At 36.3% G+C, this 72,089-nt stretch overlaps 2 protein-coding genes, 1 long non-coding RNA gene and 1 other non-coding gene across 9 annotated transcripts; 2 read left to right on the top strand and 2 right to left on the bottom strand.

Annotated features, from left to right (window-relative positions):
- The first annotated feature begins 17,194 nt into the window (after nt 1-17,194).
- Nucleotides 17,195-22,810, top strand: LOC130980232 (inositol-tetrakisphosphate 1-kinase 4-like). Of its 5 annotated transcripts, XM_057903895.1 has the most exons (11): nt 17,551-17,665; nt 18,798-18,879; nt 19,047-19,079; nt 19,286-19,353; nt 19,920-20,040; nt 20,617-20,709; nt 20,997-21,116; nt 21,244-21,420; nt 21,820-21,875; nt 21,963-22,047; nt 22,146-22,808. In XM_057903895.1, the coding sequence occupies exons 4-11, from the start codon at nt 19,312-19,314 to the stop codon at nt 22,235-22,237; spliced, it is 786 nt and encodes a 261-aa protein (XP_057759878.1). In that variant the 5' UTR covers nt 17,551-17,665; nt 18,798-18,879; nt 19,047-19,079; nt 19,286-19,311; the 3' UTR covers nt 22,238-22,808. The 5 variants fall into 5 exon arrangements, with proteins under 5 accessions (XP_057759876.1, XP_057759877.1, XP_057759878.1 ...); XM_057903893.1 differs by lacking the exon at nt 19,286-19,353 and having other exon boundaries at nt 17,195-17,665; nt 22,146-22,809; XM_057903897.1 differs by lacking the exon at nt 17,551-17,665 and having other exon boundaries at nt 18,805-18,879; nt 19,186-19,353.
- Nucleotides 22,811-23,049: 239 nt separating this feature from the next.
- Nucleotides 23,050-50,137, bottom strand: LOC130980231 (serine/threonine-protein kinase TOR). Of its 2 annotated transcripts, none has more exons than XM_057903890.1 (57): nt 49,698-50,137; nt 49,250-49,588; nt 49,080-49,154; nt 48,724-48,896; nt 47,934-48,032; nt 47,205-47,364; nt 46,931-47,074; nt 46,609-46,778; nt 46,316-46,520; nt 45,983-46,177; nt 44,658-44,810; nt 44,093-44,214; nt 43,858-43,960; nt 43,691-43,777; nt 43,475-43,605; nt 42,342-42,444; nt 42,080-42,262; nt 41,917-42,009; nt 40,780-40,815; nt 40,513-40,611; nt 40,330-40,428; nt 40,068-40,230; nt 39,525-39,649; nt 39,353-39,405; nt 38,450-38,573; nt 38,179-38,361; nt 37,180-37,332; nt 36,952-37,104; nt 36,123-36,194; nt 35,832-35,966; nt 35,669-35,730; nt 35,469-35,566; nt 34,700-34,809; nt 34,454-34,627; nt 34,308-34,373; nt 32,541-32,609; nt 32,335-32,445; nt 31,690-31,830; nt 31,462-31,590; nt 31,195-31,360; nt 30,880-31,094; nt 30,109-30,315; nt 29,594-29,707; nt 28,258-28,461; nt 28,029-28,109; nt 26,741-26,815; nt 26,578-26,644; nt 26,332-26,492; nt 26,046-26,219; nt 25,745-25,873; nt 25,581-25,664; nt 24,922-24,983; nt 24,766-24,838; nt 24,548-24,682; nt 24,038-24,211; nt 23,695-23,960; nt 23,050-23,299 (listed from the first exon to the last, which is right to left on the bottom strand). In XM_057903890.1, the coding sequence occupies exons 1-57, from the start codon at nt 49,815-49,817 to the stop codon at nt 23,281-23,283; spliced, it is 7,416 nt and encodes a 2,471-aa protein (XP_057759873.1). In that variant the 5' UTR covers nt 49,818-50,137; the 3' UTR covers nt 23,050-23,280. The 2 variants fall into 2 exon arrangements, with proteins under 2 accessions (XP_057759873.1, XP_057759875.1); XM_057903892.1 differs by having other exon boundaries at nt 43,858-43,957.
- A 2,221-nt stretch (nt 50,138-52,358) lies between these two features.
- LOC130979205 (uncharacterized) lies at nt 52,359-52,813 on the top strand. The gene is made up of 3 exons (XR_009086558.1): nt 52,359-52,535; nt 52,621-52,677; nt 52,762-52,813. It is a non-coding gene; the product is annotated as an uncharacterized LOC130979205 (long non-coding RNA).
- Nucleotides 52,814-67,175: 14,362 nt separating this feature from the next.
- Nucleotides 67,176-67,283, bottom strand: LOC130984046 (small nucleolar RNA R71). Its single transcript, XR_009088006.1, has one exon. It is a non-coding gene; the product is annotated as a small nucleolar RNA R71 (small nucleolar RNA).
- Nucleotides 67,284-72,089: the final 4,806 nt, after the last annotated feature.

Below are 72,089 nucleotides of genomic sequence, written 5' to 3'. Positions count from 1 at the left end.
TAGAATAAGAGAATCTAAAATTAACAGTCCTCTAAGTTTATCTCATTTAAAAGCAGAAGAAAAAGACTCTGAAATAAAGGAGTTAACGAAAAGAATTGAAAAGTTGAATGAAACTCTGAATAATAAATTATGACGATAAATAAAGAAGAAATATACGTATCTTATCAAAATAAGAAACAAGAACTCTTTGAAAGAGAAAATCGTTTGAAATACCTAAGGTTTTCTACAATAAATCAAAGGGCTTTTGAGACATTACTAATGATCTGTAATAATTTAAAAAAGGAAGTTGAAGAACTAGAAAAAATAATAGAAGCTTTAGAAAATAATCATGAATCTATGGCAGAAGATGCTGAAATTTCAATATGAAAGATTTCCAAAAAAGACTTATTTCCTTAAAAACTACTAAAAGAAATATGAAAACAAGGTTTTTGGCTATAGCCATGAAAATGAAAAGACTAGCAATTGAATCTTCAGAATTGGAAGTAGAAATTAAAAAGACAACTAAGAAAATAATTAAAACAAGAAAACTTTTACAACATGTAAAGATCAAGAAAACAGTGAAAAATCTAAAAGAAAGTATTAAGAATAAACGTATTTTTCGAAGTCGAAGACTACATTATCTTCATATTCAAAGCATGATTGCATTACAAGCTTTAGAATCAAGAATACATGTTCAAAATATTCAAGTAATGCAACCTCTACAGGTTGAACCCCTAGAACAAGTACAAATTGAATCTGAACAAGAATTACAAGTACCTTTATCACCTTTACAAAATCCTATAATCTAAGGAGCATATAAAATGCCTGGTTTAGCAAATCAAACGCTACAAGAATTAAAAAATGATCTAGATTTTCAGAAAAGTCAAAAAAGATATTATGAAGTAAGATTACAGAATAGTAACATGTACACCAGAAATAGAGAAGAAGTAGAACAATTTTGTAAAAATTGTATAGAAAGTATAACAAGAGAAATAGAAAATTTATTAAAAGAAATAAAAGATTTTAATAGTACAAACCCAACCCAAGAAAAATATTTTAAAAATTTGCAATAATAAAAATGGTATCAGAGCCAAGTTAACGATTAAGGGTAACACTTTCTCTTTAAGCAACACTTTTAGTGACACGCTTTTAAATCAATAACAACCACAAAATGAAAACGTCTTTACGAAAAGATGAAAAAGGCATCTTTACCGTAGCATCCCCCTTTTTTTATTCAAGTTTTATCTAACTAAATTAAATACCAACAAAAATTACCCTCTTTAAAAAAACGTTATTATACGCTTTTTTTTCTCCTTTTTCGCATACTTTTTCTTTTTCTTTTAAATACAAGTATATCTCATTTTTTCTTCTTTTTTAAATTCAGTATACCTCCTTTTAGGGGTGGCAACGGGGTAGGTAGGGGCAGATTTTTGCTCTACCTGACCTCGCCTTGCCATACAACAACTCGCATAGAACCATCTCGCTTCTATTAAAACGTTGAACCCTAACCCGTCCCGCTCCTACTCGCCCCTATAATTATTAAAATTCAATAAATAAAATTAAATTTTAAAATTTATATAACTATCATCACATATATAACATAAATTAAAGTAAAAATTTAAATATGATACAATATTATTAATCATTTACTAATTATTTTACATATATTATATATATATATTATATATTAAAATTATATATTATATATATGCCGGGCAGGTAAGGGCGGGTATTTGCCATCCCTACCTCTTCCTCCTCCTCCTTCATGCACGCAAATTCTTCTTCTGTTTCTCCCCATCCTCCTTCTCTTTCGTTATCATCATCACAAATAACACCAACATTTTGCTAATGGATTATTTTTTCAATCGAATTGAATGGAATGCAATTTCTAAATTGAATTGAATTGAATTGATAATCTCTAAATTATAGACAGATGTGTTTCGAATTTGATTTTATATAATAGATTATGTTTCGTTCAGTTAGTACTATACAATTGTTTCACCATGAGTACGTGTTCAGTTCATTATGCAAAAAGCTGTTCGAATTTGATTTTATATAATGGATTATGTTTTGTTCACTCAGTACTATACAATTATTTTACCATGAGTACGTGTTTCGGTTCATTATGCAGAAAGTTATTCGAATTTGATTTTATATAATGGATTATATTTCATTCACTCAGTACTATAAAATTGTTTCACTATGAGTATGTATTCAGTTCATTATACAGAAAGCTGTTCGAATTTGAATTTATATAATGGATAATATTCCATTCATTTAGTACTATACAATTGTTTTACCATAATAACATGTTCGGTTCATTTCTGTTCTGCACAATTCAAAACTCTTCCTCCTCACTTTCTATTGCTTCTTCACCAAGGAGAGAATGAGAGAAAGACAGAAAAATACAGTAGCAATAACAATAAAAGAATGACGATAAGGAGAAAACGCGTGAAGAAGAAGGAATGAGAAAAAGAAGGAGGAGAATGAGGAGAAGGAGGAACGCGAAGAAGAAGGCGATGAAGAAGAAGACGCTTCGTGCGTAAATGAGCGTGAGAAGCACGGGAAAAAGAGAAGAAGCACTAGGAAAGAAGAAAAACAGAAAAAGCGTGTACCTAAAATTTCTTGGATGAGCTTGGATGTCAAAATTGCTTGGATGTGGAGAATATCTCTAAAAGAAATAAATTTCAGTTATTGATTATGGCTAATATTATTTAGAGTGATTATTCAAATCAGTCTTTGAAAATTTTAAAAACAACATTTTAGTCCTTCAAAAAGATTAACACTAGAACAATTTCTAATATTTTTTTTTACGTCAAACTGTGTTTGGTTGGTATTCTTTAGATACAGAGACACAAACATAAATACACAAGTAGATATAAACACAGATGTACACAAATTTTTTTATTATATTTGGTGATGTTATACAAGACACAAATTCTGTAATTTAAATGTCTATTTTATCTTAAACATGACCATTACTGCCACTATTGTTATTTCCACCATTAATGTTAATTTTTCAACTTTAGTCCAAATTAATATCATCAACAAAATTTAATCATTATTTCAATAATTTAAATTAAAAAATGAAATAGAGTAAAAAAAATTTAGTAATTATCTTTTAAAAATCAAACACTAATCCACAATAAAAAAAATAAACAAAAATGAAGATGAAAAGGATGTAATGAGAGTTGAAGAAAATGCAGATCTAACAAAAATAAAAGAAAACAGAGAGAGGTAGAATAGATTTGAAAATTTATGGTGGAAAAATCGTGAGACCGTGGCTATGAAGCAATGAGACCCATCACCACCATGAGACCCGTGACAGCGATGGTAGGGCGACGCGATCTGCAATGCTGGGTTGCAAGAGGTGGATGATGATGGCTCTGCAACGGCACGACGATGCGATGACAGTTTTAATGGTGGGCGATAGATCTTGAGGAGTGGCAACAGCGGCGGTGGTAGAGGGAGGAGTGATTGAGGGAAGAGGATATAGTTAGAGGCAGAAGAAGATGGAGAAAGGAAGAGGGGATGAAGGAATGAAAAAGAGGAAGAAACGTTATTAAGGTCCAGATGAACAAATTGGTCCTTATCCTTACCACTAACATGACGCCGTTTAAGGGTACAGCGCACAAAACGCATCGTTGAGGTGGCAGAGTGAAAGTCACCGTTTCTCCCTCTCCCTCCTTTTTCGATAGCAAGCAAGAAAACAAACACATCTGCTCTCTGTTTTCTCTCTGTTTATCTATGCTAGAGACACCTAAACTCAGAGGAAAGAAAAACCCTCTTTCACCTCAATTCGAGGTTGTGTTCAAATAAATTGGACATGGGGTAATGGCAATGGAGGAAACTGGAAGCAGTAGCATCGATGATGGCAACGGCACCACCATGACCATGATCGATGAGACCTACGAGTCCTCGACGCCGAGGTTCTTCAATTTCATCAATGGGGAAACCAAAGAGAACGAGCGCAAGAGCTCAGCTATGGTTCGATATTGCCATAGAACTGACCGACCACAATCAAAACCCGTATGAAACCCAACCCATCCTGAGACCCACCAACCTCTTCTTCCCCATCAAATTTGCAGACCAAGACACCATTGTCACCAAAGATGACCTTTAGTCACTCGCTACAAGGAGTCAAGACCAAGCCTCATGCTCCGCGCCCATGACCATCATCAGATGCCATGGTTGCTATCACATGGATGTTGACGCGTATGGACGTTGCCGCGCCTCCGCCGGTAACTTTCATCACCACTGCCAAGCGTGTCACCACTGTTGCCACTGCCACTGCCAGACCTTGAACCATCGTCGCCACTGCCTCCTGCCATAAACGTGTTTGCAAGGCATTTGCCTCACCTGCGACCCCTTATCGGCAAACCGCGCACTGGTTATGCTCTAATGGTGACATCGGACCGAGTGGCGCTACAAGAAAAATACTGAATAATGTCAGATTTAGCAGCGGATTTACCTTTAGATTTGGCAATAAATTCGTCGAATGGTAAATTCGTTGATATTTGGAGAGAAAAAATCGGCACAATCATTATCATTGAAATTATCAGTGGATTTATCCGCCAGTAAAACTCAACTAATGGAATACTACGTTTTGGTCACGCGCAATGCATTACGGTCGGATTTATCTATATATCTCAACCCCAAACCACCTCGACAGCCCCCTCTGGCAGCACCGATGCTATCAACAGTCTCCGAAGACTGCATGGACTCCTTATATCATGTTGGTCGCTCTGTAGCTGCTATTTTCGTTGTTCCTGCCATTGCTCCCTGTGTCGCGGAACCTCCCTCCTTCCTCCCTCCAGGTAGGTTGTCATCCTCTCTTTTCCTATTATTTTTATGCAATTGTTTAAAAAATTCCTAATGCAACTTGTCAGTTGGTCACTGCGGTCGTTACTGTGCTGTACGTGCTGTCATTACACCAGAAAATTTCTCTGTGACACTACTATCTTTGGGTAACTCACTCATCACTAGTTAGTTTAGAGTAGTTAAATTCTACACCTTAATTTATGGTGTATGTCTCTGTTCCTGTTTTATTTTAATTTTGTTCTATTTTTATTAGATTTTAGAATTTGTTCTGATTTTTTTTATTCTTATTTGAATTTTAGGATTTAATTTGAGTTTATTGTTTTATTTTAATTTTAAAATTTCTGATTTTTGAATTCATTATTTTCTGTTACGATTTCAATTCTAGTTTGTTCTTAATTTGTTATGTTCCTCATTTTTGTTATATTTTTAATTTGTTCTTGATTTTTGGTTGAGATTTTTTTTGCAATTTTTCATTGTTCTCCAATTATTGTTTGCTGTTCTTGGTTCTTAATTTTAGTTATGTTTTGTTATTGTTAGAATTCTCTGTTGTAATTTTATTTTTTTTTTATATTTCTATTGTTTAAGTGTGAGAATGTTAGTGGAAAGATTTGTATTTTGATAAAATGTTGACGAGACATATATAATTATTTATTTAGTTTTAATATGCCTTTATACAATTACCGACAAGGTTTATATCGTTAAATTTATTTCGACAGTAAATTATATTATCAACGAATTTTTTTGGTAAATTCACTGGTAAATCAGACGATATTCAACAAATTTTTTGTAGTGTGACCTGAAATATATCCTGAATCTAATATGAAAATAACACTGAATGAAAATAATAAATTTAAACCTGCTAAAATATATCTTAATTCTAGGTCAAATTTTAAATCGAATCGAATTTTGTGTACCCCTAGCTATTATACAAAATACTAGTTAACAAAAGCATCATTGAAAATTAGAACACGATATTTATTATGAAATGAAAAAGAATATTTAAAGATCTGAAATATTTTTAGATTTTCAATAAGATAATATGCCTTTAATAACTATTTTTTTTACTAGAAAATAAAAAACAACCAAACAAAAAAGAAAAATAAAGTTGTAAGGGATTAAGAAGGTGTAGAACAGTTTGGTTGGATACTATTTTTAAACTCCTTTTATACCAATGGAAGCTCTACATGTTAAAAATAAGATTTCATTTTCATTTTTGTCATGGTATCTGTCACTATATTTATATTTCTCAAAATCAAATGAATATCAACGCACCACTTTTAAGTCATGATATTTTATAATAAAATTAAAAGTCTTCAAACAATCCATTTCACAAATTACATCTTATTATCCCAAATCTCGAACTAAAAAAAATATCTTTAAATAATAAACAATTTTTTTAAAAAAATATTATTATTCTCAATTACTTTCAAACCGTTTTATTATTAATTTCTATTCCAATCTCGGTTAACATAGATAAAACTAATATCCCCATAACCAAAAACAATTTCTTATTTGTAAGTCGGGTTATTCCTTAAACATCGAAAGTCAGATTTGATATTTGGATTCTATACAAATGATTTCTTTCTTTTTACAAAATTACTGAAACCTATTATTTTATATAAAAGTAGGATGTGAATAAAAAAATTTATTATTAAATTAGTTATTATATCTTCGTATAAATACATATAATAGTAACTTATTTTAATATGTATTTTATATATTATTTTAAATTGATTATATTATTTATATATAAAAAATTAATAATCAAATTAATCATTCTTAAAAATATATATATTAAAATAAAAAATAAATTAAAAAATATGTGTATTTTTATAAAATATAAAATAATTTATTTTTAATATGTATATAATATTTTTTATTTTATAAATTTAATAACTAATATTTTATTTTCACTTAATATAATTATAGAGTAAAGTATCGTTTTTGTCTCCAACGTTTGGTATAAATCCTATTTGTGTCCCTAACGTTTAAATCGTCCTATTTGTATCCCTAACGTTTGTAAAAGTGATTCAATGTTATCCTGCCGTTAATTACACATCATAAACGCTTTAGTTTGAGTTTTAAAAATCTCTTCTTGAAGTTAGAATACAAATGTCTATGATAGAATCGATGATCCACTGCGAAAAATAGCTCATCAAAAGTTGAAACTAATTCCTACAATATTTACATAATTCACTTTTCTAGGGACATAATTGAATCTAAACACAAATAGTGAGTATAATATTAAAATCAAACACATTCAAGTGAGACCTAATTGAGAATGAATAGATACAAGTGAGAATAATTGAAAAATATAATCTGATTTGTTAGTATAATTGATAGTAGGATAACATTGAATCACTTTTATAAACATTAGGGATACAAATATGACGATTTAAACATTAGAAACACAAATAAAACTTATCTCAAACGTTGGGGATAAAAATGATACTTTACTCTTTTTGGCTCAAACTAATCAAACATCCAATTTAACAAAGGACATAAAAAGACAAGAAAAACGGTGCATATATTATTTACTTTTATATATATAAAGAATTTATTATTTCTATTTTTGATTCTATCCATAATTTTTTTCCATCATATATTTGAATGAAAGTAAAACAATTATGTTTAATCAATATCAGTATTTATACATATCAAAATATAAAATATATATTAAAATAAATTTAATTATACATATATTTATATATAAATATATAATAATTAATTTGATAATTAATTTTTAAGATACATATATCATTCTTAATTATACATATTGTTATGTAGGTAACTTGAGATAGGTGGATTGGACTTGTAAAATTGGCCCAAATGTTGCTGGAGGGGGGTCTCCGACATGGTTCGCGTCCGAGAGCTGCCATTCGAGTTGTGTGTATGAAAGAATGAGGGGATGGTACCTGCAAAGACACTCTGATGCCTAAGTCAGCAAGGGGTTAAGCAGGTTTAGAATATATTGGAATTTAGAGATACCTGGGAGGTGTCAGTGTATTTATAGTGGTGATCCAATAACCACCATTGGAGTAGTTCCACCTTTCAAGGTGGATAACCGTCCCTTTATCTTAGGGTAGTTGTGATATGGCTCCTAGAAGTGGGTTGAGAGATTTTAGGGGCAGTTACTTATTTGAATAAGTGTTATCTGCCAGCTATCCTTTGAGCACGACTTTTTTGAGGTGGAGTATGTGTTGAATCCGACCTCTTCTAATAAGATCGGTGGGCGGCAAAGGTTAATCTTTGGATTGGGATTTTTAGTGTATTTGGACTTGGGCCATAGTGTTGGGACAGGGTATGAACAGTGCCCCTACTCGAATCCGATATCTTTTACTTATGAGTTGGATTCGAGTATTTGAACTCGGATTTGTAGCCGACGTGATTTAAATTTCTCAACCGTCGTGTCTAATCAAACGTCGCGTCCGTTAGGGTTTTCGTATTTACACGTGGGAGCAGTTACATTGGTAATGATGCGTTTCCTTAATGATTGCGTCAATTTACCCTTATTCCCCCTGGCATGTTATAAATACTTTTCCCTCTCTTTTCTCTGTTTTCTTTCATCTTCTGAAATTTTCCTGCCTACAATCCTTGTTCTTTCCAAAGAGAAACTCTTTAACCTTCCTTCTTGGAGTACTTTATCGCTGTTGTACCTGCTACTCTTGGCTTTTGCGAACAAAGGTTAGTCCTTTTCTTCTTCTCTTCCGTCATTTATGTTGGTGCTTGCTTTGTATATTTAGAGGACGTTTGCGTGTTCTTGGTGATGTTTAGTCCCTTAGCGAGTCTGTTCGTTGGTCTAGTGATTCGGTTCTTCATTTTGTTTTGAAGTGAGGCTGCTTTGGTCTTTTAGAAGTCCTATTTTTTATGTTTTTTCATTTTTCTTTGTAGGTCTTATCGCTTTTTTACCTACTTCTTTTTACCGGAAAGATGTCTTCTCATATCCCTAAGTCTCTGTCGAAGTGGGTAGATGATACCGTTCTTGAGGAGGAGCCTTTAGTGGATACCGACTACCTTTCTGAACTTCGTGTTCATCATAGGATTCGTAGCTTACAAGCTGATGAGCCTAAGTATGAGCTGTTGGCCCCGGATCCTGGAGACCGGGTTTGCTGTGGGAGGGTCGCTGATTCTGACCCTCACTTTTTCTTCATGTATGACTACTTTTTCTATCTTTTTCACCTGACCAAGCCGTTTAACGGATAAAGTAATAAGAAGCAATGGATCTCTTTCTGGGCTATTCAAGGTTGAAATTTTTTTCTATTTTTGATGATTCTTTCCATGACTTTAAAAATTTCTACTTCAAAGTTCAAGCTGTAGAGGGTCACAATTCCTTTTTTCTTGATGAAAACTCCAACTCCCGATTTTCTCTCTATTGGTTAGAGGCCTCTCCTGTAGAGAAATATGACCTGGATGATTTGGATGAGGTAGAGGAGGCTGTGGTGGGATTTTTTCGAGATGCTTGGGGGGCCCCCAATTTGGACACCAAAGAAATTTCTCTTGGGCTCTTCGAGTTTTGTGCAGACCCAACTAGGTAGCTTTTTCTTTTTGTAGAATTTCTCCCGATTTATGATACTTTTTCGACTTGTAGATTAATTGCTTGTTTTCTCTTTTTAGAGATGGTGAAGAGTGGATCCAGCACTTCCTACCAGAAAGTTCAGGATGCCAAGAGAAGGGCCCGGGCCTAGGCTGATGCTGCGAGAGCTGCTGGTGTTCTTCCTCCTCCTTCTCCTCGTCCTCGTGATCTGGGGACCTCTTCTCATCCCATTATGGTAACCTCTGCCTCTATTTCTTCTCTTCCTCCTCATATCCCTCCAGTCTGACCTCCCTCCGAGCCCGAGAAGAAGAAGCGCAAGACCTTGAAGTCTGGCTCTTCTCCTTTTGGGGAGGCCAATTTTGATGGTCCTAAATTCGTTCGGAATCACATCTTCCTCCATACTCAAATTAGTATGGATGATGCTTCCCTTCGAAACCATCTTCAGATTATGGTTCGGGGGAGTGTTCGGACTGTTGGAGTCTATATTGCTCTTCTTGATATTTTAGACAAAACCCCTCTTAGTTCTTTGGGTTCTTCCCAAAGTGTTGTGGAGGAGCTGGAGGGAAGAATTGTCCTTTATCAAGAGAAAGAAAAGAGGCTTCAGAAGGAGGTTGCCGGGTTAAGGAAGGAGCGGGCTTGACTTCAGGAGAGGAAGAAGAAGCTGATGGCTCTTTGTGCTCTGGCGGAGGGCCTCAAGGAGAAAGCAGAGCAAAACTATGTTAAGCTTTTTTCTGAAAATATTGACCATCAGAAGCAATTAGAGTTGAATCGGGAGGCCTATCAGGACTTGGAGGATTCTGTAGCGGAGAGCTCGGAGGAGGCGTGGAGGATATTCGAGGAACAGGTCGGAGTGATTACCCCCGACTTGGACCTTTCTCCCCTTCATCCTGATAAGATTGTAATTGATGGAGCTATTGTCTCCCCTCCTCGTCCCAAGACGGATTCCGAGCTGAAGACTCGAGGGCAAAGGCTTATTGATTCTCCTCCCCGTGAGGAGCAACCGAAAGGACCCCTGCCGAGTTCTTCAGAGGTTCCGACTTCTATTGCTGAAGAGACCGCTCCGACCACTCCTGATGCAGATCTGAGCTCCCTTCCTATTGGTGATTCCCCTCTACCTTTTCAGTGATTTAGCTATGTTAGGGCACGGCTTGTGGGCCCTTCTTTGAACAATTTTTACTTCTTGTGTCTGCGATGGTTGCTCCTACTGGCCTTCTGGCCATTAAAAAAATTGTTTTATTTTAATTTGCCCTTTTTTGGATAAGGATTTTTTGGGTATACTTTACGTCTGCATGCTTTGTTGCGATTCTTTTGCTAGGTTCTTATAAAAATCCTTTTGATTCTGTGACAATCAGGTTGTTTTTGTCTGAGTTATTTGTATGATTTTTTCGACAACAGCCTTTTAGAACGATTTTTCTTATCTCTTTTGTACTCCCTCATATTCAATTTTTTCTTATTGAATTGTTCTCACGACTTAGGTTATTTTTGCTATGCATTTCAATTCTTCTCGGGTTTCCCGACTAATAGGTCGTTTTATTACCGAGCTGTCATGATCGTCTTTATAATCTCTTTACGTTGACTTGTACCTCGTCGTTTTATCCTGCCGACCACTTAGGTCGGCCATGGGATTTTAACGTTTTTTCGAGCTTAAGTCGGTGCGTTTTGTAGAACGATGATAACAATAATGGAATTTATAAAGAGATGAAATGAAAAGATCTTTATTTATTGATGAAGGTACCTTTTGTTACTAGGAGAATTTTAAAGACTTATTTTCCCCTAGTCTCTACTTTGATGCCTCGTTAAAACTCCCTTCAGGAAAACCCTTTTTGGAAAAAAACCGTGAAGTCGGGAAAAAGAGTACATCAGGGAATGGAGTTCGCTTTTAACTGTAGTACCTTTTCATGTTACAAGCATGCCACGACCTAGGTAGCTCGGTACCGCTCAAGTCGGTTACCCTGTAGTATTCCTTTCTTAAGACTTCGCTTATATTGTATGGCCATTTCCAATTAGCAGCGAGCTTTCCTTCCCCTGACTTGTTGATGCCGATGTCATTTCTGATCAAAACCAAGTCGTCGGGGATGAAGCTTCTTTGAATGACTTTTTTATTGTATCTGTTTGTCATCCTTTGCTTCAACACTGCTTCCCTTATCTGGGCTTGTTCTCGGACTTCAGGGAGTAGCTCGAGTTCCTCTTTCTGTGGCTGAATGTTGCTAACCTCGTCGTAGAATCTCACCCTTGGACTTTGCTCACTGATTTTGACTGGTATCATGGCTTCTATGCCATAAGCAAGTTGGAAGGGTGTTTCTCTTGTGGCAGACTGAGGTGTGGTCCGATATGCCCATAGTACTTGAGGGAGTTCTTCAGCCCAGACTCCATTTGCATCTTGCAACCTTTTCTTCAACCCAACAAGTATAAACTTGTTAGCTGCCTCAGTTTGCCCATTTGCTTGTGGGTGCTCTACCGAGGTGAACTGATGCTTGATCTTCATACTGGCTACCAGGTTTCTGAAGGTAGAGTCAGTGAACTGAGTTTCATTATCAATAGTGATGGAGTGGGGGAGTCCATACCTTGTGATAATATTTTTGTATAGGCACTTCCGACTTCTCTGGGCTGTGATGGTGGCTAATGGTTCTGCTTTGATCCACTTCATGAAGTAGTCTACTCCCGCTATTAGATATTTCACTTGTCCAAGCGGCTGGCGGAAGGGTCCTAATATGTTTAATCCCTATTTTGCAAAATACCATGGAGAAGTTATGCTAATAAGCTCCTCGGGGGGAGCGACGTGGAAGTTTGCATGCCTTTGGCATGACTGACACTTCTTTACGAACTCGGTGGCATCTTTCTGCATGGTCGACCAGTAGAACCCGGCTCGTATGACTTTCCTAGCCAAAGACCTTGCTCCAAGATGATTCCTGCAGATTCCATTGTGCACTTCTTCTAAGATCTCCATCGTCCTTGAGGTCAGGACGCACTTCAATAATAGTGTGGATATTCCTCTTTTGTAGAGGATATTTTACACCAAGGTGTAGCTCTGTGCTTTCCTCCAGATTTTCTTGGCCTCTTTTTCCTCTTCGGGTAGGATGTTGAATTTCATGTATTCGATTAGTGGGTTCATCCATCTGAGGTCCAATCCGGATACCTTAAGGACATCTATTCTTGGAGAGTTTCTTGGATCAGGCTTCTATTATTCCCTCCTGGCTTGGTACTTGCTAGCTTGGAGAGGGCATCTGCTCTGCTATTGAGATCCTGAGTTATGTGTTTGGCCTCGGTCTCCGCAAACCACCTAAGATACTCCAAGATTTTGTCTAAGTACCTCTTCATGTTAGGATCTTTAGCCTGGTACTCTCCATTGATTTGGGAGGTCACCACCTGAGAGTCGCTGAAGACGACTACTTTGGTTGTGCCGACTTCCTCTACCAGCTTTAGCCTGGCAATCAAGGCTTCATATTCTACCTGATTGTTAGAAGCTGGGAATTCAAATTTGAGGAAAACTTCTATTTGAGTTCCCTCTTGGTTGACCAATATTATGTCTACACCGCTTCCAACTTTGTTGGAAGATCCGTCCACGTATATCTCCCATGTCGTGGCGGCTTCCTCTTGATCTCCTGCATATTCTGCTATGAAGTCGGTGAGGCCTTGAGCTTTAATTGCCGTCCGAGTTTCATACCTGAGGTCGAACTCAGACAGCTCTCTGGCCCATTGAACCATTCTGCCCGCAATGTCTATTTTTTGAAGTATTTGCTTCATGGGCTGGTTCGTTCGGACTTTTATCGTATAGGCTTGAAAATAAGGTTGTAGCCTTCGAGAGGCCATTATTAAGGCATACGCAATCTTCTGGAGTTTTTGATACCTTAATTCGGGGCTCTGTAAGACTTTACTGGTGAAGTACACAAGATGCTGCCCAACCTCATCTTCCTGTATTAAAGCTGATGCTACAGCTTTGTTAGCTACGGACAAATACAGGACGAGTTCTTCTCCAACTTTAGGTCGGGTCAGAATCGGAGATTGGCTTAAAAACCTTTTGAAATTCTGGAATGCTTCTTCGCATTCTGGAGTCCATTTGAACTAGCATCCTTTTCTTAGTAAGGAGAAAAGTGGCAAGGATCTTAATGCTGATCCCGCCAAGAACCTATAGAGAGCTGTAAGTCGGCCATTTAGCTGTTGGACCTCCCTTAAGCAAGTTGGGCTTTTCTTTTCTAGGACTGCTTTACACTTGTCAGGGTTGGCTTCAATCCCCCTTTGTGTTAGAATAAATCCCAAAAATTTTCCAGCTTCCACCGCGAAGGTGCACTTTGCGGGATTCAACCTCATCTCGTGCATCCTAATGGTGTTGAAGACTTGCGAAAGGTTAGTCAGTAGGTCGGCCTCATCCTTGGTTTTTACTTACATGTTGTCTATGTATACTTCCATTAGATTCCCAAGGTGAGGTGCAAACACCTTATTCATCAGCCTTTGATATGTGGCTCCTGTATTTTTTAGTCCAAAAAGCATAACCACATAGCAATAATTTGCTCTAGGCGTATTGAAGGATGTTTTTCTTGATCCAGCTTGTACATCAGGATTTGGTTATATCCCGAGTATGCGTCCATGAACGACAAGTATTGATACCCCGAGTTGGAGTCTACTAAGGTATCAATATTTGGAAGTGGATATGGGTCCTTTGGACACGCTTTGTTCAGGTCGGTGTAGTCGATGCACATCCTCCACTTGGCATTCTATTTCTTAACTAGCACCATATTTGCCAACCAATCCAGATATTTAACCTCTCTGACAAAGTCGGCCTCTAGGAGGACTTGCACTTGTTCTTCCACCACTTGAGCTTATTCAGGTCCGAGCTTCCGTCTTCTTTGCTGAATAGGTCGTGATCCGGGGTACACTGACAGCTTATTTGACATGAGCTTGGAATTTATCCCTGGCATATCGAATGCCTTCCAGGCGAAGAGGTCAGAATTCTCTTGTAGGAACCTTATAAGATTCTGCTTCAAATCTTCTTTCAGGTTGACTCCTATGTTAGTCCTTTCCTTCCTACTTCCCGATCTGTACCTCTTCAGTTTTTCTCTCGGGCTGTGGTCATAACTCTTCTTTAGCTCGAACTCCTCTGAGCTCAATGGTGTGAACCTTCTTGCCTTTTTCTCTCAGGTTTAGGCTCTCATTGTAGCACTTTCTTGCCAGTTTCTGGTCTCCCCTGATGGTTGCGATTCCCTCTGGTGTTGGGAATTTCATGCAAAGGTGGGGGGTGGACACCACTGCTCCAAGCCGATTTAGGGTTGTTCTGCCTATTAGAGCATTATAGGCCGAACTCACATTGACGACTATGAAGTCAATACTCAGAGTTTTGGATTTCATCCCCTTTCCAAAAGTTGTGTGTAGGGGTATAAATCCTAATGGTTTTATTGGTGTATTCCCCAGCGCATATAGGGTATCTGGGTAAGCTCTTAATTCTTTTTCATCCAATCCCAGCTTATCAAATGCTGGTTTGAACAGGATGTCGGCCGAGCTCCATTGATCCACTAGGGTTCTGTGTAGATGGGCGTTGGCAAGGATCATAGTAATCACTACCGGATCATCGTGTCCGGGAACAATGCCTTGCCCATCTTCTTTAGTGAAAGAGATGGTTGCTAGGTCGGGAACTTCGCCCTTGACCTAGTAGACTTCTTTCAGGTGCCTCTTGTGAGATGACTTTGTGAGACCACCTCCGGTAAACCCCCCTGAGATCATGTGTATGTGTCTTTCCGGGATCTGTGGTGGTGGGTCTCTTCGATCTTCCTCATCTCGCTTCCTCTTGCCATGATGGTCCGACCCTTCCATGAGATATCTGTCAAGCCGACCTTCCCTTGTCAGCTTTTCTATCACATTTTTCAAGTCGTAACAATCATTTGTTGAGTGCCCATATAGTTTATGGTACTCGCAGTACTCGCTATGACTCCCCCATTTCTTGTTCTTGATGGGTCTAGGGGGTGGTAGCCTCTCGGTGTGGCAAATTTTCCTGTAAACGTCCACTAGAAAAACTCGTAGAGGAGTATAGGAGTGATATCTCCTGGGCCTTTCAGGCCCGACTTCTTCTTTCTTCTTGGGCTTTCTCTCCTTCTCCTTTGATGAGTGGGAGTGCCCAGGTCGCCAGCTTGGCTCTCGTAGCCTGGCATTTTCTTCCATATTGATATACTTTTCAACTCTTTCTTGTACATCACTCAAAGAAGTCGGATGTCCTTTCGGGATGGACTGGGAGAATGGGCCCTCTCGCAGTCCATTTACTAGGCCCATGATCACTGCCTCTGTAGGCAGATCTTGAATTTCTAGGCACACTTTGTTGAATCTTTCCATGTAGTCCCTCAAAGGTTCTCCGACCTCCTGTTTTACTCCCAGGAGACTCGGCGCGTGCTTCACTTTGTCTTTTTGGATTGAAAATCGCATAAGGAACTTACGCGATAGATCGTCGAAACTGGTGACCGACCTTGGGGGGAGGCTATTGAACCACTTTATCGCTGCTTTTGTAAAAGTTGTTGGAAAGGCTTTGCAGCGAGTAGCATCAGAGGTGTTGGCTAGGTACATCCGACTTTTAAAATTGCTCAAGTAATGCTTTGGATCGGTAGTCCCATCGTAGAGGTCCATATCGAGGCTTTTAAAGTTTCTGGAGACTTTTTCCTTCATTATGTCCTCGTTGAACGGATCTTCCCCTCCCAAGGAAGAGTCTTCTCGGTCACTGCGAGAGTTTCGACCTCAGAGAGTGGATTCTAGCCTCAAGAGCTTTTCTTCAAGCTCTTTTCGTCGCTCGACCTCCCTTTTCAAGTTTCTCTCCGTTTCTCGCTGTCGCTCCAGTTCTTGTTCTAGCTGTTCCAACCGTCCCTGATGGCTGCGGAACAATCCCATTAGTTCAACTGCATGGGGTTGTCCCTCTTTTTCGGGTTCATGCACTTCGGAGGAGTTTCCATTTGGATCCTTTACCCCTGAGGTGCCTTCTCTGTGCTGATTAGTCGCTCCTTGGTGAGTGACCACTCAGTCATTGTTGCTAGTGTCTTGGTTCTCTTGCTTAGAATCAGACGCTGTATCTCCATCCTCGTTCAGATCGTTTGCCATCATGGGTTGATCTCTCAGGTCCCTGGCAACGGCGCCAATGTTATGTAGGTAACCTGAGATAGGTGGATTGGGCTTGTAAAATTGGCCCAAGTGTTGCTGGAGGGTGGTCTCCGACTTGGTTCGCGTCCGGGAGCCGCCGTCCGAGTTGTGTGTATGAAAGAATGAGGGGGTGGTACTTGCAAAGACACTCCGATACCTTAGTCAGCAAGGGGTTAAGCAGGTTTAGAATGTATTGAAACTTAGAGATACTTGAGGGTTATCAATGTATTTATAGTGGTGATTCAATAACCACCGTTGGAGTAGTTCTACCTTTCAAGGTGGATAACTGTCTCTTTATCTTAGGGTAGTTGTGATATAACTCCTAGAAGTGGGTTGAAAGATTTTAGAGGCAGTTACTTATTTGAATAAATGTTATCTGTCAGCTATCCTTCGAACCCGACTTCTTTAGGTAGAGTCTGTGTTGAATCCGACCTCTTCTAACAAGGTCGGTGGGCCACGAAGGCCAATCTTTAGATTGGACTTTTTGGTGTATTTGAACTTGGGTCATTGTGTTGGGTAAGGGTATGAACATATATTTTAATGTGATAAATATATACTATAATTAATTATTATAAATATATGTTATTTAATTTATTTTTAATATATATTTTTATTTTAATATATATATTTTATAGTAATCAATTGATTTTGATTATTAATTTTAATATATATATATATATATATATATATATATATATATATATATATATATGCATGTCACTCACTGACTCACTGTCTTGGCCATACACAAAATCGCATCTCTCGCACTCGCGCACGGAGACACTCTGCAACCTGAATATTCCTCCCACAAAATCTGCACACAACTCTCTTTCTCTCTCTCTCTGACACTTGATTCACTCTCGGCTCAAGAATATTACATCGAAACAAGATAAAAGCATTTTTTTAGAGACCAAAACACAAGAATCTCTCTGCTCTTATGATGTTGCAAATTTCATTTCCGCGTGGATCGGGGATTCATTCCGAAGGCAAATAGAAGCGAGATCATAACGAGGACAAAAAGAACCGATTTTTAATTAGGGTTTTGTTGGGGATTGCAGACATGAGGTTGAACGGAGAAATCTCTCACCGAGACGGAGAAGGAGAAGGGGAGGAGGAAGCAGAGAACGAAGTAGGTTCGTCGCAGAAAGTTGTGGTCGGGTACGCCTTGACGTCCAAGAAGAAGAAGAGTTTTCTGCAGCCAAAGTTTCTTAGCTTTGCAAGGTACCCACTTTTCCTCAACATTGTTGCGTTGCCATCTGCTGCAACAGTTCCACGTTCATCTTCACGTGCCTCTTATGCATTGTTTAATTTCATCATTTCCAGAGAAATGGGGTTTCGTCGTTAGTTTTCTTTTTTTTTTTTGTTCTGCTATTTTTGAAACACCCTGGCTGTCACTTTCGTGTATCAGTCAACATTTGTTACATTGATTGATTGGTTGGTTTTGCTCCTTCTTCTTCTTCTCTTCTTAATGTTAGAGGTCTACGGTCTTGCTCATGAGAATATTCCACCATGTATGCTCCGTCATCTCTTCCTTTCGATTTGTCAACGATGAGAATTCAAGGTCAAATAGTTATTAGTAGAACCTTGTTCTTTCGTCTGTATTTAAATATTTAACCAACTTGGTCCCTGGTTAGTTTACTCAGCTGCTTAAGCATCCGATCAAATTCGGTCTTGTAGATGCATGCAATAACTCATTAGTCAGCATCTTCAAATGGATTCTATGACGAATTAGTCTTTAACTTGCGATCAACCAAAAAAAATATTTACCTTTGTTCCTAGTGCGTCGTATCTTTAATGATAATGTAATCTACATAACAGCGAATATATTTTTATTTTTTGCCAATATTTTATTGGTAACAATTTGTATCTATATTTACAAGAATTTTGCACATAAAAAACATATAATTTATATTTATATTTACCAGAATTTACATACATGAATCAATATAGTTTGCACTCATATTTTTTAGAGTTTCTACACATAAATTCATAAAATTTATTTGTTAAAAATAATTTAGTATTTATACTAGTTAAATAATAAAAAATACTAAAAAATTACTGACTTCAGTTTCTCTTTACATAATTGTCCATTATTTTTTATTCTGACTCCAATTCTCACAGGATTGCTGCCAACTGCAGTGATAATTACTGTAGCAAACAGTGCAGCTGTTTCTTTTTTGTGTGTTTTTAATTTGTTTTATTATTATTTAAAATTTAATATATCGTGAATTATAATTTTTCTATAAATCGCTACTCAAGAAATTTATATTGAATATATGCTATCTGAGAAGAATGTATTGCTAATTTTGTCACCCTCAATACTAATCCTTGAATGCTGCTATATTTAATGAAGGAATAAGGGGATATTCTTTGTTGCCATTGATCTAAACAAGCCACTGTTAGAACAAGGTCCTTTTGATGTTGTCTTGCATAAGGTTTGTGAAAGTTTTCATATTCTCTTTCATTTTTTTTTTCAAGCCTGGATTTATAGTTTTTGCTTTTGCCACATCTTTGCCTGTCAAACATCATTTTCACTATGTTAATAATTGTTATTGTTTTGTTTTCTGTGTATCATAATCTGACCACTATTCATGCTTTACAGTTGTCAGGAAAAGAGTGGCGTGAGGTTATTGAGGTTTGTGAACTCCACATACTTCTACCCAGTTTCACATTGTACTAGCAATCTTGTGTTGTTATGGTCGTTGAATATATCCATTTGTGGCATTGCATGAAATCATTAGCATCTGATAATGCTGTTAAAGTGTGAAATGGTGATGATTGGCCGGACAACCTAATCTTCGACATTCCTAAAAACTCCTTATTGTCTGACATAACTTGCAGAGTTCTTGCTCTCCTCATAATGAATCATGATCAGAGAGTTGAAATCAGTCCCTCAAGTATTGGAACAAGTGAGGATTTACTCTTATGATTAATCTAAATAACTTGATTAGGCATTGATGGATTTGTTCCCAACATAAAGAATTCTTATTTCCCTAGACGAGTATTATGTGTTCCATAGATTGAATACATTCCTAATCTCACTATGAAAGAAATAAATTTTTTCTGATAAAACTTTATATGCTTCCTCTATTCAACAATCAGAAGGCTGGGCGTTTATTAATTGTCAATTCTGTGCTTGTATATTAATTGTATTGACTAGCTGTATTAAAATGAGAATACTATTTCCTTTAAAGGGACGAAATGTGAATTTGGCTGTTTGATTAGGTTTTTCATTTTGGCCATCCTTTTCTCGCATGTCCTACATTGATCATAACTTGGTTCCCTGGAATCTTTGCCAGTTCTTTCATTATTGAGAGTTGAGACCATAGAATGTCTTTGTCTTAGTGTGTTAAACCTTTGGTTATGTTCATGGCTGAGTGGAAGTATAGATTGGTGATTATGTCATACTTTCTGATTATTGTGTGAAATTTGCATTATGATGAGACTTACCTTTCTTCTTGTTTTATTTTTAAAGGAATACAGTGAAAAACATCCTGAAGTAACCATCCTTGATCCTCCTGATGCAATTCAACATTTACACAACCGGCAATCCATGCTACAAGATGTGGCAGATCTAAACTTATCTGATTGCTATGGTAACTTGTTTACAAAAATTTACCTTGCCGTTACTGTGATACATGATTACACAAGCACTTGGTGCTTGCTTGTTTGGCTGTCATTATTTCAATCAATTTTCTTCTAATAAAAAAGAAGATATTTTTTATTTATTTATTTTTTTTACTATGATTTGGATATAGTCTTAGTAAAACTAGACTCATTAGTAAAATAAAACAATGTCTTATTTGATTAGCTATTGTTTCCATCTTCTAAAAAAATGATCTTTTGTAATATAAAAAATATATTCAAGGATAAAAGATCTTAATATTTTACATCCAAATATAAATTAATTTAGGTTTTTTAAAAGATCCAAATGTAAAATAGGTTTAATTTTTCAAAAGATATTTTAAACAAGATCAATTGAACCCTTGATCTTATAGTTTCGGGATTGTTATTGTCTATTCATACCTCCATGCTAATAATTAGTATTAACTATTAAGTCATTTTAGCTAATATAACAAGAAGTTATTTTCTTGCAATGTTTTAGAGTGAAACTGTTTCTATTATGGTAAATTGGATTAGTGGTTGAACTACTCCTTAACTTTTGACTTTAGGCAAGGTTGGAGTTCCCCGGCAATTGTTTGTAACAAAAAATCCATCTACTATCCCTTATGAAATCACTAAGGCTGGGATGAAGTTACCATTAGGTACTTATCTTTATTTTCTCATTGAGGTCTGTACTTTCTTTTGATTAGGGTGTATATCGATTGGATGATTATTTAGAACGTGATGTTTTATTAACTGAGATATATGTAGCATTTCAGAAACAAGCCAATCAACCAGGGTAAACAGAATCTATACATAGACATTTTTTTATTGCTGTTATGCTCCCATATAATTCTCATATAGTATAATATCTCTTGTAGTACAGAATTTACTGTGGTGTATCTTAAATATTTACTGTATTATTCATGTAATATTGTCTTCATTTCAGTTGCTAAACCACTAGTTGTGGATGGGACTGCAAAGTCACATGAACTGTTTCTTGCATATGATGAATTCTCTCTTTCAGAGCTTGAACCTCCACTTGTTCTGCAAGAGTTTGTCAATCATGGTTTGTGAATTGATCTGAACACCATAACCTTTTCTGCTTGATCTTCAGTTCTCTAATTTCCATCCCCCCCCCCCCCCCCCCCCTTTTTTCTTTGTTTGGGGTTGGGTTGTAACTTGTAACATCGCAGGTGGACTTCTCTTCAAGATTTATATTGTTGGGGAAACCATTAAGGTTGTGAGGCGTTTTTCTCTGCCTAATATCAGTGAACATGAGCTATCTAAAGTGGATGGTTTATTCCGATTTCCAAGAGTTTCATGTGCAGCCGCGTCTGCTGATGAAGCTGATCTTGATCCTACTATTGCTGGTGAGACTTGTAAAGTAGTCTTTAAAACATTTATATACACTCTCACACAAAAGCCTCTTTTATACTTGAATGCTATCATTATTTATTTATTTTGAATTTGCATTTTCATAAAATGGGGAAAACGGATCAAACACTAAACCTATTTGTGATTGATAGAATCAATTCTTCTAATAGCTTAAGTTGTTGGGTAGGAGGGAAATGAATGGTGTTATATCCATCCATGTATGCTAAAGTCAAAAATTTATTTCATTATGAACTCGTGTTTTATGAGTCTATTGATATGAACGGCCATTCTTTTAAAGCCTTATAAATGAGTACTGTATGATTGAGAAGTATCTGCTTCCAACTGTGTTGTTGAAACTAAAGCGTCTCTGAACTTACTGTTACAACTTCTTGCAGAGCATCCACCAAGATCTTTATTAGAGAGGCTTGCAGGGGAGCTTCGACGACGTTTGGTATTATCTGTAACTATCTATTTTGTTATGTTCATACTTTTCATTCGGTGACAATGTACTAAAACAGAACTGCATTTTCGGTTCTAGGGACTCCACTTGTTCAACATAGATATGATACGGGAATATGGGACGAAGAATGTGTTTTATGTCATTGATATCAATTACTTTCCTGGCAAGTATCAAAAGCACATGATGATGATGATGATGATGATGATGATGAACATGTATTTATCGTACCTCTGACCATGGTTGCATATGCTGTGTGTGCAGGTTATGGAAAAATGCCAGACTATGAGCACGTATTTACAGACTTCCTACTAAGCTTAGTCCAGAACAAGTTTAAGAAGAAACCTGACACCTGAGGAATGACTGTTCTATCCTTGCCAATTGCGTTCTGCTTTTAACGTGTTTATTTACGAACAATCAATCCTATATACATACATTAACACTTAATCCTCGTGAAAAATGTTCGAATAGGGGTATCATAATCTTGCCCCGCTAATATCTCTCGCTCTCTCTCTCTCTCGAGGCTAAACCAATAAGCTTTCTCTCGTATATAGCATTGTGATTAGTGTTATTCGGGTTCGTAATTTGTTTGATTCATGTTATTTGCCTTTCAAACCTATTCCCGTTGATATTTAAATTTTTGGAACATGAATGATCGATATGCTCCAGTAACTGTTGATTGCGTGTGATGACTACAGCTTGCGAATATAATCTCATCTTTATCAACCCATCACAATATATTCCACCGCATCAACTCAAGTATTCACCTAAATTTACATTAAAGCGCAAGGAAAAGAACAAATTTGGACGCAGCAGAACTGTCCTACTATATAACATATTAACATAAATGCAAGTACTGTGCTCCAAGAAACAAATGCATTCATACACCGTAGTTGCAGAAGTACGATCGCAAACCCTATTTCGCATGTGTGCAGTTGCATGCTATGACAAACAAACCATATATTTAATTTTCAAAACAAAGAAAACAGATCTGGGCTAGCAGAGCTAAGCTTCCTAATCCTCTGTAGAAAGTTCTATATTTCACGTTAATGTAGTCTTTGGTTCATCTTATTTACAATCATACCGTAACAGAGCTATAAAGCGACTAATTGCTGTTTATCCATTGTTCGTGGTTTGATGTTTTCATCTAAGAATAAGAAGCCCAACAGCCAACAGCCAACAGCCAACATAATGTTAAAAAATGACCATGACTACAATCCCGTAGTTCCAAAAAATATTTACAGAGACCCGGTCGAAACGGGGTCCAACTAGTACAGGGACTGAACAAGTTGCTGTGTATATCATACATAAATACGAGGGAGGAACCGGATCTCGCAATATCCACGGGGAGTCTTCACTATATACAGGTTATATACAATATTTACTGCTCCCATGAGATTCACCAGAAAGGGCACCACCTGAAAACATTAAGAGAAAAACATTATAATTTATAAGCTACTATTCACTGAAACCATCAAAATTATTTCATTATGAACTTACATTATCACATCACCAACAGGTTAAAAATATTTTTCTCCTATCTAGAACTAATAATAATAATAATAATAATAATAATAATAATAATAATAATAATAATAATAATAATAATAAAGGAGAGGAAAATGAATGTGCAGCCAATTGATCACAACCCAACGGCAATCCAAAATTACGATTGAAGAGGAGCACTCATTCTTAAATTTCTCATAACTGGCCCATACACCATAGCGGTTGCCAAATTTCGGACCCATTAAAAGTTTGCCTTGTATTAGTAGTATATTTATACAGTGAAAATTAAAGGAGTCAGAGATCATACCCAACATAATTTTGGCACAAATTTTCATGTGAGGTAGCCTGCACAATTAACTTTTGAACTTGCAATTTCACGGATAAAGCATGATCTACTTCACGTGTGTCCCCTGAAATTAAGCTGCTATGTTCCATGGCATGCTGAAGAGAGCTGTTCAATACCGCTGAACTGGTTGAAAAATCGCGTCCTGTAAGCTTATTGCTCATGCGAGCCATCACAACCACAGCACGCTCATTCAGAACCTCATTGGCATCTCCAAGTTGATTAACAGCCTATAAGTGTACGTACATGTAATAAGCAACATTAATCAAGAAGCAACAAAATAAATCTTTGCGGAGTCTTAAGTTACCTGAAGAAGTTCCCTTTCCCGTGCACCACGCAGAGGATGGGCAAGCTCTCTAGTTGGGGCAGATTCTTCAGCATTTACAACAGGAGGCACATGATTGCTTGTAAGCATGGACATTTGTGGAACTTCATTGAAGTTGAAAAGACGCCAATTTATGAGAGGATCGTGTACAAAGGCCTGAATGCAGGAAGAGCAAATCATCAACTTTATGATCTTTCACGTAAAACTCAAAGCCTTAATTGATCACTCATCACTACGGGCCAACACATGAATGCTCCACAAATTTCCTTATGTTTTCCATCCAAACAAATTTTACTATATTATGTTAGTAAATTAACAACCTAGAACAGTAAAACCCACATAAGCATAAAAGATGCCAACACTTGTACTCCAGAACGTGGCAGCTTGAACCAGTACTTACCAAGTACCAACGCCCAAGTCGTCAAATATGTTTTAATTATTTTAAAAATAAGTTGTGAAGATACAAGTAATTGCTCATCCAAGTATCCATACCTCCATCATGGCCATAACACTATCCTTATTTGTTCGCAAAACTTGCATCACATTTTCACAAGTTGAGCGGAAGTTTCCCTCAATACCGCTGACTTCCATGGCTTTCACAAGCATCCTTGTCAAACGAAAAGGAACCTGCACATAAATTTAAAAAGTTAAGGGAGGAAAAAATCCAAAGTCCCTATGATCCACAGTTCATAAGTTGTTCTTGAATCCACCTTCTCTGGGAACTTCTCACGGTTCATTGAAGCTTCAAAGCAATCTCCAAAATCTATGTGTAAAATCTTCCCACTGCAGAATATCATAAACATGGGACACATGAAAATTTTTTACTAATCATGTCAATCTAACTAACTTTCTTAATCACAGATTACCTAAACCGATGCAACATAAGATTGCTGGGGTGGCGATCGCCTAAGCCAAGAAGGTAACCAACCTGACAAAAAAAACCCTTAGTTTGGCCCAGAAAACAATGAGAACAACTGGGAAATTTTAATTACAGACGGTAAATCTTAGAGATGGAAATAACTAAACCACAAAACAATATGCTATATCTAATAAAAACAAATGACAAAAGCTCACAACTAATTAAGAGTTGATAAAAAAAATAAATAGCATAGCATGTTAGATTTACAGCTTAGTCTTATTGACAAAAGAAAATGGATCAATTTGCACTACTAAAGGTTCATAATAGTGGTTATGAGCCAGTTTAAAACTGGGAAGCCTGGGAAGGACATAAAGTGATGGGAAGAATTTTTACTTGCATCTATTCCAACTGGTTAAGTTCAGCTAATCAGCAGGACTAACAAATGCTTTCAAAATAAAATAAAATCCTTATTGAATAACCCCACCCCCCCCCCCCCCCCCCACCACAAAAAAAACCACTTCTCTCATCATTAAAAAAAAAAAGCTTAAAAGCACAAATTCTCCAGTCAAATCTGTACAGTGTATATTGAAATTTCATTATGATACAAGTACTTATAAGGCAGACAGACATGATCACAAGTTCCACTCATGCATATTAATCACACACCATGCTCATAACTGCCAAGCTCCTAGTGTAATTTGTCCTCCTCTCCAGCCACACTTCAGATGTACGGCTCTTCAACCAAAGCACCTAGGGGAATAGGAACATTGCAAAACTCAAATGAGTATGTCATAGAAGACCATATAACACATCTATAAAGCATCACATACCCTTGCCAGGTCATTTCCTTCAGTATTGTTCAAAGCATATTCAAACACCTCCACTTTAGCTATTAGTGGCAAATGATCGTAATCAGGTGCAAAACTGAGCATGTATTTGTGTTCCTGATTCAAGGTAATCTACAAAAGAGAGTACACAGAAATTCAAGAAAATATAAATTGGAAACTACCATAGCTACAAGTGAAGAAATAACTACTTTATTAAAACCTGGTTTATCCAAAACTAAGTGAAAACAAGAGAGAGAATGGGAGCAACAGATAGAAGAAACCACCAAGGGCATTCTGACCACACCTTTCTGGTATCCCTGTATTCTCGAATGAGATGATGCAAGGTGTCACAATTTGGGACCCATTCAATTAAACCACTGTTTGGTGATAAAGGAATCACAGCATATCGTTCAATAGACAGATCTTTCTCTGCTGTCTTTGGAGAATTCTCAAGCAGAGTATTCACCAAACCAAAAAGCTGTCAAAGAACAACAAAGTTCTTATCAAGTAGGAAGCAAGAAAGAATCTAGAGAAATTGACCAGGTGCCACTATACAAGAACCATGCTCATAACCAGAAGAGAAAAGATACCTGCATGACTCTTTCATCCTGGCGTAAATCCTCATGTCCCTTCAATAAGAAGGTATAATCTTCACCATCACTTCCATGAATTGTCAACTTTCTTGGTCGTTGCTTAGATGTTATGACAACAAGCTGGCGCGCAAATGATGCAATTGTAACAACAGGTGCATCTGAAATAAAGATGTAGGCATCCTGATATGCTTAATGTACAAAATAATTTAATGCTGGAAGATGGAAAGAAAAAAACTAATTTACCAGCACGATATGTCCCAGGAACAGCAAGCTCCAAATTGCGACATTCTAGTAATTCAGGAGAAACAGCCTAGAGAACATGCACAAAAGTACGGGGGCATAACTATCAAAAAATAATGCTAATAATAATTAAAAAAGAGAATCAACGATTAAGCATTACTCTTACCTCCAAGTCTAATGTTGTAAGGCTTTGAAGTTGTTTATCTATCTTTCTGAATACGTGATAATAGATGTCCCATGCCTAATGAAGAAATAATCAGGAAAGAGGGGGAAAATAAATTCACAGGAAGGAAAAAAGGCAGAAGCAGACTGCAACTATTATCTCTTTCATATATATTTCCTTCCCATATATTTAATTCTCCCCTCCATTTCAAAATAATTGTTCCATTTGCATTTTTGAAGGTTTCAAAATATTTGTTCCATTTACAATATCTAGGTAGCATTTATTTCTTTTTCCATTTTTGTCAATACTAAAAATGTAGCTTTTAGAAAGAGAATACATGTATTAAATAAAGGATAAATAAAGTGTTTTTTTTCATAGGGATAATTCTATCTATCCATATAATTTTCTAAAATTACTAAGACATTTTTTTTGTTTCATTTGATGTCTGTTTTTGACATTTTGGTTTTGGGGAAGTTATCATGAAACAAAGGGAGTAAATTTTATGTCATTGCCAATAGAGAATAGAATGTACAGACAACAATGGATCAAACAACATAGCAAACAATTAATAGATTTTTTAATTTAATTATTTGAATCCCAGCATTTGTATGCTACTCAGGATTGCAATATTTCTTGGTACTTCAATACTTCAGAAACATGGATATTATAAAAAAGATTAGCATTTTTTTTCTGCTCAACTATTTTCTGTTGTCACATAGCAGGTCTAGGCTCTAGATTCTCCAGACATGTAACCCCTACTTCCAATTTCTAACCCAATCCTACCACAGTCCAAATTCTTCATGCAGTAGTAATCTTATCATAAAGATCTATAGGTAAATTAATGTTGTCCTTCCAATTTTAACTCCACATCAGATAAAGTCAGAAACTTTGGATCCTTCTTGCAGCTGTGCTTAGTACTATTGTATATATTTGTCAAAAATTCTTATCCTACTCAGCACTCACTGTCCATGTTGATTAGTCTGCAAATCACTCTTTCCAGGATAAATTGACCTAAACTTCACAGGCTTCAATAGGAATAAGGTTGCCGAAATTTAATGGATGTGACAAAGTGCTGCATTATGTGTATCCTTTTAGCTGTAAGAGATCTAGTGGGATCATGATATTTTGGTTGAACTTATCTAGGGTTCCCCCTTTGTGGAGATCGGGAGAGAAGTTTTCTACCATGAATAGGGATAAGATTTAGAACAATGTCTGTGCCAAAATATTATAGCATCCAATATCCAGGACCTTCATTCATAACAAGTAACATTTTCAATTCCAAATGTCATACCTGAGTAAGCTCAGCATCTTTCCCAGTTCTCTTATAATTCACACAGCATTCATAAGCCTCTAATAATTCCTGTCGATAGGCCTGACAATAAAAAGAAAGCACTGAAGGATTTAAAATAAAAACTTTAAAGTGATAACCCTGTGGAAATATAATATGGTTTTAATGAAGCTATGCCAACATTTATGATAATGATATGGATAAAGAACAAAATGGAAAATCACCGTATGACCTCAATAAATATTCTCTCCTTTAAGGTAACATTGTTTTCCATTGCTCCTTTTTCAAGCATTTCATGTAATGGTTCCAAAACCTTTAGCATCCCTTCGATGTTATGTTCACCAAAATACAATCGGCTAGCTTCTTCCAGTGCTTCATGCCACAATTCATGCCAAAGAATAGCAACCCTGATAAGTTCTTTGGATACAAGTTGTGCCTGCAAATAAAACCCACTTAAGGTTAAAACTGCACGAGTTTTACACAATAAACAGTAAGTGTTAAGAAAGTAAAATAGTAAGAGATTAATAGAAGATGTTATCTAAACTTGTATGTCTATTTAAACAGCATTGATCATACGTATATATATATATATATATATATATATATATATATATATATATATATATATATATATATATATATAAAAGAAGAATTTTGTTAAAATGAGAAGAATATTACAAATAGATGCTATAAAGCCTAGCTTTCCAATCTTTCTGAGTCGAGCTTTACACCAAATAGATGCTAGGCATCTAATCCTATCTCTAATGGGTTTATCTAGATGGCAAGGGGTTGTGTTGGACGATTGAAAACTGGAAGCGGATGTTAGGGACTTGGGTATTATGGGGTGCCCAAAGTGCCACATTGGGTAGTATGGATGCTTGACGATGTATTTAAGGAGAGTAGTTCTTCCCCCTTAATAACTAGCTTTTAAGAGAGAAAAATCAAGGAGGCCTAAGAATCAAAATTTTAGAGGATTCCCTATCATTTAGGTTACAAAAGATGTGGCCCTAGGAGTAAGAAGAACCCTATGAAGTGCAAAAGGAGCAAATAAGGATATTGTGCAAGGAAGATAGATGATACAGACGAGATAAGGCTAAGTTAAAAGAGGTATCTACTATCCAATGGTCTTCCCAAAAGTTAAAATGAGATCCCATCACCTACCGTAAAGGAAATAATAGATTTCAAAATAGTGTAACCTTGAGAAATGAACTTCCTAGGGCTAAAATGAGTAGCATGGTTAGCAGAACTAGTATTCTTGCCATTCTTATCCATACCATCTTTACTTTTGATAACTTGATGCTATAGAGAGTGAGATTCTAAAGGAAAGCACCATTTTTGGTACTGAAGCAACATTCTTGGACACAATATTGCCAAGACCCAAGCTTCCTTCCTTTATAGGATGAAAACAAACTACCCAATTCCCCAAGTAATCCTAGTTTGTATCCAAAGCACCAGACCAAATGACTATAACAAGTATTTATGAGCAGGCATTATTTTCAAAAGTACCCTATCGTCGTTTCCAAGGTAGGGACTAACAACAGATAGATCATTGTATCAAACATGCAAACCTGATCTACAAGTACACCACTATGCTGCCGAACTTTGTCAACAACTTCTTGTGCTGCTGCTTTGCGTAAGTTGCTTATTGATTTACAGGCCACAAGCAATGGATACATGAGAGCCTACAGAACAAATCAAATGCAAACAGCTGATCAGTTAATAACAAATTTGGCATCCAAAGCATTATAAGTTGACGTGGGCAACAATACAACACGAAACATTAAATAAGCTTAACACATAACACCCTGGTTCTTCCCTCAAGAATAAATTGTCATTTGTTAAATAGGATGCTTCAATAAAAGAAAAAGAAAAAACCACTAAGGTTAAAACCAAATAGGAAGGTTGAAAAATTGTACTCAATTTTCAATAAATTCATTCATTTCAAGGCAGCAACAATAAGTGAAAATTCCAAAAAACAACACTTCGCAGCTTCCATGTGTGAAACAGCAATCAAACACTTAAAGGGTGCAACTAACAATTGTAAATAACTATGTGGGCACGGCCCCATGCTCAAGCCACATACCTGAGGGTGATTTTGCCCAATCCGAACCAAAAGTGATTGTATCAACTCTCTCACAGCATGATTGTTAGAATGTATCCTGGCAATTATTTGAGGAAGAACGACTAGCCAAGTATTGATATTAACTAGAGAGAATCCTCTCGTCAGGGCCATTTGAACTTCTGCCGTGGCTCCATGGTTAAACCATAGTGTCAGAAGGCGAAGGATATCCTGCCACCGACAGCAAAGTTTTATAAATCAAATGATTGAATAAGGTGAAATGTAATATGCCAGAAGCTAATTGTGGAAGGCAATCTGTGAAGCAGGCCAAAATCCAAGGAAGCACAATAGTAAATTGTCGCGTCGCTTGTTCATAATAAATATTATGTGGAAAATTAGGAACACAGAATAGAAACCAGCATGAGCACGAGGCCCCAGCAGATTGTTTAGAGACGCCAATTTGAATCCTAGAGATTACAGCACCATTGAATACAACGGAAGATAAAAATGGTCAAAACACAATGCCGTGGTAACAACAGAAGATAATAGTAGGAATAATGGAATCACTAAGAAATTTGTAGACAAACATGTAAAGGTGGAATTAAAATTATGATACTATCAAATAACCACGAGATTTTCTCATCCTTTAAATCCACTAATTAATTCTAAGATGATTAGTGCTTGGGTCATGACATCTAATAGTACCAGCAAAAAATTACGTTATTGTCATTATACTGCAAAATCAAAATTGATGGAAACACGTTTTGGATCATACTATAAGAAATTGTATCTTACCTGTAAACTGTCATCAACACCTTTAGCATTTGCTGCACATGCTATCGAATGGAAGTATCCAGTGACAGCTGCAACAACATACCGAGCGGCGAAATCTGGAAAACCTCGTAAAGTGTAATGAGACATCACTGCTGTATTGAAAAGTGCCCATTTATGCCAAGCTTTGCCCCATTTATTTGCATGATGAGTGGCTTTTTCAAATGCACCAAGTATATCTAAACATAAAAGGGGAGAAAAGTAAAAGAAAAAAAATGGAAAAGATCAATATAGTATTATAGTTGTATCTTTAATGTTCAAACTATGACATCTAAGAACCTGTTATGGAATCATCATCCAGCCCAGGAGAAAGCGACCACTGCCAGGATCCAAGTATTAGGTAAACACGAGCAAGGAGGGGAACAGTCGGACTTAAACCACTAGTGAAGCCCGAAGATGAAACAGGTTGGATGCTCAGCGCACTTGAGAGCTCCATAGCCAAATTCTAGGCCAAAAGTAAAGCAGGCATGCATATCATTGGTGTTAAATATTTGAACTCCAGTAAGTGTTCAACATAAAATCAAATACCACTTGTAGATATTTTACCTGCAGCCTAATAAATGCTTCCCTGCGCTTTGAATCCTCCCCAAGTGACCACTGGTACTTCAAGTATGCCAACATTACTTGAGGATGGCCATGGTATCGTACATTTTCGGCAGATATTTCGGGGTCATACTGAGGAAAAGAAGGTAGGGGAGTAGATGACTGTCAGGTACAGGATAATGAGAAATGGCACAAAACAGAAACTTTTTCAAAGCAGGTAACAACCCAAACCTGCAAAAGCTTTACTAAAGTCGATCTTGCTTGGCTAATTCGACCACTTTTTCTGCAAAGTGAAGCAAATTTAAGCCAAGTTTCAACATCTTCCACAGGAGGCAGCACAAGTGCTCTAATAGCCAAAAGTGCCTGCCAGACCTGCACACACAAGTATCAGAAAATTAAAGGGAAAAAATAGATCATAAACAGGGAAGGGAATCAAGGCCCAACTTTAAACAATGTTACCTAGATAAAATTCTGGCTGCATGAGCTCATTTAATCCCAATAAACCCATAAACAAATGATGTACATAACAAAAATTTAGATACCAACATCTTGAGACAACAAAAACTCTGAAGTAACCCACTCATAGCATTGAATAGTAAAGGTTTAATTACTCTAGAAGTCTTATATTTCACTTAATTTTCAATTAGATCTCAATATTTAAAAGTTTGTCTTATTGGTTGACTTACAATTCAAATTTATAACCGCAGTTATGGCCTCATGTAGCAACAAGGGTTGTGACACTACTTATCTCTAATTCCATTCATTTTCAAAGAAATAGTGATGAACTCCATGCATACAGTCAGAAGACTGTTTAATTGCAAGAATCCCTAAAATTCTTATGTTTAAGCATATTTGCTTTTAGGAAAATCTGTTTACCTCAACATTACTTTTAGCTCCTTGTATACGCTGAGTCCACATATTGCGAATAAGAGCCCGTCGCTCCTCAGCAACCCTGTCTGCTATAGGAAGTGTGCGGTAATCAATAACCTGTCGAGAAAAGCATTACCATGTTACGCTACAATTATAACATCAAATAACGGGTAGTAACTGAAGGCAAGAATTCTGTACATATTAGAACAAACCTCTTCCAGTTCCGATAGTTGTTGAACCCGAACCATGTTGCTATATGCACGTTCATAGCTCTCCAAAACCTGAAAATGAAATAAAATAATACAATTTAGGAGTATTCAAAACCGAACAAAACTGACGAACTGAACCAAAAAAACTGAAAATTGAACAAATCGGAAACCGAAAAATTGAATTAAACCTTAAAACTGAAGAACAGAAAATTTCTTCACACACAACTACAGGGTTAAGGTGAGGAGAAGGACCGTACAAATTGGGGGATAAGGGATCCCCAATACAAAAACAAAACAAAAACCAAAAGATTTTATCTATAAAGCATAGCTTTCCAATCTCTAACATGTCTGAGAGGGAAAGTCCCCTATAAAGATCATGAGTATTACACCAACTGGATCCAAGGCATTCAATTCTATCCCATAAAACATGCTTGTTGGAAAATCAGTCATTGAAGGTGTGTTCATTATGCTATCAAACCGACCAAACCTTGTCAAAAGAAATTGGTCTAGGGTTACAGGACATGCCCAACACTCATCAAAGATGCTAAATAAGTTGTTTCATAAGAAAACAGCTATTGGGCAATGCAAAACAGATGTGGATTTGATTCTGAGATTGCCCCACGCATAAAACACATAGCCTTATGTGGCCTTCAAACCTACAAGAAGTCATTGGTATTAATTCTGTTAAGCACAGCTGTCCATGTAAAAGATTTTACTTTAGAGGGATGTTTGGACTTCCAAATGGATTTGGCTATATGGAAAGGTGTGTTAGAGGAATGAGTGGGAAAAAGGAAGAAGAAATTACAACTAAAACTACTAGAGGGGTCAACAGACCATATCTTTGTCAGGGTTAGGAGACAGAAAAATTATGGAGACCTAAGAGAATCAAAAGTTCAGCGGATTCCATATCATAAAGGTTACGAAAGAAGTGGAAGTCCCAAGAGAAAGAGGAACCTTGTGTAATGCAAAAGGGCCTAATAACTGAATAAGAGAATTATGCAAAGAAGATAGATGAATAAAGAGGAGGAAAGGCTAGGTTGAAAGAGTATCCCTTATTCAATGGTTTTCCCAAAGAATTGCATCATATAATACGTGGACAGTACAAGGTTATTGCACTAGGCAATAAAAATAGTCCAAAGCTAGTATGTATAAAAGGCTTATCAACCAACATTTGATGGGAATCAGTGCATAAAGCAATATTACTCAAATAATGATCATAATCAGCACAAGATTTAACCATGAAAGTCAAATTGTAGAAAGCTTATGACCATTAAGTGAAAGATCAACTCAGCAAAACACAATTCACAATTGCTTAGAAAGATCTAGTATGGTTTTTATGAACACTGTGACATTCAAGATTTCAAGTCATCTACTGCATCCCCAACCTGAGATCAAATTAATAATAGAGCTTGCGAAAACAACTTAAACATGGTATGAGAACTTCTTGTGAATGCCGGTCCAGGCGTCCAGCACACACATCCTTTGATTGTTCAAAAAACAAATATAAACACACTTTTCGTGTTTATCTTTCATTCAACATGACCATTACCAGAAATAGAATATAGTACAACAAAAGTACAGCATGAAAAAGTACTTTAAAACTTCCCCACCCTGTTTCCAGAGTGACACTGATCAATTAGTATCTGGAGAGTGATTGTAGTGCAATGATAACTCACAAACACTATGTAACCAACTAAATATTAGTGAAATTCAAGTTAACCAATGCTGAAGGACAAAACCAAATAAGGAAAGTTTATGAAGCATACTAACCAGAGCAGCAAGCTCTGTTGCCAGACATTTTCTAGCTCTTTCAACATATTCACGTGCTTCATCATACTGCCAATAGAATTAGATCACAACATAAGCAAACTACAGAAAATGGTAAGAAAGGTCAGATACCCCAAGTAAACAAATACCTTTCCTCTATGAACTAAAAGAACAGCCCTGAAAAAAGTACCGCTGCTACTTCCATCACCATTGGAAGCAGTATTCCCCAGGCCCCGCAGTTTTGTTTCGTCACCATCATCTAATCGAGATACATATTCTGCCATTTGATCCCATTCTCCCATGTTCCAAGCAGCACTTGCAGCCTAACATAACAATCAGCATAAGCACAGGCAGGTGAAAAAATCTTACACAGAAGGAAAGGCTATGAAACCAACCATTGATGCCATTTCAAGGCGAGCAGCTGGCTCAGCTGGGGTCCAGTATTCTTTACATAGGTTATTCAATTCTTCCCATCGAGCCAATGCAGCAAGGCATCTCATCCTACCTGCAAAGCCAGCTCCAATCACACATTTTCCAAGATGGAAAAGAAGTTCCAACGTGAAAAGCTAAGCTAGTAACAAATTTAAACGTACAATTGTAAGAAAATGTTATCAATATTTAGTGTATACTGAGAAGGAAAAACTGGAGAATGAACAAGAAACTGTTGAGGCCAATCAAGCCACTTCTGCTTGGGGCATCATCTATAAATTGCCAATATTTGTATTCATCTCATGGCCAACATGGGCATCACCCTTTACATAGGATAAGATTGTTTCACTAACCAGAAAGCAGTGGCACAACATCATTAGCTATACCTCACTGTCAGAGACAAAAATGTGGAAACTTGTGTGCATTGCATCAAGCTTTGTATTTTATTATTTTTAATTGTTGATTAATTCTTTTACCTTGGTAGCTGGCCCATATAGCAGAAACATCAATCTTTAAAGCATCCAAACCAGACTTTGTACATACAACAGTTGCATAATTCTTTTGTCTTGATATTATTTTGAGTTTTGAATTTTTGAAATTTAGTTCAGCATAATATAGATACACCTATAGTGTAACACAGCCATGCCAAACTAGGGCAATATAGACGCGAATTCAAATAATTCAAAATAAGGGACTAATAAAGGATGTTAAATGCATCAATAGTTCATTACAGACCTAAAGTAGCATCCAATATAACATGTGGACTTGTTGCTTGAGTGGCCTTTGCAGTATAAGCCTTGAGGGCATCATCCCATCGCTGCAGTTTCTCATACCTACACAATACATACTATAAGACTTCAATGTCCTGAAGAGTTTGTCAGAAATACAAGCTCAATAAACCAAGATCAATGATATAGATAAAAAGCAAAAGTTACCATGACTCCTTAAGTTGAAAATCCAGATTCTGTTGTGCATATGTCAATATACCAACTGCAGCCTACAATATATGTTAAATTGAAATGGACGGGAAGAAAGTCAACATAGAGGGCAGCAGCCAAATTATAAACTCGATGAGAAATCATATCAATTCAAACTAACCTCATGTTGGTGTAATTGATTGTTGATATGTATAAGAGCTTCAACTACTGCAACAGGATTGGCATCCATCTTCTTAGAACGTGCTCCTTCAAATTCCATTTCTTTATAGTGTAGGGCTTTAGCAAATGCACGACACTGCAACATAGGAAAATAACAGCATGAAAAAAGTTCATAGAAATCTGGGAAAATTATCCAATAAAACGTCGTTAAAAGTTGTTAAAAGAGCAAAATGTGTTGAACAGTGGAGACGTAATACACACACCCAAAGACATAAAGGGAAAGAGAGGAGACCTTCTCAGCAAGAGCACCAAGTAGCCGAATGTCTATAGGAAGAGGCTTCTCATCATGTTCCATGAACTCAGCCTGCAAGAGCATAAAGTTCAACAGGAGCAAAATGCAAAAGATTCACCTCACCAAATCTTCAAAATATGTATCGTTAATATTAAAATATGAACAGTGTCTAAAACTAAACTTCAACAAAAGTCGAGCATGCTATACAAAATTTCCAACACAACAGTAAAGTCTCTGAAAATTCAAGTGATAAGGGATCTCTCATGAACAAAACTACTAAAAACATCAAATTGTATTTATTTTGAACAAGGAAAATAGTATGATTGGTAATTTGGCTGATGGAATTCAAGAGGCAATTCATTCTTCAGTTTAAAATCCATTTAATGAGCCTACAGCAGTAAATTTCTCTATGGAGCCACACCATTTTACCATTATAGTCCTATTTGGGAAATAAAAATTAACATTAAAGTACATCACTTCAGCCTTCTTCAAGCAAAAGTATATGTTACAAAAAAAAAAAAACAGTAGAAATAAATGATGATAGAATGTATTTTTCTCAGAAATCCAAAAATATTAGTGGGAAAAAGAGGGTGTACATTATAAGGTTTGCAACACAGCTTAAAAACAAGAATAGATTTCCATCACAATTATCTAAATTCCTCACTGTCCTAGTACATTATATCCACTGATCTACATATTATCAACTAAAGTCTCACCCATGACCTTTTCTAAGATGCTGTTACTATTCAATAATCTTTAGGAAGCAAATATAAAGATATCATAGTTTCCTCTCACAGATTCTATAGAGTTAACAAGACAAAAGACATACCAGGTTAAGAAGTGTAGCCAAGATTTCCGGAGGAATATTTGGTGAAGAAAAGGCCATCTCTAGATTTCGAACCAACTGTTTCTGGCTGGTCTCATTCAGATGTGCCCAACAGCTGACAAATCCAGCTGCAAACAGTTCTCGTCCAACAAAAGGCTGTCAAAGGCAAGAAGTGAATATTGGATAGGGGACAGTAATTCCACAATGAACAATATCAACAGGCAATTATACCTGCAATTGTGCCAGCCTAGCACAGGTTCGTAAGGCTGGAGAAGGAGATTCCTTTAGAAGTTGAATGCTAAAATGCCTCATCCATTCTGCCCAGTCCTCTTTAGTGCTTCTCTGGGAAGCCTCCCCAGCTGTCCGCAATCGGCCATCATTAACCTGTATGGAGAAATTTGCTTAAACTCTAAAAATGAACATCACAAAACCTAGATACCTATGAAGTGGATTCCTATGTCATATATCCAAATTCAAGTTCAAGAGTCCCAATACACCAATCTTTAGAGTAGAAGTTCCCATCTAATGTGTGTGTAGGGATTCCACTAGCACAATGTGTAATGACATGATTAAGACAATCAACAAATTATTTATTGGAAGGTTCATAGATTATACAAACCAATTGATCCCAAATGAATAATCTCATGTTAAATCAGTTATAATTAAGTGTTGTTAATAGGGTGGTATCAGAGGTAACATTAAGAAAAACTATTGTCTTGGTTTCAGATGCAATACATAAATGTAACTAAGGAAAACTATTGTCTGCTTTCAGGTGCAATATATAAAACCTGAACAAGACTTAACCCAACTAAACATCTTACAAATGCAATCTTAAAATATTTGCCTTTCTCCTTTACTTCCATTTTTCCCCCTGCCTCAGCATTACTTCAATTATACCGACTTGCACTTATACTTTCCTTTCCCAGTTTAAACTTTTCATTCAGTACTCAGACTTCACTGCTTCTTCTGTAAATCCTATCTTCCTGTCACTTGCTCCCCCCCCCCCCCCCCCCCCCAAAAAAACAAAAACACATGAAAATATAAATATATAAAAGGAAAAAAAGGGAACCTCTCTGCCAATTGTTTATCTCTACAACCAGTACTTAATCAATACAGCAACAACAGAAGCCTTAAGTTTTTCATCTTCAGTGGTTAACCCTCGGGTTTCCAATTTGTAGTAGACATGTTTTAAAAAAAGCTAACATATTTCGACTCATCACAAGAGGATACCTGATGGCCTTTGAGTTTATGGGCATCAGATCCATCTTCATAAGGATCGATCTCCACATCATCTAAAGGATCACTAACAACCTCAACAGGAAGCCTTCGGCTCAGTCTTTGAGAAGTTGTAGTCCCAAGGATAAGTGGTTCACGTTTCTGTAGACGCCCTTCAATTTCCTCAAATTCCTTGTGCTGCAGTAATATATTACTTAACAAAATTTCAAGGGAAAGATATGTTAATGTGACATAAAAATCCACACAGAATTGGAAAAACTCAGACCCGCAGGCGATATTTCAGCAGAAGTTTGTGTATTGATGGAATAAAAATTGTAAAATCCTCGCCAAGGGCATGAGCCAGACAACAAAGTGCATCTACGGCATCCTTCCGGAGCTCATCATTCTTTCTGTCAATTTGAAGCAAAACTGTAAGAACTACCAGACCAGATAACTAACATGAATGTCTAAAAGATTATATGAACTAAAAATGGAGAAAACTGAGCTACTAAGAGATATAAAATTTATGGGAGGTCAACAGACTTTTAATTTCTGTTTTTAATTTCTGCTTTCATCTCCATGTTTTCTGTTTTCAAATGTTTGTAAAGCAAATACTAAAAACAGTAAAAAAGATAAAATCATTTCCAGTTTTCGTATCATGTTTTCACGATTTCCTTCACAAAATCTAGAAAACAAAATATGAGAACAGAACCAAACAGGCCCTTAAACTCTAATTATAGATAACAAATCCCAAATTCCTCAATAACAAACCAAAATTCTGACTTACAATTACTTCATACTTCAGAAAGTATTTAGTACAATTATTATCTCCTCATAGTGCACTATAACCCCTTTGCTAGAAAAAGAGCCAAGGGTTGTAGCAAACTAGCAATCTTCTAGGAATAATTTTCGACACTGTTAAAATCCTAAGATCAAATAGTGGGAGAGGAATGGCAACAAAATTCCAAATTTCCAATAATAATTCTGAATGAACTTCTGTGTAAGGATGCAATGGATTTGCAAATTAATTATACACACCTTACAATTTAAAGCTCCTTATGATCATTGTTCACATTTAAAACAAAGATCTCCTTAAGTGTTACCTTTAATTATTAACTATTATGTCAAACAAAGGGGAAAGGACAATGGGTTCCACTACAATATGAAATTCTAGAATTTGCATACTCACCCATCCAATACTAGTTTCAGGTGATGCACAAGAGAGGATATATGACCCGTGACCTGCAGATAAAGGGAGAAAAACCAATAGAATAACCAAAAAGAAAAAATAAAAGTGTCATGTTATATCAGCATAAACAAGCCCACTATAAATATATGCGTATGGATCCTCATAAACCAACCTGCACACGAGGGATCAATCTTGTCAAAGTTTTGATTGCGGCACGTCTTATGTCTACGGAGGCATCCACTTTAAACAAGCGTATAAGAGCAGGAAGAAGTAGATGCATGTGTTCATCTAAGGTGCCTAAATTATCAAGAATAAGGTCGTCATGGTTAACCATTTTCTGGCCAAGACAATCACATATGTTATAAATTCCTTTTGTACAGTAAATCTGATATAGAACTCATGAAATCAAAGGCATAAAACCTATTTTTACTAGTAGCGAACCTCACGCTTTTCTTTCTGCTGGATTTCATGTTATTTCCAAGAAAATTTGCATTTCAAATTCAAATAACCATTCAAAAGGAATAGTAGCAATATGGGGTATGATATACAGTTATACACAATCATAAATGTTGGGTTGACTGGTTCAAGAATAAATAACAAGTTGTAAGTTGCAATGACAAATGACACAAGTTGAAGGAATCCTGTGTGATTTAGCACGAGTAAAAATTTTCCAAAAACAAAAAAGGGAACAATATACTATGTAAAGACTACTAACCACCAAACACTTCAAGAGTGTGGAGAATATCAAGCACATATGTGTAGTCATTACACCGTTCTGCATCACTAATAACCTGAATGCAACCTGGCAGAATAACTGGAAGATATGTTCTAAATTCATCATTGAGAGCCAAGCAAAGCTGTTCCACCAGGTGAAGAACCTGTGACATTCAAGCAAATAATCAAACAAAAAAAATGAAAAACCACCAGAGAAAATCTCTAGGATAATCTACATAAATTGGAAAAGCAGCACTACTAACAGGATATCCAAGAGCTGGACGTGCTGGGGCTGGAAGTGTGAATGATGACCACAGTTCAGATATTAGAGAAAGCAAATCTTGCAAATATTTACGAATGTGCTGCAAATTCAGAACCAAGCATGTGAGCAGAAAAGAAAACAATGATCAATTTGATTATGCACGCACACACACATATATATGTACCTGGCGCACAATAGAAACAAGAGTTCCAAGCTTCCATGTAATGAAGTCTTTTAGACTATCTTCACATGTACGAACAGTATGAAAGAGATCAGGCAAAACCTACAATAAAGCAAGGGACAAAGCCCAAAGTTTTAGGTCACAAAATGAATTTAAATGCCATAGACAAGTACTATGGCACCAAGCCAAATACAACAATAACAATAAACATGGACTAAAAGACCATAAGAAAAAGCATGGCTGAGCAAAGATGTAAGATGGAGAACTAACCTTTGGCAAGTACGGAACACAGCCAAGACCCATTGACTGACCTCACAAACAACAAAAACAATCATACCAGCAATGAGTATCAATAATGTAGATGCATGGAAGCATAAATGCAATTTAACATCCAACTGGTGAAAGAGAACACTTCAATATCACTTCAGTTACAAAAATTCTATCAAGATACCAAAATCAAAATACTTGGTTGCTTAAATAATATTCTTTTACAGTGTATTTCATAAATCAAATATTAGTAACACAACTACATCAGCCCAATAAAAAAATCCATGCTCTGAGGTTAAAACTCTAGTATTTAACAACACTTCCTTCACAAAATCTGCTATATCAAGAAATTCTAGCAGGAGGATTCCACAAAGAGGATAGCAAACTATGCAACACTCAGTTGAAATTAACCATCCTGGTAAGACTTGCCATCAACTTGGTGTGTTCTTTCGATTAATCAACCACTTGGTTCAGAACATGAACTTCATAGGAGAGATATAGAAATACTAAAGATACATGCAAACTAAAAAATTTACAAAATATGAAGTGATTCAAAAAATAGAGTATAGAATAAAAAGGATAAGCAAAAAGGGGGTCTCTCCTGCTCCAATAAAATTCCTCCCCCCCCCCCCCCCTCTAAAAAAGAAAGGAAAGTAAGTAGATAATGAAGGGCATAAATATATAGCAGAATCAAGTTCTATGTCAGTTTAATCATTCAGCAATACTTATAACATCAAAAGTGTAATTGTATTTGAATTAAATTAAATTTTTCTTGCATTAATATAAAATAAGGAAATTTTATAGCATTTATGAGGAGAAAAAATTATGGTAACCAGACAAGGACAATGGCCCATTATTATTTCTTTATTTTGCAATTCTATGTCAACTATTTTAGAAATGTTGTATTCTGTATTTCAGTTTCAGGTGCATCTCCTCAAATTAATTCATTTATCAGATACAGGGACAGAAGTGAGCTGATCATAACAAGACAACACTTTGTTCCTGTTTACTTTTATAGAAGAACTTACTAAGAAAAAGGAGACCAGGAGAATACAAACCAGGAAAATTAGAAATTACAGGATACACAGAAAATAATAGAGGGGGAAGCACAAGACACAGGCCTGTTGCATGCTGGCATACCTTGAATATGAACATGAGAGAACCAACCACTTTCAAATGGTAACTAGCAAGAGATGGATCCCTCAATATACGCATCAGAGAATTAATTGCAACCTGAAATCATAAAAATCAACACAAGTTGGGTGAAAAATAAAGGTACAGAAGTTTTGTGTTAATGTGCTACCGTGGAATAATAATCATCTGATGAAGCAAATGAAGGCCACAGGTCAACAGGAAATTCATCCATGCACTGAATCTGCTGACTTGAATCACTAGCCGGGCGGGTAACTTCTCCATGAGACCCTGGCAAGGCTTTCTGATTCCGTTTATGCACATGAGGATCCAGAGCACCCATAATCCCAAGAACCTGGAAGAACCCAAGTACAATTTAAGGACAAAAGCATGCCTATATCAAAAGATATCATTTTTTTAGTTTTTACTATTACCTTCAATACTTCCCGTCTGGTGGACCACACCAGTTCACCATTCAGTAATTTTAAGAGTAAGCCAAGTAACTGTGGGTACTCATTATATGGAGTTATAACATACCTATCAAAATTGTAAACAAATTTGATCACATTAATATAGAAAAATTGAGCATTAGACTTCAATGCCCTCTTCAAACTATTTTATTCATAAGTACATCTGGATAAAAAAAAAAAGGTAATGTAAGAATTTGAACGTGGGTACTAGTTTTTAAAGAACATCCCGGTATACAAGCATCATGCACCAACACAAAGTCCGAGGAATGGTCACACCCAAAGGATGCAATGTAGAGAGTCTAACCTAATAAATGCATCAGTGGCTTATTCCACGGCTTAAACCTGTAACTGAGGTCACACAGAAACAACTCACCCATTGCCCTAAAGCTCCCCTTTCGTGGGTACTAGTTTTAAATTTCAAATTTTTTGTTGACGAAAACACATCTGGATAAATTATCATCAAGATGCACAAGAAAACACTTTTTTGGGATAAAAGAAGAAATATCATTTGAACAAAGAGAACATTACACGAAGTTGGAAGATAAGATATCCTGAATTATTTTATAATTTATATACTAGCAAAGAACTTCTTTAACAATCATCCTCAAAATAAATTTTCAATGTTAAAAAATTAGGAGAGAAAAAAAAGAACATTATGTAAACAATATTTGTAAAAGATAATATAGCCATATTATATCAATTTGCTAGTTCTAAAATAATATTGCCAAACAAGTTTCAAGTTTTATTAATTTTTGAATACTTGTAAAAAAAATTAAAAAGAGATTTAAGCATAAATGATGAGTTCAGACATGATTCAAGTCTCGGTGCAATTGCATCATTTGATCCATGTAACTAACTGCACCTATTGAGATGGGGCTTTATCCTTGTTGTTCAAAAAAAAACAAACATTTCAAATAGATTTTATTCTTAACCATTAAGATACTATTTTGAGAACACTGTTACAAATTAGTTTTTTGTTCTTTGATTCATTTATTTTTTTTAAAGAAGTTGAATTTAAAGTAAACCTGATTTTAAAACTGTTTTAGAAAACTATAAAAAAATTTCTAAACAGGCACAAATACAAACATGTTCTTTACCCTGTGCTTTGTACAACTTGACCAAGTGTAGCAACAGCCACTTCCCGTTTAGAGACGGCTGCTCCATCCACTAAAGCATCCACTATTAAAGGCATAAGTTCAGGAATGTATTGCCTCATGGCAAAGCCACCCTACACAGAACCATCCAAGTTAGTTTGCTACTTACCAAAATTAAAAAATAACAAATAAACGCCCTACAAGACTTAATTCACTAACCACTCTGGCAAGGTCCCCGACAGTCACAAGGACTCCACTAATGATTCCACTATTCGCACTAGCATCAACAAGTCTGGCCACAAGAGCCTGAAATAATGAGAAAACTCGTTAAGTTACAAAATAAACTTAATATAAGAATGTATCTCTAACACCAGAACTAGTAAAACCTTATGCACTGGAGCAATGTATGGAAGTATAAGCCTTTCACAATTCCTTATCAAACACCCAAGTAACTTCGCACTTTCTTCTTTGCATTTACTATCTGCACTGCTGACATGGCAAAACAAAATGGAAATAGAACAGAATAGTTCTGTTACCAATGCATCCTATAAAAATAATGAATCTTGGTATACATAATACATGAAGATGATCCACTAAATATTATAAACAATTCAAATTCACCTCTGCTCTAAGTATGTTAACAACTGTATAAGATGGCGACGAAGAGCTGGGAGAACATATGCAGGATTTTTCTCTGATAACCTTCCAGCCAATGAAATAGCATACTCCCGAACGTCAAAATCCTGCAGAAATAGACTCTTAAATATCAACAGTATTCAACAAAATGAAGCTCCAATAAAAATTACGGGAAATATAATCCTATGCAAGTGTACAGCATTATACAACACTTAAATCACAGCCATAATTCGGTCTAGAGAAGATATTAGAGGTCTGATCTGTCGATTTTTCTCCAATGAATCTGAAACAAAATTTATCGGGAAAAAAAAACATGTAGATTGGAATTACCAGTTAAATACTAAAAGTACAAGTACATAATACCATCAAAGTTGTCTATCGATATAATATGTGAAAAACATTTTTCTGAATTATATAAGATAAATGTGAATGTGATTCCCCAAGATATCTAGCTACCACAGTTGCAACTAAACTTAACATCCTGCAAACTACTCTATAAGAATCAGCCAATAAACAACAGCAAATCACAACATATCTAGCTTTGTCACACCTCATCATTTAAAGCAGCAAATACTGCACTCAGATTGTCAGCCTGAGCCAAATACTCATCAAAACCTCTATCTCCATGGAGAGAAGTGAAGATAGAGTGGCGAACAGTAACATCAGCATCTGCAACAGCAGAAATGAGAAGCTTCTCCACAAGCTGCAAAAGGTCCAAAATCATTTAGTGACAAGCACATCATATATAAGTGTGCATCATTACACAATTAAAATACCAAGATTCACTAAAGATAGCATAAGGAGTAAGGACTAAAGACTAGAGCATAGGCACCGTATTATAAACATATGCAACTTGTATTAAAAAATGTTTCTGACAAAATTTAACCGCGAAACATGAAAAATCTGACGAAGGCGCAATTGTCTAAATTTCATAGTTCAAAAAAGAAAAATATTAGATTAATTTTTCACAAAATTACTTTTCCCTTGTCAACCATCTGACAGACCTACAGAGTAATTATAAAGTCAGGACTAAATCAATCACTAATCATTAAAATTCTATTTTGGGGTTTTCCAATTGAAACCCAATATTTTATTACCTTCATAATTATGTTCTTATAGTCCCAAAATTTTCAACATAGATCCCTACTGTTAAAGCACCATTATAAACTATGGGAATCAGGGGCCCAATTAAAAGGTTTTTGAAGCAGGAGTTACAAAAATTCATGTGTCACATGTTCAGCCTAGCCTACTATTAGAGAGTTAAAATGATGCTTCAATAATAGGACCCAAAAACAAGTCAAACTACAGTCCCCAATTACAAACTTCTATGCAGAAACCAAATTGGACATCCTCAAAAAGAATAGAGGCCGACATAAAATCTTCAGATGGTACTTCAGCAAGGAAACTTTCTTTGTTTTTTTTTGTCCCCTACAACGCACATCACAAAGAAAAGAGGGGTGGGGGAGTATCTACTAGTAAGAGCAAAAAGGACCAATAACTCCAACAAATCTAAGAGCAGAAACTTCTTCAAACTCCAACCAAACCATTCATTCCAACCAGATTTTCTGCATAACCGGACTGCAATTAGTCCACCGTAACAAGTCCGCCTTTTAAAAGTCTAACCCTTGCTAAACTTCGCATAAAATAGTCCACTGTAACGGAATTGACCTTGGCTCATTATACACAATAAAATGCTATCTGAAAGAGTCTAATTATTTTCTAAATTAAAAAAGGACTTCTTATCTTGGATTCTAGAAAAAGGAAAGTTTCAAAAAATTGGGGGGAAGAATTAGAAATGCACAGTCAAAAGTGAACAAGACAAAAGATATGAAGTATACAAAAAATAAATAACTAAAAAATTTGTAAACACCAAACCTCTTCCACAAGTCGGCGACGCTTTCCACCCGATCGATTTGACCTGCTAGAACCAAAATGAGCACATGCTACGCCAGAGAAAGAACTAGCGACCAATTTGCAACAACAAAGAGCAGCATCTTTTCGGGTAACTCCATCCTCATCATCCAAATATACAACAACTGATTCTCTAGCAAATTCAAGTAGGTCATGACCCTATATCAAGCAGGATAAACAGGGTTATAACATCTACCATTTTCCAATGTTTCTAAAAAAATGATCAAAACAATATATAAGGACTTTATTGAACATGACAACAGTTCATTATATTTATTGAAAATGAGCTTTGAGAACCTTGAAGTTAAAACGAGCAAGAGTTTGCAGAGCAAGCTGTATAAGACCAGGACCACTAAGCTCAGAAACCTGCTGCGGAACATTCATCACTGTTCCTCTACCAATGGAAGCTGCAGGCCTCCCAGGATGGTAATGGGATTTAGAAAGAACCATAGATATGCTGTCTAGCAACCGCTCTTGAATGGTAGGCAGAAGTGATGGAATGCTGAAGTAATGACAAACAACACAAATGAAACATTTTAAAAAATTAATCACTAAAAAGGTGGAAAATTTGTTGCAAACAAAACCTATACCTAGCACATATTTGCTCAAGAGCCTCCACAAGCACAGTTGAAAGACCCGTAGAAAACATAATATCCAAAAGCCCACGTACATGAGGTTCCATGGTTGGCCCCATTGCTTTCGCAATACTTCCAACACAAGCCAATGCTTCAAGCGAAGGCTTACTCCTACGAGGAGCAATCTACATCAATAGAATGAATATACTGTCAAATGATATCCTCAATTCCTCATCACGTATTATAGAGCAAAATACAACCAAGCATGAATCCTAATAGCAAATGCATCATGGAACAAGATGAATAGTGACATCAAACAACAGTTTCTGCAACATACCGCCTCGCGTAAGTGGGTAGTTATTGTCGGCAAATAATGAATGAGTTCCCCATCAAGTGCTCCAGCCATCTCTCCAAGGGCAATGAACCCACTATCACGATCTTGAGGTACTTTCAACACGGAAAGAATATGATTCATGCATATCTGCAAGGGATTTCATCTCCCATAGGAACTCATATAAGTATATCATTAAGTTACTTGAAAGTCTCCGTTCTGAATACTCTTCCTCCCAGTTTAATAAATGCAATCAACTAACAGGGAAAAGCTAACATACTGTTAAATAGTTGGTAACGAAACGATCACGTAGAAAATGTGCGATTCGAGGAAGCAATGAAGTTATGCTTAGGCGAACAAGCCGGTCTCGGTGCTCCAGGTATCTGAGAACAATTTCCGCAACTTCTCGGTATCTGGACATCATGAACTCACCAGTATTCCTTCACAGAAATAATTACATATAAACAATTTCAGAATAATAAGATTAACTAGTAACCAACCCGAGTTTCATAATAACACATAGAAAAGTAGCGAGCAGATAATGTGATTAACAAACCCAGTCTCTTAGTATTGTCCATGTAGAATTTTTCCAGTAATATTATTAGGCACAACTGGCACTTGACTATTTTATTTTACTTTCTATAAATTAGTTATTTAACTTTCAGGTTGCCATATAGAGTGGCAGCATTAAGCCGCGTAAGTTTACAACCTCCATTCCATTTCATATTTATTTAGTATATGAATCTGTTAAAACATAGTTTTCCCCAAGCATGCTTCATAAAGGACAGAACACTAGCAACATACTGGGTTGAGTGGATAAAGTGTTTAATAAATAATTTTCAAGCTTAAAATGATTCTGAACTTTTAATTTATGCAGGAAAATCTGAAAATATTAGAAGAAGCGTAGAAAAATGCTCACTGAAAATGTAAACAATTTGATAAGAATGCTAGCTTGAAAAAATTACAAAACTTTCATGGATCAGTACAAAATGTTCAAACTTATAGCAACCTCAAAAGTTCTCCAACAGCAAGCAGCGAACCGTGTATGCTGTGCACTGGGGCATTTCTACCCAATCCATCTTGTGTTGCCTCAAACATTCGATAGTACCTGATACCAAATAAAAGGTAATGAACCTGACCTGATCTTTAACAGGGGTATATTATGCAGTAGAAGATTAAAACCATCAAAATAAGCATGATGTGAGAAAACACAGATGAATGAAAGGTGATGACACTCTTATTCTAGCTAGAACCTCCAAAATGCACTGCTCTGGCATCAACTTTTACTACCACCATGGAGGATATCAAAGAAAGTAAACAACTGAATGAAATAATGCTGGATTTGGTGCCATATATTACTGTAAAACCAAGTTTCATGATGGGTACATGCTGATGGGCACTCCTTGCTTTGACAAGGATGCCCAACAGTAGATCAACAGCCTCAAGTAGAGACAATGATCATGAAATGCAGTCCATATTTGTTAATGCTTCTGCTTTAGCGAAAAGTTCAGAGTCTATTCAATAGTTAGTTCAGGTGTTCTACCATGTTGGATGTGTAATAGGTGTGAATCCGCCTGTCCTTCAGATAAACAACTCATTCAGCTGGTAGACAGTTGAACGGTCACACTTCTACACAATCAACCTCGAATTGCTCTAACTCTTACATGAAACATAGCTTCACTAATTATATGTCATTTAGTTGGAATACATCCACTAGTACCAAAGGCAACCAAAAAAGAAACCTACTACCATCTTCACAAATGTTAAAAACATAAAGCCTAAAAAAAGTAAGAACTTACCACTGAACACGCCAGCGTGTTTCACGCTTTTCTATAACACGAAGGCAAGCACGCAATGCCTCCACTGCCCGCTCACGAACAGGCAACGCTGGATCCCTCAAAGCGACCCAGATAGCATCAACAAATTCTGGCACATGGACATTGAACACGGTTGAAGCATTTTCTGCCATTTCCTGCAATGACCAAAAGGAAAATGATAGTGCATAAATATTCCAAACTTGCTAAAGAGAACAAAAAAATTATCAGCCTTACTCAATCAAACGATAACTTCAAAAAATAAAATGATCTTCTTCAACTGGAAAAGGGAATAAAGCCTCTATCAATTCTGACAAAATAACAACTATAGTGGCACTTACTTTCAGGATGAGGACAGCAGCAAATCGCCGATATTCCACTCTGTTCCCTCGAAGCCAGTCTAGAGCAATTTTCACCTACGAGATAAGAAAAATCAACGCACTCAGAACTCATGTCAAACAGAGCATGTTACAATGCTAAAGGTAAGATTGAAAGTAGACGGGAGGGAAACCTGGCGCTCGACTTCATCGGCAGTCATAGCCCCACCAGCCCTGGCAAGATGGCCGAGAACCCTACTGGCATGAACCAAAATCTCAGGGTCACGCTTGGCCTCAAAGACTGTCCTCATGTAACTGGAGAATCTGGAGACCTTGGAAGCGTTCTCCCCAAGAGCCACATCTATGAGCTCGTCAATGGCCCTCAGAGCTCCCAAATTCTCAGCCACGTCACTGCTCTCGAGGAGGCTGGAGATCCTGTCGTATAGCTGATCCATGAAGCGAGAGAAGGCCTCGCCACTTAGGTCACGTGCTTCCTCCTCCAGATGCTTCTTGAATGCCAGCGTAGCACCCTCCTGCGTCACCAGAATGAACTAGTAAGTGAGTGAGAGTGAAAGAAAGTGAAAATTGAAGTGGAGGAGGAGGAGCAGAAGCAGAAGCAGTGAGAGAGTATGAGGTAGAAACCTTGGGGTGGCCGCGGGTGCAGAGGTCTGCAAGGATGCGGTTGAGCGAGTCGAAGGAGGTTCCGGGGACAGGCGGTGGCCCAATGTAACGGTGGGACTGAGAGGGTGTTGCCATTGCCATCCTTGATTTTGGTGTGATGTTCCTAATCCCTAACTAAACTAAACTAAATCAGATTAAATTATTAGTGTTATTATTGAATTGAAATTTAGGAACGATGGATTGGAGAATCAGACATAGCATCCCGCCATGCCTGAGAATAGAAAGAAAAGACAGTGTGAGTGTGAGTGGGGCACCTCGAGATGAGGTTTATTAACTAGTTTCTGGGTGCTCCCAAGCGTGACCAAACTCACCCTGGTGGTGGCGTGAGGTTGATGAGGAGACGAGAACTGGAGCGACTCGAGAACGCACCACACCCGCCACACGCACCCAACATACTCCAGTCCGACCCGTTACGATATTCCGCCTCGACATAATAATAAACAAGTCTAGACACTAAACTGTAGGGCTACGTTTGTTTATAGAAACAGGACACTGAGACAGAGATACAGAAACATAAAATCGTGTTTGACAGAAAAATTATGAACAGATACAATATGTCTAGAGATCCTAAATTAGTGTATTTTGTGTCCATCCTGACAAGAAGGACACAGAGACACTAACAAATGACACAACTTATTTTTTATTTTTTCTTTTATTATTCTTGTTAATTTTTTTATAATTATATTTTTTATTATTATATTTTTCATCTCAAATTTTTTGAATGAAAAAAAATGAGAATAAATTGAATTTTCATAATTTATTCTAATTTATCACCAAATAGAATACAAAAACACAAAATTTTGTGTCTCTGTCCATCAGTATCTTGTCTTATCCTGTTATCAATGTCTTGTCATGTCCTGTTTTCGAAAACAAACGCAGCCTAGTAAATGTGCAAATTGACCCCTAAACTCTCTTAAATGATGAATTGACATTTTAATACCATAAACTTTGAAAGATATGTTATTTTATTCAATTGGTGAAACTTTTAGTTTAAAGAGCTCATTTGCATTCTTGAAAATGTTTGGAGATTGATTTATTCATTCATTTTCTAAATTAGAATCTTATGCTAGACATTGAGAATAGGATAACATAAAGATACTGATAGATAGAAATATAAAATTTTATATTCTTGTATTTTGTCTGATGATAAATTAGAATAAATTATAAAAATTTAATTTATTTTTATTTTTTTATTCAAAAAATTTGAGATAAAAAATATAATAATAAAAAATTAACAAGAATAATAAAAAAATAAAAAATAAGTTGTATTCCTTGTTAGTGTCTCTATATCCTTCCTGTCAGGATGGACCAAAATACACTAATTCAGTGTCTCTAAAATATAAATACATTGTGTCTGTTCATGACTTTTCTGTCAAACACAATTTTATATCTCTGTATTTCTGTCTCAGTGTCCTATCTCTATAAACAAACACAACCTTAAGAACATATAGTATATAAATTGAAGACAAATGTAAGATTTGTTATAATAAATTAAAAAATACATTATTTTCATAAACAAAATAAAAGAGCATTATTTATAAAGATTTATTTGTTTTTGGTTTGAAATGCAGTTCGTCTACTATATAAATTGAAGACAAATGTAAGATTTTTTATAATAAATTAAAAAATACATTATTTTCATAAACAAAATAAAAGAGCAGTATTTATAAAGATTTATTTGTTTTTGGTTTGAAATGCAGTTTGTCTAATATTTCAGCGGACTGCATAAATTTTTTTAAATCGCTTAGTAATACGACAATTTATATGTCGAGAATGTAGTTCGTCCAATTATAAAAAGCATTCATTTTCCTCCATATTTTTTGCTTTTTCTCAAATTTTCTCTCTAAGTCTTTCTCAATTTCCTTTCTCCTCCTCTCTCAATTTTAATCTCCTTCATTATTCATCTTTTATCAGGTTAGTTTTTTCTTCTTTGCTCTTGTTTTTGTTTATTTTTCATATTATATTTGTAACAACCCTAATTTTCGAGTACGTGAGATCTTTTCTAAAGATACGGAGAACTCCGGAGGATCGGTAAAAGGAGAATCTTTGATATATCATCAAGTATCTCAATCCTCATTGTCATTATGTCATCTTTAAGCTAGAACCTTTTTCGAGTCAAGCTCGATAACGCAGTCACGAAGAACATAGTTTTTGAACCGTATCGGTTAGGAGTTTTGATCCGGTTTTTCGTAAATAGTCTCAGTTTGACGAACCGGACTCGATTCATGAGAGAAGAGAGATAATAGGATAATATTATCATTATATTAGTATCAGAAGCTTCTTGAATGATATTATAAGGTTACCTGGTCTGTTTTAGTTAAAAACAGAAAATCGGTTTAACCGGGTTTACGGTTTACTGGTGCAGCTTAGCACCAGCACTCTCTGATGACTTTAGCAATGCTAAGGCCTCATCATACATGTTTTATTCTCATATTAAATATGTTACTAGTGTCATTTATGCTAGTAGCTCAGAAAATAATTTTTAGAGATGTTTTTACAAGTGTTCCGATACATCTAGTTTTAGTAGTTATACACCTGAGATATTTTAATATTATTTTAATCCACCTCCAAGCCAACCAATCATAACTCACCTTACACCCCCAAGACCTCCAAGGCTGTCTCATTTTATCATTTTGGCCGAAAATAACAAGAGAGAAAAGAGAGAAACTTTCATGAACACTTAATCTTCAAAGCTTGATTTCTTCTGAACCAAAACTCAAATCAAAACTCCGATTTCACCAAAATGATCCTCTCTTCTTCCTCTACATAACCATGTGACTTATCAAGGCTGGAAATAAGGTGAGATGGCTGTTCCTTTCCCCTTTCAATTCGGTTTTCAAGGAAAACCATGCAAAACATGTGTTTTCTTGATGTTTTTCCTTAGGAATCATGCTTAACTTGACTTGAGGGTCAAGAAACGTTAATTTCCAGCAAGTCTAAGGTGAGATATCTCTTCCTAACGTACTGAGGGAGATTTGGTCAGTTGAGAGTTTGTGGATTTAAAGTTGTTCTTGATGTGATTTAGGAAGAAAAAGTGCTTAAGGACCACCTGAAAGAGTAACCGGATTTGAAGCAGCAAATCAAGGTAGGGATTGACGAATTTAATCTTGATTGATTGTGTTTGAGTTGTGTGATTATGATATGGTTTGGTTATGCTTGAAATTGATTGCTTATATGAGTTATTCTTGGTGAAAGTTTGTTGAATTTTTTATGAAATTTGATGATATTCAAGCTATGAATGTTGTTCTTGAGAGCAGCTGGAAAAACGAACCCTAGAGCTTAAATTGGGGTTCAATTTGTGTTAAAATCATGTGAAAAAGATGGGGTTTTAGTGGCTGCTAATTTATTATGAATTATGGTAAAAATCGGTTGCTGAAAAGACTGAAAAACGGGTAAAAATAGAGAAAGAATTTGAAGAATATATGAAGAACATGAAGAACACTTTGAGTGTGGTGAAGAACATTGAAGAACACCTTTTAGATCTTAGAAAGGGCAAGGAAGTAATTATTTTGGTGTTTAAGGGGTTATTTTGTAATTTCTGAAAGTTAGGGTGGTAAAAGTAGAAATATTAAAAGTTACGGGTGGTAAAAAGTGAATTTTAAAGGTTAAAGGTTAAAGTAAAGTTAATTTTCGAAAATTTAATAATAAAATAATAAATAATAATAAAATATTAAATAATAATATTTAATTAAAAATAATATTTTAATAAAAATAATAAAATAATGCGAAAAAGGCAGTTTTCTGTAAAAGCTTTAGAAAGACAACTTTAAGTGCAGAATCTCATAATTACCTTCATAAAACACTTAGGGAGTGGTAATAACATGTTAGTGAGGAAAAGATAAAGAAAAGATAAAGGTTGAAGAAAAGATAAAAGTCAAAGAAAAAGTCTGTAAAGTTTTAATGACAGAAAACAGACAGAGATTAGTGAACGAATCAGGGCAACTTAGATAGTACTTGAGTTGCGACTAGGGTTAGGTATTATATGAAAAGTTAAACTGTTTCAGTATAGACTTAATGAACCTATACTTGGGACAGGCTAACTATTTATACCGAAATTTACATAAGCTTCAACTATATATGTTAAGCAGAGAAAATCAGAGCAGAGTAGGAAAACACAGAGAACAGAATAATCAGAGTTGAGGAAAGAGATAAAGAGAAGAAGAGTAACATATATATAAAGGAAATAGTAATCAGAGAAAAATAAAGAGATACAGAAAACAGAGTAATTAGAGCAGAGTAAAGAGATAAAGAGAAAGTTAAGAAAGGTTTAGGAATATGTGTTATGGATTCAAAGGGAAAGAGGAAATGAAGATTGATTTGTGGATTTGTTGAGGTTGAGAAAGGATAACGAAAAACGATAAAAGGCGGGAATACCCCACGAACTGTTAATTGTTTAACTACGGGGGACACCCATGAACTGATAATTGGTTGAATTCGGGAAGTACCCACGAACTGAATGATCATTGATCTCGGGGAAACCCATAAATTGTTATTTGTTTTATAAGCGGGAAAAACCCACGGACTGATAATCATTGATTACGGGAATAACCCATGAATCGTTGTATGTTGATCTCGGGGAATAACCCACGAACTGAAGATCACTATGTTATTGTGTATTGATCTCGGGGAATAACCCACGAACTGAAGATCTCTGTTTTATTGTTGTGAATTGATCTCGGGGACGCCCACGAACTGAGGATCACTGTTTCCCCTTGTGCGTATATTATGGGGTCGGGCTTTGCGTCGACTGCCGGTAGTCACGAAGGAGTGGTATTCTTACCACCGACACATATGCACTAAGGACACAAAGGGAAGCCATATCTGGGACTTGTTCCTAGGTAATGTCGGGATGCAGGGTGTAAACCGACACGTGAGCTCATGGCCTGCATAGGACAGACATGCATCATACTTGGTTGTGCATTTCCTCTGTTATGATTGTTGAGTAAATGTATGCTTTGTTTGTTTGTATTCTATTCTTTGTATTTGTGTTGTATTTTTTTGTATTCTTTTGTTTGTGTCCTGCTTTCTGTTTTCTCTATTTTTAAATTTATCTATCTTCTGTTTACTGCTCATCTATATTCTGTTATTCATCTGCCAAACAACATAGAATTAATGAACTTAACTAATAACCCCGACCCTACTAAGAACTCCCCAGTTCTTACCCCTTCCCTCTCCTTTCCCCTCCAGATGGAAGCATGAGTACCCTTTCGTAGTTCGCTAATGACTGTTCGTAAAGAGGATTCCGCTCTAGGTAGTCTTCTGAGTCTAGGGTGAATTCCGTTCTCTGTTCATATGTATATACGGTGAGGCCAGCCAACGTCTGCACCCCGCTTATCTACAAACTTTAACCTAACTCCTTCGTATGATGTTGCTGTTATGTGGCCACTCGATGAAGTACTTGAGAGATGCTCTTTGATGTCATATGATCGTGCAGAGGAGTAGTATACGACCTTCCACCTTTTGATGACGTTCCACCTGACTTGAGTTTAGAAGACCTAGAACGTATTTTCCCTCGCTTTAGTAGGTTAGAGGGACTAGGTGAGTATAGAGTCTAGGCTAGCCTGGGCGCCAGCTTAGGGACTTCTTGAACAGGTCAGGGCCTAGGATGTTGTATGTATATATGTATATAGTTATTATTTAGCTATATCTAGGGGTGTTTTAACTAACAGTCTATGTTCTAATAAAGCTGGATCACGGAATGTTATCAACTGCTTGAGATGTATTTATGTGTGGTTGTTTATAACTGTTTTATCTATTATTATTTGTGAATTGCTTATGAATGATTCTGTTTATTAATCCAAATGTTGTTTTTTAAAAAAAAAGTACCTCGCAAAATAACTACGCTTTTAACAACGAATCAAGCTCATATAGTAAATAATAGATAATAATTAGAAAGACAAGTTGGTAGCACTCAGTTTCTAGTATGATCATGACTTACTAGAAATTGGGTCGTTACAATATTTATTTAAGTATTTAGTTTAAATAATATTAATTATAGTATTATATGAATAGTTAGATTATCATTATGTAGAAGTAGTTGTTAATTGTTATAGGAATAAATATTTTAGAGTAGTTTATGATTTTAGAGTTCATAATAATATATAGAATGGTTTTTAATTATTATAAGAATAAATATTTTAGAGTAAATTACAATATATAGAAATAGAGTAGTTTATAATTTTAATTTGAATTTAAAATATATTTAAAGTAGTATAATATAATTTATATTATAGCATTATGTGGGTGTCTTTATTATTAGTCTAATATGATAATAAATTATAAATTAAGTATAGAAATAAATTATTAATTGTAGCATATTAAATTAGAATATATAAAAATAAATTATAAAATAAGTAGATATTCTCTATTATTGGATTAATATGATTTAATTTTTATGCGAATTTCATTTTCGATTTAATATGTCTTGATTATTTTTATATTTTTAAAATTTTATATAGATTGTACGAATAGAGCAGAATTTATTAAGAGGGTACGAGAAGAACTTGTATAGGCTAGATACGGATGATCATATTACTAGAAGACTTGGATAAATAGTATAAAATTTAAATTATATATTTAATGTGTATGAAATTTATATTTTTTGTAATCTAAATTTTATCTTCTTTTTTTTTTGCAATTTTTAAGACCGTACCAGAATTCATTGACAAACAATATTAGAGTAAATGGGTCATCAATCTAGTATAGTTCCAAGAGAATGTGTCAAGAGTTGGATGAACACTCTACAAAGGAGCGACGTATACAATACACCCAAAAATATATCATGCATATCATAGGGATAACTTGTTTTCGGATGCGTCTGACTCCCGAGTCCACATGAAGTGGCTTCGACGATAGGAAGCGACTATGCTTGATTAACAACTCACTCCAAACTGAATGCACTAGACTGAATACTTGAAATAGTCACTTTTTAATATCTTATATTCCACGGTCTTTGTGATGATATACATCTTAATTGTCATAAAAATTTCTTTCTTTTCAAATTGTTATCCAACTACGAATTCATTGGTCAGATTATCATCAAAGCCTCCTGACCAAAAGACCAATCTTAATTCATTATATCAAAGTTCAAAGTGAAAAAGTAAGGGGGATGATCATATGACTGGAAAATAGCAGGTTGAGTCAGTGCAAGTTATGAGTCTGTGAAAAAGCTCATCTCTACATCCTCTTCCTCCTCATCGTTATCAAGTATATCTACTGATTTAACTTCTACTTTCTCGTTATCAGATATGGCTTAACTTGATACGGATTGGTTATGGAGTCTCAAATTGCAGAATCCTCGTGACTTTCAATATCTACTTGCCACATGCCCTTTAGGGTATATCCGGATCTTCATGAATTGAGCCTTCATTGATATTCTTCGATGGCATGTTTAGATCAACCAACAATCTTTTAATATTTCTTCATGAATTATATTTGATAAAATAGATGAAAACAATTTAAAAATATGTATTACCCCTTCATTCAAGCAAAATTTATTATCCTCTTCTTTACCCCTCTAACATTCTCTTTTATCAATTCCTTCAATCTCTAGTAAAAAATCAAAAGAATTAAATTCATAAAAAATCAAATAAAAAATAAATATTACCAGATTAAAAAGATAAAAAAGAGATTTATTATTACCGAATTAGTATTAATATTTTCTTTCTTTCTTTCTGGCAACACCATGTTCTATTCAAAAACCAAATGAAACAAAAAAATTAAATTTGAAGACAATAAGAAGAAAAAGAAGAAGATGAAAGAGTACGAAGAAGGAAGAAGATTAAGGATATTAAGGCACGAGAGGAGAAGGATTTAAAGGCACTAGAGGAGGAAGAGTATAATAAAGAAGGAAGAAAAAAAAAGGTAAATGAAAAAGAAGTAAAGATGTCACAGAAGAAGATAATGAAAAAAGATAAAAGAGACATGGTGTTAATGAGTAGGATAATTTGGAATTTTAAAAAAATCATAAGGCTAAAACTATCTAAAAATATAATTTAATCTGTGTCTTAATATTTTAGAAAGACACAAAATACATATTTCTTGTGGGTAACTATGTATAAATGTATTTTTAAAAAATTGTGTCTCAACAAAGAACGAAAAGTGTTATACAATTTTTTTTTCTTTTAAAATTAGAATTTTGCATTGTGCGAGAAAGAATGAAGATGAAAAAATATATAATATTCTTTTTTAACAAGTCTACTTTGCCTGTTTTAGCCTTCTTTTCATATCTTTGTGGTGGAAATGGAAAGTATCACCATATTACACAAAATTTATATATGTTGAGTGTTAAATCCTTTTAAACTGAGAGTACTTCAATTAGTTTTTGGCAGTAATGTTTCACAGAGGGAACAAAATACCAGCTATGTTTATGCCCATATGCCATGACATCACACTCATTTATAGCTTTAATATTCTTCCATAAATCTCTTATTCACCGGAAACACAGATTACAAAAACTACCAAAATCAAATCTTGTGTTTCCTTGAATAAAAACAAAGAATGATAAACTTCTTCTCCAAATCCACAATTTGATCATTTGAAAATATTAGAGCTCGTGTTATTTTTCAAAAGAGCAATCCTTTGTCATCCGTTGAATCTCACAACATAAAGATTTTTGAGTCTATTGGAGCAACCCACCTCATTCGTCCTTCCACCGTTACCACCACTGTTGTCGCTTCCATTGCATCCTTTGCCAATGCAAGATTCTCCTGACACCACCACCACGGCGATCATCGGCACAAGCTCAAGGACCTCTTCGTCACCTCTCCATGACTGTCGATAGCAGATAATGTCACTCCCCAAAAAGAACTATCGAGACTTAGAATAACAATAGTAATAACTCCACCACCATGAGTGGGATTCGGTTGGACACGTGTCAACAACCCACCTTCTCACAGATTGTGTGAAGCCTAAGTCAGAAGCTCACACTTAACGAGAGGTAGAGATGGACCATGTTGAAGTTAATCACTACCAACCCTCACAACCATGAATTACACTGATATTCAACCCATTTTAAAATTAAAATCTGGTTATTTATTCATTACTGAATGGTAAAAGGATAAAAAAGGAATGGACATGTTCGTAACTTTTGATGTAATTACGAGCTTACAAGATTATAAGACCCTAATTTGAGCTGTATCAACACCATGCTTGGAGAACAACCTACAAATGCACTCTTATACTTAAGTTAGTAGTGCATTTAGTATGATTGTAATGAATTATCTCTTCCCTCATGAGTTTTCTTTTTCTCTATATTATACCTTTCTCGAGGTAACTGCTAGGCATTTATAGCTTTAAATGAACGTTTCGATGTCATGATCTAACACCTTTTCAAGATAATAATTTTATTTATTTTAATAACATATCCATTATCCATTAATAGAGCTGGTAATGTACTATTCTCATTTAGTCATAATCTCACCATATTATTCTTGTCCAAAATAGTATCCCAACTTGGGTTTCTTGACTTACGATTATTTTTTTTGTACCCATTATATTTTAAGCACCAAAAAACCATTAAGAAACTTTTTCAATTTCCTTCGAAAAAACTCCACTTCAATCTTTACTTATCATTTTCAACTTCTTCTTGAAAAATCTCATCTCTCTTTCAAAGAAAACTTTTAAGTTCTTTCACTTCTCTAGCACTACTGGGTGTCCAAAGCGGATTTACTAGCCATCCATCCACAAATTCCCATAACAGCTATCTCTTATCCATGTAAAAAAACTTATATTTCACATTTTCTATTCCTAAATCATGTTTGTTGTTTTATTTTAAGGATGAGATATGCAAAAATTTCTTCTTCTTAATGCCTCTGCCTTGATCTTTGGCATTATTGTCAGTGGCGGAGCTTGAAACAAAAATTTGAGAGGGCCAGATAGAAGATAATTGTCAAGATGCTTTTCATATGAATATGATTTAAGATAAGCTCGTCTAACCTCATCTTTCTGATTCGGGTGATATTACCAAATTTGAAGTCGTTTTCTAGGGTTTCGTTCCAAAGAATTAAGGTAAAACTCATCAGATGCAACTCTTTGAACTTTTGAAGGTTGTATCTCACTTTTTTCGTGATTCATTAAAGTAGAAGAACTATCTATAGGTGTTGATATTGTAAAAGTTATATGTTCTCCTTTTTTAATATTAGCATTCCTCTTAAAAAATACATCAATTCTTTGACTTTTCATGATTATTTTATATAAAAATTTGAATATATATCTGGTAAAATATGTAAAAAAGAAGTTAGAAGGACAAATATTAAAATTTATAATATTTATTGAATTTTTTTATCAATTTATACAAATACAATAATATCAATACTTATTGTATATTCTAATATTTTTTATCATATAAAAAATTAAATTAAATTAACAGTAAAATATAAAATAATATTAAATTACATAAATAAAAAATGCCTAATTTTTTATATTTAAACTTAAAGGTAGAGGGAGTGTTGCTTATTGAATAGATGAGCTGCGAAATGCATACACTCAATTCATTCCAAATCCAACATGTTTGAATGTTTAAAAATAAAAACTAATATGCAATAAAAGCAAGAAATGAAGATTGAACTTTGGTATTTTAAGTCATAGTAAAGTATTTGAGTCAACTGAACTATTTTTTTTGAAGAAGTATTACTAATTTTTTTAACAAAAGTTTGGGGGCCATAGCCCCCCTTGTCTCAACTAAGCTCTGCCCCTGATTATTGTAGACATGCATTTTCATAATTTCGACTGAACCACCAATGACTTTGCTTTGCATTTTTGAATAATTACAGTTTAGTAGGGTCCCACTATTTAGCTTTCTCCTACTTTGAATATTAGTTTTTTAGTTATTTCTTGTCCTTTTTGGAAATTTGTAGGATTTTCATTGGATTCCTTTAGTATTCTTCTCAAAGTTTTCTTTTTTTGTAACATAGTGATGGTATTCCTATAGGTTTTTTTGAGATGCTAAGACAAATGGTCATCCCCACACGTGAATGTGTTGGAACTTGGAACATCTAAACCTGCTTCTCGGCCCAACCCAACTCACTAGGTGGATCCCTACTCTTGGGTTTCCAAAGAAATGAAATCCACCACATCTACCATCTCCCAAGATGAGTTAGATGAATTACGAGATGTCGGAGTCATCTTTAACTCAGATGTAGGAATTTTATACATCCTTTCTACCCCAAACCAAAACAATCATATTTACCATTTTAACCACTATGCGGGCTCCCAACCTGACTGGTTGTGGATGTATAAGACGTTATTCACGTGTTTTGGTGTCTGACTTCCTTTCACAGATTTTCAGTAAGGCATTCTAAGATATACAGGATGTGCCCCTTCACAGCTTCATTCTAATAGCTGAGACATTATTTGAAGCTTCAATCTTCTATGTTATTTTTTAGAATTAGATGCCTCTTATAGAGTTTTTTAATTTCTTTAATTTACCTATGCCCTTCAGTACTCAATGTTGTGGGTTTATTTCCTTCCGATGTAACTCAGACAAGAGAATTTTCAACCTTTTCTATGAATCCTATCAGAAATTTAAGGAAATATTTTTAAAATTGAAAGAGTAGAAGGCACAACATTGTTTTTTATGACTTTGAAAGATGAAAAAATGTTTAACTTGCATTGGAATTTTAACGTCTCATCGCCAAAGATCCAGCTACAAAGTATTAATGCTTTTGAGCTTGCTAGAATTCACATGTTTCTAGAATTGTGGTGCGACCAACCTTTAAGTTTGAGGGACATTTTGGCTGACGAGCATGTTGCTTGGAATGCCATTTGTAAATTATGTTACTAGCTTAATGCATTATTTTTCCTTTACTAATTCTTATATCACTATTTCTAACTTCATTATTTTATAGCTTCTCCCTCTTCCTTTCTTGGCAGTTGACATGTCTGGAGGCTTAGAAGCTATTATCGCCATGAAAAGGAGGTTAGCAGCTTCTCAGGCTAACGTGGTGATCAACTCAGGTGGTGGGGATAAGGTTTCTTCCTCAGCCACATTGAGTAACATTCTCATGCCACCAAGATTCAACGTAGGAGCTGACTCCAAGGTTCATGACTTAGATAACCCCTCTCTCACTAATTTTCCTAAAAATAAGAAACAGAAGAGAGGGAAAGGTCATGTTGAGGCAACTGGAACTTTTTCCTAACTTCTTTTGGTTGTATTTTGTAGAAGGAATTTCAGGCTCTCGAGTTTATTGACGAATACCTCATGATCGATGAGATTAAGTCAGGAATGGCTAAACTACCCCTCAAGGAGACCCTGCCCCATGTTAAGAGGATGTTACTTCGCTCAGCCATCTATATTAGGGATGCTGAGAAAGAAGTTGTTAACTTTCACTCTGAATATTTAGGGCAAGAAAAAGAACTAAAGAAGGCGAAGTCACAGGTTTAGAGTTTAAATGAATCCTTGGCAACTCTTAAAGAAGAGAAGCAAACCCTTCAAACTAAAGTTGAATCAATGGAGGAGGCAAAAAATACTTCTGACGCGAGGGAAGAGAAACTTAAAAAGAAGGTTTTTTAGCTCATGAAGCAAATCGAGAAGCTCACTTCATTAGTTAAGAACTCTTAGCGCGCTACGGTGGATGGGGTGATGAGCGGATATTTTATATGCTTTTTGACATCATTTTCATATAGTTTTTAGTTGTTTTTGTTCAGTTTTTATTGAGTTTTTATAGGTTTTAGTGTTAAATTCACATTTTTAGATTCTACTATGAGTTTTTATATTTTTGTACAATTTTATGTAATTTCTGGCCGAAATTGAGGAGCTGGAGCAGAAGTCTGATTCAGAGACAGAGAAAGCACTACAGATGCTATCTGGATCTGACCCCCTTGCATTCAGAAGAAATCTTCTAGAGATACAGAAGTCCAAATGGAGCGCTCTCTATGGCTATGGAAAGCTGACTTGTAGACCTTTCCATTAATATATAATAGTCCATACTTTGCTTCGAATTAGAAGGCCCAAAACTGGCATCAAACTCCAGCTTCCTACCCCCTTCCTAGCGTCTAGCGCCCAAAGAGCAGAGTCCAGCGTCCAAAGGCCCAAAGAGGACCCTCTAGCTGGCATTCCACGCCTAAGGGGCCTCATAGCACGTGGATCTCATCAAGGCTCAGCCCAAACATTCATTAAGTGGGCCCCAGAAGTGGATTTTAGCACTAAATAGACTGTTTTACCCTTACTAGTAATCTGTTTAGTATTTAAGAGTTTATGTTTATGTAAATCACACCTCTTTTACACTCTTCGATTCAGGAGAGGATCATACACATTTTTCTCATTATTTTACTTTCAGTATGAGTTTCTAAACCTCCTAGGTTGAGGGGATGAGCCCTGTTGAGTCCTATAAATTAATAAAAGTATTACTATTTTTCTTCGATCCGTGTTTGATTAATTCTAAGATGTATATTCGTACTTCATCATGGTGAATAGGATGATCTAACCAATTAGCTCTGTTCATCACATTAAGATGAACATGCCTGATAAACACCCGCATCTATTTGGGTCAGAATGTGTCTTTCACCGAACAAGGACGACTGATGAGCGGATGATTTGTATACTTTTTGGCATTGTTTTTAGTATGTTTTTGATATGATCTAGTTAGTTTTTAGTATATTTTTATTAGTTTTTAGTTAAAATTCACTTTTCTGGACTTTACTATGAGTTTGTGTGTTTTTCTGTGATTTCAGGTATTTTCTGGCTGAAATTGAGGGACCTGAGCAAAAATCTGATCCAGAGACTCAAAAGGACTGCAGATGCTGTTGGATTCTGACCTCCCTGCACTCAAAGCGGATTTTCTGGAGCTACAAAAGCCCAATTGGCGCGCTCTCAACGGCGTTGGAAAGTAGACATCCTGGGCTTTCCAGCAATATATGATAGTCCATACTTTGCCCAAGATTTGATGGCCCAAACCGGCGTTCAAAGTCACCTCAAGAAATCCCAGCGTTAAACGCTGGAACTGGCACCCAAATGGGAGTTAAACGCCCAAACTGGCACCAAAGCTGGCGTTTAACTCCAAGGAGAGTCTCTACACGAAATTTCTTCATTGCTCAGCCCAAGCACACACCAAGTGGGCCCGGAAGTGGATTTTTATGTCATTTACTCATCTATGTACTAGTTTTCTATAAGTAGGACCTTTTACTATTGTATTATGACATCTAGATCTTGGTAGCTATCTTTGAGTTTTATGCTATCTTAGATCATTGGGAGGCTGGCCATTCGGCCATGCCTAGACCTTATTCTTATGTATTTTCAACGGTGGAGTTTCTACACACCATATATTAAGGTGTGGAGCTCTGCTGTACCTCGAGTATTAATGCAATTACTATTGTTCTTCCATTCAATTCCGCTTGTTCTTTATCCAAGATATCACTTGTTCTTCAACATGATGAAGGTGATGATTGACGCCCATCACCATTCTCACCCATGAACAAGGTGACTGACAACCATTCTTGTTCTACAAGCATCCGAGGCTTAGTGAATATCTCTTGGATTCTTCGGAATCTTCGTGGTATAGGCAGGACCTGATGGCGGCATTCAAGAGAATCCGGAAGGTCTAAACCTTGTCTGTGGTATTCTGAGTAGGATTCAATGATTGAATGACTGTGACGTGCTTCAAACCTGTAACCTACTGGGCGTTAGTGACAGACGCAAAAGAGTTATTCTATTCCGGTAGGGGAGGGAACCAAACCGGTGATTGGCAGCACTGTGACAGAGTGTGTGCATTAGCTTTCACTGCGCGGATGGGAGGTAGCTGCTGACAACAGTGAAACCTTACACGAGCTTGCCATGGAAAGGAGTAAGAAGGATTGGATGAAGGCATTAGGAAAGCAGAGAGACGGAAGGGAAGGCATCTTCATACACTTGTCTGAAGCTCTTACACCAATGATATACATAAGTATCACTATCCTTATCTTCTATGTTATTTTCGTTCATCATCATATATTTGAGTTTGCCTGACTAAGATTTACAAGATGACCATAGCTTGCTTCAATACTAACAATCTCCGTGGGATCGACCCTTACTCACGTAAGGTTTATTACTTGGACGACCCAGTGCACTTGCTGGTTAGTTGTGCGAAGTTGTGTAATGCCATGGTATTGAGCCACCAAGTTCTTGGAGCCATTACCGGGGATTATTTGAGTTGTGAAAAAGTATTGTTCACAATTTCGTGCACCAAGTTTTTGGCGCCGTTGCCGGGGATTGTTCAAGTTTTGAGCAAGCTTTTGGTAACATCAGTGCCAAGATCCGGCAACAACATCGAGTTTTTGGTGTTATTGCCCGGGATTGTTTAGGCTGGACAACTGACGGTTCATCTTGTTGCTTAGATTAGGTATTATTTTTTTTCGAAATTCTTGAAGATGAATTCTAGAGTTTCATGATGATTTGTTGAAATCTGGCTGGCTGAGAAGCCATGTCTAATCTCATTGGACCGAGGTTTCAACTTATCACCACAAGAACTTGTTGATTTCTTATCAATCTTGCTTTTGGAGCAGTGATTTGCTAAGGTTGGCTGGCCTTTGGCCATGTCTAGTGTTTTGGACCGAAGCTTTCTTTGAAAGCTTGGCTGGCTGTGAAGCCATGTCTAATTCCTGGACCGGAGTCTTAGACTAGCATTGCACTGATTCCTGGAATTCTCATTAAGAATTTTAATACCTTTTCCTACTTAATTTTCGAAAAACACAAAAAAATTTACAAAATCATAAAAAGACCAAAAATATTTGATGTTTCTTGCTTAAGTTTAGTGTCTCATCCTAAGTTTGGTGTCAAATGCATGTTTTTGTTATAATTTTCGAATCCATGCATATATTTCTTTGTTTTGATCTTTGAATTCTATTGACTTGAAGTATTTTGTGTGTCTCATATGCATTCTCATATTGTTAGTGTCAGTAGTACACAAACTGCTAAGTTTGGTGTCTTGCATGCATTGTTATTTGATTCTTGTCACATTTTGATTATTAAAAAAATCCAAAAATATTTTTAATTTGTGTCTTTTCAAGTCAATGATACAAAGAATTGAAGATTCAGAACATACTGCAGAAGAATTATACAGAAAAAGCTGAGCATTCAAAAATGCCCAGTGAAGAAGGCAGACTGGCGTTTAAACGCCAGCCAGGGTACCTGGTTGGGCGTTTAACGCCCAAAAAGGGTGCATTTTGGGCGTTAAATGCCAGAATGTATACCATTCTGGGCGTTTAACGCCAGGATGGTGCTAGGAGGAAGATTTTGTTTTCAAATCAAATTTGTTTAGTTTTTCAAAATCAAATCTTTTTCAAATCAAATCTTTTCAATCAAATGTTTTCAAAATCAATTTCTTTCCTTTTTAAAAGATACTTACTAACAATTAATGATTTGATTGAACATCTCAAAAATTGTTGCCTTTTCTGTTGAGAAAGGTTTTATGTTTGAATCATATCTTTTCTTGTTAGGCAAGTTATTAATTTTAAAAATCAAATCTTTTTCAAATTGTTTTCAAATCATATCTTTTAAAATTGTTTTCAAATCATATCTTCTCAATCACATCTTTTTAAGACCATAACTTTTCAATCAAATCTTTTTAACCACATCTTTTTTTTTTCTTTCAAAATAGTTTTCAATCAAATCCTCTTAATTTCTAATTTTAAAATCTTTTTCAAAAATCACTTGATTTCTTTTCCACTTTGATTTTCGAAAATCAACTAGTGTTTGTTTTCAAAATCTTCTAATTAATTTTCGAAAAATTACTTCCCTCCTTCTCACATCCTTTTATTTATGGAGTACCACTCCTTCTTAATGCACAATTCGAACCTTATCTAAGTAAAGTTCGAATTCTCCTTCTCCTTCTTCTTTCTATTTCTCTTTTCCTCTGACACCTCAAGGAATCTCTATACTTTGACATAGAGGATTCCACATTTTCTTGTTCTCTTCTCTTTCATATGAGCAGGAGTAGAGACAAAGGCATTCTTGTTGAAGCTGACCCTGAACCTGAAAGGACCTTGAAGAGAAAACTAAGAGAAGCCAAAGCACAACTCTCTTTGGAGGACCTGACCGAATTCTTCAAAGAAGAAGAAGACATGGCAGCCGAAAACAACAATAATGCAAACAATGCAAGGAAGGTGCTTGGTGACTTTACTGCACCTAATCCTGATTTCTATGGGAGAAGCATCTCTATCCCTGCCATTGGAGCAAACAACTTTGAGCTTAAGCCTCAATTAGTTTCTCTAATGCAACAGAATTGCAAGTTTCATGGACTTCCAATGGAAGATCCTCATCAGTTTTTAGCTGAGTTCTTGCAAATCTGTGACACAGTCAAGACTAATGGGGTTAACCCTGAGGTCTATAGACTGATGCTATTCCCTTTTGCTGTAAGAGACAGAGCTAGAATATGGTTGGATTCTCAACCTAAAGAAAGCCTGGACTCTTGGGAAAAGCTAGTCAATGCCTTCTTGGCAAAGTTCTTTCCACCACAAAGATGGAGTAAGCTTAGAGTGGAAGTCCAAACCTTCAGACAGAAGGATGGAGAATCCCTCTATGAAGCTTGGGAAAGATACAAACAATTAATCAGAAGATGTCCTTCAGACATGCTTTCTGAATGGAGCATCATAGGTATTTTCTATGATGGTCTCTCTGAACTATCCAAGATGTCTTTGGATAGCTCTGCTGGAGGATCTCTTCATCTAAAGAAGACGCCTGCAGAAGCTCAAGAACTGATTGAAATGGTTGCAAATAACCAATTCATGTACACTTCTGAAAGGAATCCTGTGAACAATGGGACTAGTCAGAAGAAAGGAGTTCTTGAAATTGACACTCTGAATGCCATATTGGCTCAGAACAAGATATTGACTCAACAAGTTAATTTGATTTCTCAAAGTCTGTCTGGAATGCAAAATGCACCAAACAGTACTAAGGATGCTTCATCTGAGGAAGAAGCTTATGATCCTGAGAACCCTTCCATGGAAGAGGTGAATTACCTAGGAGAACCCTATGGAAACACCTATAATTCTTCATGGAGAAATCACCCAAATCTCTCATGGAAGAATCAAGAGAGACCTCAACAAGGTTTCAATAACAATAATGGTGGAAGAAACAGGTTTAGCAATGGCAAGCCTTTTCCATCATCTTCTCAGCAACAGACAGAGAGTTCTAAGCAGAATACTTCTGACTTAGCAACAATGGTCTCTGATCTAATAAAGACCACTCAAAGTTTCATGACTAAAACTAGATCCTCCATTAGGAATTTGGAAGGACAAGTGGGTCAGCTGAGCAAGAAAATTACTGAACTTCCCCCAAGCACTCTCCCAAGTAACACTGAAGAAAATCCAAAAGGAGAGTGCAAAGCCATAAATATGGCCGAATTCTGGGAGGAAGAAGAGGAAGTGAACGCCACTGAGGAAGGCCTCACTGGACGTCCACTGGTCTCCAATGAGTTCCCCACTGAGGAACCTTGGGAATCTGAGGCTCAAACTGAGACCATAGAGATTCCCTTGGACTTACTACTGCCTTTCATGAGCTCTGATGAGTATTTTTCCTCTGAAGAGGATGAGTATGTCACTGAAGAGCAAGTTGCTAAATACCTTGGAGCAATCATGAAGCTGAATGACAAGTTATTTGGAAATGAGACTTGGGAGGATGAACCCCCTTTGCTCACCAAAGAACTGGATAACTTGTCTAGGCAGCAATTGCCTCAAAAGAGGCAAGATCCTGGGAAGTTTTCTATACCTTGTACCATAGGCACCATGACCTTCAAGAAGGCCTTGTGTGACTTGGGGTCAAGTGTAAACCTCATGCCCCTCTCTGTAATGGAGAAATTAGGGATCTTTGAGGTGCAAGCTGCAAAAATCTCACTAGAGATGGCAGACAACTCAAGAAAACAAGCCTATGGACTTGTAGAGGATGTTCTGGTTAAGGTTGAAGACCATTACATTCCTACTGATTTCATAGTCCTAGAGATTGGGAAGTGCATGGATGAATCCATCATCCTTGGCAGACCCTTCCTAGCCACAGCAAAGGATGTGATTGATGTTGATAGAGGAGAGTTGATCATTCAAGTGAATGAAGAATCCTTGGTGTTTAAGGCCCAAGGATATCCCTCTGTCATCATGGAGAAGAAGCATGAAGAGCTTCTCTCAAAACAGAGCCAAACAGAGCCCCCACAGTCAGACTCTAAGTTTGGTGTTGGGAGGCCACAATCAAACTCTAAGTTTGGTGTTGAACCCCCACATTCAAACTCTAAGTTTGGTGTTGGGAAGTTCCAACACGGTTCTGAGCATCTCTGAGGCTCCATGAGAGTCCTCTGTCAAGCTAATGACAGTAAAGAAGCGCTTGTTGGGAGGCAACCCAATGTTTTATAATTAATTATTTTCTTTTGTTATTTTATCTTTTTTGTAGGTTGATGATCATAAGAAGTCACAAAAACAATGAAAAAAGCAAAAACAGAATGAAAAACAGGAAGAGAAACAGCACACCCTGGAGGAAGATGCTGCTGGCGTTTAAACGCCAGTCAGCCTAGCTGTTGGGCGTTTAACGCCCAGTCTGGCACCATTCTGGGCGTTTAACGCCAGAAAGGGGCACCAGACTGGCGTTAAACGCCAGTAAAGGGCAAAAACCTGGCGTTAAACGCCAGGAATGGGCACCAGCCCGGCGTTTAACGCCAGAAAAGGCTCAAAACGTGGATTTTGATGCCATTTGGTGCAAGGATGCCTTTTCCTTGACACTACAGGATCTGTGGACCCCACAGGACCCTACCATCACTCTCTCTCTTCTTCCCCCATTCACCAATCACCTCAACACCTCTTCCCCAAAAACCCTTCACCTATCAAATCCCATCTTTCTCTTCACCACTCACATCCATCCTTCATAAATCCCCACCAACCTCACCCTTCAAATTCAAACCACTTTCCCTCCCAAACCCACCCTCCATGGCCGAACCATTACCCCCTCTCTCCTATAAATACCCTTCTCCAACCCTTCATTTTCACACAACCTAAACACCCTTTCTTACCCTTCTTGGCCGAACACACCACCTCCCCCCTCTTCCTCATTTCTTCTTCTTCTACTCTCTTCTTTCTTCTTCTGCTCGAGGACGAGCAAACATTATAAGTTTGGTGTGGTAAAAGCGTTGCTTTTTCATAACCATTTATGGCATCCAAGGCCGGAGAAACCTCTAAAAAAGAGGAAAGGGAAGGCAAAAGCTTCCACCTCCGAGTCATGGGAGATGGATAGATTCCTCTCAAGGGTGCATCAAGTCCACTTCTATGAAGTTGTGGCCTTGAAGAAGGTGATCCCCGAAGTCCCCTTTTCACTCAAAAAGGGTGAATATCCGGAGATCCACCATGAGATCCGAAGAAGAGGTTGGGAAGTACTTACCAACCCCATTCAACAAGTCGGAATCTTGATGGTTCAAGAGTTCTATGCCAATGCATGGATCACCAAGAACCATGACCAAAGTGTGAACCCGGATCCAAAGAATTATCTTACTATGGTTCGGGGGAAATACTTGGATTTTAGTCCGGAAAGTGTGAGGGTGGCGTTCAACTTGCCTATGATGCAAGGAGATGAGCATCCTTACACTAGAAGGGTCAACTTTGATCAAAGGTTGGACCAAGTCCTCACAGTCATATGTGAAGAGGGCGCACAATGGAAGCAAGATTCAAGAGGAAAGCCGGTCCAATTGAGAAGGCATGACCTCAAACCCGTGGCTAGAGGATGGTTAGAGTTCATACAACGCTCAATCATTCCCACTAGCAACCGGTCCGAAGTTACCATAGACCGGGCTATCATGATCCATAGCATCATGATTGGAGAAGAAATAGAGGTTCATGAGGTTATAGCCCAAGAACTCTATAGGGTGGCGGACAAGACCTCTACCTTGGCAAGGTTAGCCTTTCCTCACCTCATTTGTCACCTCTGTTATTCAGTGGGAGTTGACATAGAGGGAGACATCACCATTGATGAGGACAAGCCCATCACTAAGAAAAGGATGGAGTACACAAGAGATCCCACTCATCATGAGATCCCTGAGATTCCTCAAGGGATGAATTTTCCTCCACAAGACTATTGGGGGCAACTAAACACCTCCCTAGGAGAGTTGAGTTCCAATATGGGACAACTAAGGGTGGAGCACCAAGAACACTCCATTCTCCTCCATGAAATTAGAGAAGAACAAAGAATCATGAGAGAGGAGCAACAAAGGCAAGGAAGAGACATTGAGGAGCTCAAGCACTCCATAGGACCTTCAAAGGCAAGGAAGAGCCGCCATCACTGAGGTGGACCCATTCCTTGATTTCCTTGTTCTTTATTCTTATGTTTTTCGATTTTTATGCTTTATGTTATCCATGCTTGTGTCTTATGATCATTAGTGTCTTAGTGTCTATGCCTTAAAGTTATGAATGTCCTATGAATCCATCACCTTTCTTGAATAAAAATGTGCTTAATTGAAAAAGGAAGAATTGCATGAATTTTGAATTTTATAATAGTTTAATTATTTTGATGTGGTGGCAATATTTTTGTTCTCTGAATGTATGCTTAAACAGTGCATATGTATCTTGAATTTGTGGTTCATGAATGTTGGCTCTTGAAAGAATGATGAAAAAGGAGACATGTTATTGAGGATCTGAAAAATCAATAAAATGATTCTTGAAGCAAGAAAAAGCATTGCTATTCAAAAAAAAAAAAAACCGAAAAAGAAAAAAAAAAAAGAGAAAACGAAAAAATAATAAGAGTTGTGATCCAAGGCAAATAAGAGTGTGCTTAAGAACCCTGGACACCTCTAATTGGGGACTTTAGCAAAGCTAAGTCACAATCTGAAAAGGTTCACCCAATTATGTGTCTGTGGCATGTATGTATCCGGTGGTAATACTGGAAAGACAGAGTGCTTTGGGCCACAGCCAAGACTCAATAAATAGCTATGTTCAAGAATCATCATACTTTACTAGGAGAATCATTAACACTATCTGGATTCTAAGTTCCTAAAGAAGCCAACCATTCTGAATTTCAAAGGATAGATTGAGATGCCAAAACTGTTCAGAGGCAAAAAGTTAAAAGCCCCGCTCATCTAATTAATACTGATCTTCACAGATGTTTTTGGAATTCATTGCATATTCTCTTCCTTTTATCTTATTTGATTTTCAGTTGCTTGGGGACAAGCAACAATTTAAGTTTGGTGTTGTGATGAGCGGATGATTTGTATACTTTTTGGCATTGTTTTTAGTATGTTTTTGATATGATCTAGTTAGTTTTTAGTATATTTTTATTAGTTTTTAGTTAAAATTCACTTTTCTGGACTTTACTATGAGTTTGTGTTTTTCTGTGATTTCAGGTATTTTCTGGCTGAAATTGAGGGACCTGAGCAAAAATCTGATCCAGAGACTCAAAGGACTGCAGATGCTGTTGGA

Source organism: Arachis stenosperma, chromosome 5 (assembly GCF_014773155.1).
Source record: "Arachis stenosperma cultivar V10309 chromosome 5, arast.V10309.gnm1.PFL2, whole genome shotgun sequence".
Lineage (NCBI taxonomy): Eukaryota > Viridiplantae > Streptophyta > Magnoliopsida > Fabales > Fabaceae > Arachis > Arachis stenosperma.
The sequence above is the reverse complement of the archived record's forward strand: the minus strand, read 5'-3'. Positions and strand labels throughout refer to the sequence as shown.

What these genes read in the sequence shown, in the direction of transcription:
- LOC130980231 (XM_057903890.1), bottom strand. Translation starts at nt 49,817, where the DNA reads ATGGCAATGGCAACACCCTCTCAGTCCCACCGTTACATTGGGCCACCG. An exon ending in TTAACATACTTAGAGCAGAG is followed by an intron (nt 43,961 to 44,092) that starts GTGAATTTGAAT and finishes TTGCCATGTCAG; the next exon opens with CAGTGCAGATAGTAAATGCA. An exon ending in AAGCATTTATTAGGCTGCAG is followed by an intron (nt 31,361 to 31,461) that starts GTAAAATATCTA and finishes CTTTTGGCCTAG; the next exon opens with AATTTGGCTATGGAGCTCTC.
- LOC130980232 (XM_057903893.1), top strand. Translation starts at nt 17,505, where the DNA reads ATGAGGTTGAACGGAGAAATCTCTCACCGAGACGGAGAAGGAGAAGGG. An exon ending in TTGATGTTGTCTTGCATAAG is followed by an intron (nt 18,880 to 19,046) that starts GTTTGTGAAAGT and finishes CATGCTTTACAG; the next exon opens with TTGTCAGGAAAAGAGTGGCG. An exon ending in TGATATCAATTACTTTCCTG is followed by an intron (nt 22,048 to 22,145) that starts GCAAGTATCAAA and finishes CTGTGTGTGCAG; the next exon opens with GTTATGGAAAAATGCCAGAC.